Source organism: Thamnophis elegans, chromosome 9, assembly GCF_009769535.1.
Source record: "Thamnophis elegans isolate rThaEle1 chromosome 9, rThaEle1.pri, whole genome shotgun sequence".
NCBI lineage: Eukaryota > Metazoa > Chordata > Lepidosauria > Squamata > Colubridae > Thamnophis > Thamnophis elegans.
The window spans coordinates 61953569-62014516 of NC_045549.1; the positions used below are offsets into that span (position 1 = coordinate 61953569).

At 38.8% G+C, this 60948-nt stretch overlaps 1 protein-coding gene across 1 annotated transcript; it reads left to right on the forward strand.

Annotated features, from left to right (window-relative positions):
- Positions 1-45810: 45810 nt before the first annotated feature.
- LOC116512953 (apelin receptor early endogenous ligand-like) lies at positions 45811-59437 on the forward strand. The gene is made up of 3 exons (XM_032223655.1): positions 45811-45886; positions 50293-50382; positions 58229-59437. The coding sequence occupies exons 1-2, from the start codon at positions 45811-45813 to the stop codon at positions 50379-50381; spliced, it is 165 nt and encodes a 54-aa protein (XP_032079546.1). The 3' UTR covers position 50382; positions 58229-59437.
- The last annotated feature ends 1511 nt before the right edge of the window (positions 59438-60948 follow it).

Consider the following 60948-nt stretch of genomic DNA (forward strand, 5'->3'; position numbering starts at 1 on the left):
CAGATCAGAGAGTACATGGGGCACAGTGGTGGGTTTCAAAAAAAATTGGAATCTCTTCTGTAGGTGTGGTTTGCTTTCCGGGTCCACTGGTGGAACTTCTTCTAACCGGTTCAGTAGATTTGATGAACCGGTTCTACTGAACCGGTGCGAACTGGTAGGAACCCACCTCTGATGGGGCAACATGAAAAAACATCTTCAGTAAAAGACTAAGTGCTTTGCTTTCCTAAATCTATCTTTCCTGTCTGTTTACTAGCACTCCAAGTGACCTAGTTTTATGCAGGTGTTTAATATTTATGCATTTACCTCAGGAGGGCTAATTTCAAAATATACATGAGTGACACAAATGCTAGAGGAACCTAATAAACTGCCACCACAAGATAGTATATCGTGCTGTTGTGCATCTAATTTTATTAAGGCCGTAAATTCATTTTTATCTTCCCACGCAATATGGCTTTGAACAATTCAGTGTTATTGATAATAAAGCCTGATTTCAAACATGAATCATAGCTGGTAAGAGGGACGTACTTATGTCATCCTAGGTCAACTAGTGAACTTAGGACCAAATTCAAACTGCATGTGGTAGGACTTATTTGGGGAGAGGATTTCAGGAATTTGAAGATGTGCTTAAAATGAATCTTTTGGATCCATAACTTTAAGCCTCCCTTCCTGAATTGAAAAACTCTAAACTTTTGTCTCAAGAAACATGGAAGATCACAATTAATTAATTAATTAATTAATGTATTTATTTATTGTTTATTTGTTTATTGATTTATTTATCACATTTAGACACTGCACATCTCCCTCATAGAGCTATAAATCTGGCCAGGGTACAGATAGACATAAAAACATTAAAGCTATACTATCTATAAATATAATAAACACAAACCAGAATCAAATAATGAAAATTTATAATGAAAAGAGCAAGGGTGGGAAATTCAGAGTAGGCGGATTAAACTCAATGGCTGCGTTCTCTCTAGGGCCCCAAGTGAGTTGGTAGAGCCAAGTCTTCAAGCATTTCTGTAAGGCCAAGAGAATGATGGGTCCGGTTCACTTCTGGGAGGAAAATGTTGCAAATGGTGGGGCCAACAGCAGAGAAATCACCAGTCAAAATTCTTTAACTGACACGGTCTGCAGCATACCTCCTCTGCCTGGCTGCATGGGACAGGTCAATGAAATGGGGTGAAGAAGATAATATTGGCATTACCTCCACATATGACTCCTGGGCCAACTTCTTGTTACACTTTAGTTAAGAATATTATTTAAACAACAATATGTAAACAACTTGCTCTATCCCCAGTGCAAGAAAGTGATGAGAACTGTTTTCTAAAAGCTCCATTTTAATACATAGTCTGTGAAAGAAAGTTACATTGGTTTCCAGACACAAAGAGATACATTTAAGTATAACACATTCATTTATATGTGTTATCTGATAATCTTTGAAAACTTTTCCGCAGTGCCACAAGTGTGCCTTGCATGTTTTGGACTCCATGGCTGACATGAGAGAAGAGACCGATAGACTCACTTGCTTCACTAGATAAGGTTGGCATCATCCATTGTTTTGATCCTTCCACTTCTCGTCAACTGTTCAAGGTAGAACAGATTAGGAAATCAAAATCTTGTATGACAATACTACTTTTATTGTGAAGCTAAAGTGAAAGAATCTTGCAAGTCTGAAAGTGCATCTTCCCTCCCTCTGTCTTTGTCAGAATTAGAGAACGTTTGTCTGACAAATTTTCTCAGGTTATATTCCTGCCTTGGATTTAATCCTCTTTTATCTGTCCACTGTCTTGGTAGTGGCTCTTCCTCCTGTCCCTCGAGGCCATTTCCTCTTCCCATTGTAATTCCAAGACATTTTACTATTTTTACTGTGTTGTTATAATGATTTTTCTAAGATAGTATCATATATATAAGGAGTATATCTCAAAATAGATTACTTGGGTTGAAATAGCATGGGTTTGTGGATTTCATTTTACTTTTGCATTACAGAAAAAATGTGGCAGACCCTTACTATAGCATAAGTCAAGCTGCTGTCAAAATATTTTCCAAATTGTCATCACATATGCCAGCCTAAAACCTTCTCCAGTAATTAAGGAAAGGGAATACTGACATGGTTTTTTCCCATTTCCTCCTTACCCCTGTTGATAGTGAGACCGAGGGAGACTCTAGCAACTAGAAAGCTCTGTCCTTGGGGTGTCAAACTTGCGTCTTCATGTCATCACCTACATACCGTGACTTTTCCCCCTTCACTAACTGGGGGGTGGGGTGGCCAGCAAATGACAAATCTGTCCTGTGGGCCACGAGTTTGACATCCCTGCTCTATGCAGTTAAGATATCATATTATACAGAGGGTTCCAACTTCATTGGTGTGAATTTGGTTGCTGCATTAAGATCTTCATGTTCAACATGAGGAAGCCATACATGACTAAAATACATATATAGAAGTCATAACTGTCTCCTTCCCATTCATTTTTGAACACTTAACAAGTAGTATGAATATTATCTACTTATCCTCATTCAATGCATGTCAGGATTCAATCATGAAGTCAGAAAATAAATAGTTCCTAGGTATGCTGATCTGATCTCATTGTAGAATCTTTGTTGTTTCTTCTATGTGGATCTTTGTTGATTGCTTGGAATAGCAAATATCCACATTAAAAAAATTTCATTTTGCTTGCTTCGTGTGCCACACATTCTCAAGAAAGAAAATAGGAGAATTATATTTTAGATACAATTACAGCATGCAGCCATAACTTAAATGCATCTTAAATTCAATTGCCTACCAATAAGTTTTACCAACATTGATCATCCTTGCACTTCATTCATGTCCTGGCGTTCGAAAGGTCCCACTAGACTTCCGACACTGAATACTTACCGTAGAAGGAAACATTCTGTTAAATATTACTATAGCTGTAGCCAATATAACTTCTAGATAGAAGCTGCAGAGCAGATAGTAATATTGAAAACCTTGTAGGAATAGAAGATTACCAGAAGTTTCTCAGTGGGCCATACAAATTAAATGGATTGATTTCAGTTGGAAAAAGAATCTTGATGATACCTTGATGCCAAACTACCCAGGACTTAATAATTGATGATCTACTCATTGAATTGCACCTGGAAACAAATAGGAAACCAGCATAAGGCCCAGATCAGATATACTCCTAGCTAATCATCAAGCTATTGTATTGTGGACTAATTGAGGCTTCCAAGCAGTCTTCAGAGGCAGCCCCATGAATAGCAGTTTTCAATGATCCAAATGCATAGTAAAGGAATGGAAAAAATTGCTGTCAGGGTCCAATACGAATGACTGTGTCCTATCAGGTTCCCTAATACCCAGGGAGTCCTTCAAACACCAGAAGTATGACTATATACATTAACATCATCCTACAGAGTCCACCAAAATCTAATGGGCTATATTATTGGTATAAGAAGGTGCAAAGCTCAGTTATAATTGCAAAAGAATGGTAACAAACTGACCATCTTCTTCTTTAATCCATTGTGGGGGTGGAGTCTCGGCAACTGAATGGAGCTGAGTGTTTACTGGCCAGATGCCCTTCTTGTCACCATCCAGAGTTTTGTTCAGCATATATAGTATATTCTCATTGTGTCAGGAGATAGAAATATCTAGCTCTATCTAGAATCAAACTCACAGCCTCCAGATTGTGAGGTGAGAGTTCCACCTCTAGGCCACCGCACCATCATCACAAACTGACCATGTGCCTCAAAATTAAGGCATAGTGTGGAAATAAAGCTAACCAATTTCCACAATAGGATATTTACCGTCTGCCCACTGTTTTCCAGAATTGGAAGGAATTGCTGAGAAGTTCTGAATCCTCTAATAGAGAAATAGGAATGTGGGAATGAAATTAAAAAGTTTTAAGGGGGGCCTGAAGGACTGGGTTGGGAACTGATCATCAAAAAAATTATTCGTGATGCTAAGAGACCCTTTTGACTTCTTGGCACATAATCAATTAAAAACTGATCGCATTCTAATTAGCAATGCATTTGCATGTAAGATTGCAAATTCAAATGAGTTGCAAATTCCACTCATAGAGATCAGAATCCATAGTGATGATTGCTGCTAAACAATAGCAATAGCAATAGCAGTAGACTATATACCGCTTCATAGGGCTTTCAGCCCTCTCTAAGCGGTTTACAGAGAGTCAGCATATTGCCCCCAACAATCTGGGTCCTCATTTTACCCACCTCGGAAGGATGGAAGGCTGAGTCAACCCTGAGCCGGTGAGATTTGAACCGCTGAACTGCTGATCTAGCAGTAGCCTGCAGTGCTGCATTTAACCACTGCGCCACCTCAGCTCAATGAAAGCAAATGCAACATACCATACCAGTGCAACATAGTTCATTGTGGCAGATCTGATATTTGCCATGCGATGGGTTATTACGTTGGAATGGAACCATCACTATGTCAACGTTCCAAGTATCATGCAGAATTAAATCAGAGCCAAGACAAAATGATCCTTAAAGTTCCAATTTAATAAGTCAGACATCTTAGCACATCTGTGGAATCCCAATTCTGGAAGTTACCCAGGATTCCCACCCAGTTTAAAGTTCATGATCTTGTCCCCACACCCACAAATCCATCACATGGTCCAATCTTCTTCTTCCACACTGGCATCTCCACCCAGCTGGTTCCGGTCAGGTGCAGAGGTGCGGAGACAAAAGATGACCTTGGGCTTCTAGAAAAGAATGACAACAATACATTCCACATTCTACTCCTTTCTATTCCCACCTCCCAACTACTACACTAATGAAACAGCATAGTGAAATAAGAGAGAGAGTGGCAGGCCAAAGATCCTAAAAGGGATATAACTGCAGGGCTGACACACTGTTGAAAACAAGTTTGATTGGTAAATGGCAAACACTTTATTAAAACAATGTGAAATATTCTGAAATATTTTTCAATTCACTGAAAAATAATATTTGGGGTCCAGACCTGTTGAGTAATATATTTATATACATTTATTTATTTATTTTATCATTATTGTGGGATATGTTGACCATACCTATGGTATTTATGAAAAGAATTGTAAGTACTACTATATTAAATCCAGCAACGGCAACCATCTGGCAGATCAAGACTTGCCTTCAGTAACTCACATTATGTCATTAAACTTAGATTTCTCTTAGTTGTCCATAAATGTGTCCAGCTTTTTCTTGACATATGTTCCACATTTTTATTGCTGACTTCAGCACTTCATTCATTCATTCAACCACCCATTGTGTTAATAAGATTAATGTTTTAGCAACACAGCATTAAAAAAAACTTCTCTTTTTTTGTTTGAAGCCAGGGAGGAAGGTATGTTTATGGAAGTCAAAATGCAGCCTACCCTATGTTTAATATGAAAATGTGAAATCAATTAAATCTGTAGATTTTTTTTTGCAGCACAAGCAAAAGCTGTGAATTATGTTCACTGTCGCTTTTCTGTGCATATCTCCAGTGTATTATCTCCTACAGATGTTGGATTACAACCTCCCACAATTTTCAGGAAACATAGTTCATCTTTTCAATTGGAAAAAATTAGTCAGTTTAATATTATGTATTTCCTTTTAGAAGTAAGAATTATTGAATTCCACGGAATTAACTCCTAGTGAAATTGCACAGTATACAGCTGGGTAAAATTTCAATGACCAGAGAGCACCATTTTCTTAACTTCTTTTTATATGATAAGGACCACATAGGTTATTAATAAGATTACATCAAAATAAGGGAATCTAGAGCTTGCTTTTGCTCTGTGTTTGTGTGTCTGTTTGTGTGGGTGTGTGGGTGTGTGTGCTTTAATCTTTGAATCTCATCGAAAGATCAAGAAAATACATTAAGTTGTTCAGACCTATTCATCTATTTGTCCATCAACAGGTTATCTTTCTGAGAATTGAACAGAATGAGGTGTGGAGGGAGAAGCTGGCAAAAGGGAGATTGAAAACTGATCAGTTCAGGCAGGGACTGCAGAGAAAAAGATTGCACTACATTAAACAATCCCTATGGGGGAGACAGTTTAATAGCTGCTCAGAATACTGTCATTCTAAACTGCAATACTGCCACATAAGAAAAAAATGAAAAAACACACACACACACAAGAATACACTCATTACTGTGCAACAACAGGAAAAAATTATATAAGCATCTTGTATGATTTCTTTTGCAAAAGTATTTGAAAAGCCATGATCCGTATGCGTTTTTTTTTTGCTTGCTTTAACTTTTATAGATGAATTACCAAAGTGAAACTTACCATGACTATCATGAATAACATACTCTGAAGTAATTTTAAATACAAGAAATCAATATTGTTCAGGTACGTACAACTAAAATGCAAGATAAAAGGAGAATAACTTTTTCTCCCGAGCTATTCCTGTAGCAAGGATAGGAAGAATGGAAAGTCAAAATTTTCAATCTTCTTTATTAAACAAAAAGGTCGCCGAATAAGCTGAGTTTTGAAATTCTCAAATGGGCTATAAGAAGGACCATTTAGATATTCTATGATGCAGTTATTAATTATTGGACCGGACCAAATTCATTCCATTGTCAGTCATGAAACTCGATGAATTCAAAACAGTCGTTTTCTCAGTCCCACCTACCTCATAGAATGAATGAATGAATGAATGAATGAATGAATGAATGAATGAACGAACTATTATGCTCCAAAGATAGCAATTTTAAATTGTCTGCAAAAGTTAAAATGGCGTACAATAAATAATAAACAGTACATAATAATACAGATTTGTTTTTCTTCGTTCCATCGTGTCTGATTCTCAGAGACTGAACAAGTCCCTGCAGTTTTCTTGGCAAAGTTTTTTTTTTCCAGAAGTGGTTTGCCATTGCTTTCTAGGGATGAGAGAAAGCAACTGGCCAAGCTCACTCAGGTGGCTTTGTGTCCATAGCAGAACTCCCAGTTTCCCAGTTTCAAGCTCAATTCCTTAAACCAATACACCAAATTGATAATTAGCATAATGATACAATAAGTAGATGACTCTTTGCTGCACTGTTGAGGGAGCTGCGTCACCTGCTTCTCTGAAAACCCCTGATATCTATCTGTACCACTTCCTACAGGCCATTACATTAAATTTTGCTGTATATGTAGATGGTAATCTTGTAATTTGTAATTTTAATAGATTTGTATGCCGCCCAATCCCGGAGGACTCTGGGCGGCTTACATAAAAGCAATTTAAAAAATATTTAAAAAGATTAAAACACAGTACAGTACAACTTAAAAACAAAACAAAAAAAATATAACATGCACTCAGTTATAATGGGGCTGAAGTTCAGTCAAGATCAACAGCCCCAGGCCTGCCGGAACAGCCAGGTCTTAACGGACTTACAGAAGGCCAGGAGAGTGGGGAGGGTCCGGATCTCAGGGGGTAGATCGTTCCAAAGGGCCGGGGCAGCAACAGAGAAGGCTGTCTCCCAAGGAGCCGCCAGACGGCATTGTGTGGCCAACGGTACCCGGAGAAGGCCCACCCTGTGCGATCTTATTGGACACTGGGAGGTATGTTGCAGGAGGTGGTCATTGAGATATCCAGGTCCTAGGCCATGTAGGGCTTATAGGTAATAACCAGCACCTTGAAACGTGTCCGGAGACTGATGGGAAGCCAGTGCAGCTCACGGAGGATAGGTATAAACATGGGTGTACCTAGTACACCCATTATCGCTCGTGCAGCTGCATTCTGGACCAATTGTAGTCTCCGAACCACTCTCAGGGCAGCCCATGTAGAGCAAAGCCTGCCTGTGAAAAATGATTGGATTGTTGTGAAGAAAAATTGAAGGTAGGACTTTCATATTTTAAGCTTCTGGAGAAAGTTGAGATAAAAAGAAAATCAAATCCATGAATAACTAGAAAGAAAAACATTTTGATGTTAATTTGACACCTCACAGCATTTTGTTTGTACTTGTTACTGTAATTCTCATTCTTTTTTGTTGTTAATACATTAAGTGAATGGTGCAATAAATCAGGAAAACACGATAACTCAGGTGCAATAACTTAACTGTTTTTTTTAAAATGCATTTAGTGGGCAACTATTTGAATCATATGTTGAATCATGAATGCAGGTATGCATTCAATGGAAAATATTGATCCAGCTAATTGTTTCAAATTTTGAATCTTCTTCCTTAATGGGGAGCCGGTGGCATCTTCCTATTACTGTCACTCTTCTCAAAAGATCTGCCTGTAGGAACAGAATTTCATTATACAATGAAATTTTCAATTACTTTCTTACTGGAATCCATATCATGCTTGATTTCAGGATATCCCCAAATCATCTTTAAATATCACAATCTCTTAAGAAGATGTAACAACAATGTTTCTATAATCATTGGGGTTTTTTCTCTTTTTTTCCAGACAAGGACTACTATCCATACAAAGAAAGGAGAAATAAAAAAACAGTCCAGCAAGATAAAGAAAAGCCTTCTGCAGACTCCATTGGGTTAAAACGTTTAGTACAGAAAGAACTCCGCAGTTGGGTTGCTAAAATTCTCTCTAAAGAGATTTAAAAGAGCTGCTTCCTGGAGATGAATAAAGACAAAGGAAGTGAATGTGAATGGAAAAGGTTCTTCAGGCAGCAAAAGGAATCTAAACATTATAAGCCAGCTCAATGAACTATGCCATGGAAAGCAATTTTACTCTCTCTTCCACTTTTAATAAAAAATGCTCTTATATTGCTATGATTGGAAAAAAAGACACTGAGGCTTTTTACACATTTTATCACCTCCAATTGTTGGAATGATCAAAACTTTTTAAGTGAAGATCTTATTTTGTTCTCAGTTCCTCTACTCTTCCCAGGCGTTCTTTCCTCTATCAGCAACAATAAGCAACACAAGACTTGATGCGATTCTGCTCATACATTGCATGAGCAAGATTATGGAAAATTGCACTGAGATTTTCATATAAAAGGAGAGCATCAATACACTGCTTACTCTAAATCTTTTCTACCATTGCTTCGCAACTGCCCTTCTTGCTCAGAAGCTGCTGACAAAAAGCACTGCCAGAGAATTCACAATTACAGAGACAATAAATACCTCAGAATGTTTGTTGTAGAGTTACTCAATATTTCTGCTATGAACTTGTATGGCTGAGTGTCAGCAAGAGAGAATTATTACCAAAATTTTGGTCTTCAAATCATTAGGAAAATATGTAGACCAGCCAGCACTTGTCCTCATCACTATCAACTTCAAATGCAAAGAATATTGCAGGAGGTATAGGTTAGATTGTCTTCAGCTGAACCAATAAGAAACAGCATCTAACCAATTTCCCACAGTTGGCCCATAGTCTGTTATATCTGACATCTGAAGATATGAATGCTCATCACGCACTGTTCAATTGATTAAAACAGGAAAAATTATAGCCATGAAGTTATGGTGCCTTAACCTCTGCAGGGAGAGGGGAGAGGTCAGAAGCATGAAGGAAGATGAAGTTAAGGTTTCCCAGACTGCCTTTCTGTTCTGCAAAGTTCCAGCACGTACACTGGCTAACAGAATTCAGTGTATATTGTGTTAAACTGATGTGAATAGGAGTAAATCAGCCCAGCTGCCACTGAGACCAGATCTACCAGACATGAAGCATTTCAAGACACCAATATTGTGTGTACAGAGGTGTCAATGAAAATCTAAAAAATTAAAAAGGGATGCTTAGCAGTCTCTAGAAGCCATGCTACATTGAGTGTCACTTCAAAAGAAAATAGAAATGAAAACTGGGCAGTGGGAGAGATGGGAAAAATGAGCTATGATTGGCCCTATAAGTGCTTACAGCTTCATGTATTTGAAAGACAGCCTGCTAGCTAAGCAGTTGGCATTCTGAAAGTAAATAGCATTGTCTCGCTTAATATGTGCAGTGATTAAATCATTGGACTAAGACCAGGAAGACACAAAACCTCGGACCTGACTTTAGCCAGTAACTATCTTTCACATTCATCTAGTTCATAGCATCATCGCAAGAATAATTTGAACATGAGGTGGAAATCATATTCATTACACTGAACTAGCAGGGGAAGAGTAGAAAAGACAAGTAAGAAATACTCAGATGTTGTTTCCATATAATTTATCAATCAATACCTAGTGTGCAGATCTATGATATCAATTTACCAGAGACTTCTAAGGAAATTCTTACGAAAACAATTTTTATTTGACTATAACTGGGGTGTTTTATCCTATGTTGGTAAATTTGTTTAGATTCAAACTTTGGGGGGGAAATGGGCAAAAGCTGCATTGTTAATGGTCTGATGATATGATGCTATTCATATCATCATATCATTATTGTTAGGTTCCCTAATAATTAGGGAACTTAGGGAACCCAGAGTTAGGTTCTCCAACTCCAATTACAACATAGGTGAAAGGAGGGCACCACCCAGAGATGGTATTCAGCTCGTTCTAAACTGGTTCTGGTGAACCGGTAGCAGAAATTTTGAATAGTTCAGAGAACTGGCAAATACCACTTCTGACCGTCCCCATCCCTAATCTATTTGTTGCCTCCCAAGTCCCAGCTGATCGGTTGGTTCGTCTTTTGTTGCCATGCACAGGAGAACGATCTGGAAAGAAGGTTAGTGGGGGGGGGCACTCCACATTTGTACACACTCACATTTGCGAACTGATAGCAAAGGTAAGTTGATTTCACCCCTGGGAAGGAATGGAGATTTTGAAGTATCCTTCCTCTGAAGTGGGGTGAAAATAGAGATTTTACAATATCCTTCTGGCAGTTCTAGAGAACTACGGTTATTTAAATGGCATCCCTTGTATGTATTGTTAGATAATTATTCATCCCCTTCATTGTAATACATTGATGTGAAAAGAGATCATATTAAGAGATAAAAAATACTGACATAATAAGAAATCACCCACAGACTCCGCCAATCAAGTGCCTAGGTAATAACAAGATTATTCAAAGCCATATATATATTTACAAAAGCTTCAGAGCTTCATGGCCCCAAAAAAACCCTTGCAATTTTTTTTTTTGTTGGTACTTGATAAATGTCCAATTAAGTACTGCCAAGAGAGAGAAGCAGAATATGCTCATTAATTGCTCACTATCCAGCACTTTTCCATCACCTCCATTACATGAAGAAGGATGGAGACAAAAAAAGGCAATAATTGGGAATAATGCAACAGATTTCAGAAATAGGAGCTATCTTTGAATTTCAAAGGTTGAATGTGGGCTTTTTTGACCAATTAAGTATCAATCTGAATTTATATATGCTAACAGATATGTGTGTGCTTATTAAATTTCCACAAAAACACAATGAAATTAAGTTTCATGTACACATGTACACTACATGATACTTTAATATTTGATATAGCTATTTACCAATAATTCTTTTAACTTGGTACCATCCAGTTGTGTCATAATTCAGATCCATTTGATAGACCCAAAGTTATTTTGATCAGTATCAAAGTATAAGATCAGATTTATGTAATTTTTGAATCTAAATGTTGGAATGAGGATAAAGTTTTTTGGGATGTTAAGGTTATGATTACATAAAGTTTCAAATTAAATTTAACAAGTACAATTAGGATTACAAATAACATTATGTTTAACTTTCATGGTTTGTGGTAGGTTTATGCTGAAATCAAGTCTTTAGGTTAGGGTATAAGTTGCATTGATGTAATGATAAACATAGATGGTTTGAGCATTAAAATAAATTATGTTACCAGGATGGTTTGTATCCATCAAATGGAACTATAATAGTAAGAGGAATAAGGAAACACTATCCCGTATATATTCCCATCTTTCTGTCTCATTGGGAACTTTTGAAGATCCCCTTGGTTTTTAAAATTCATTTGCATCCCATAAAAAAACTTAGCTAATACAAAACAAATTAACAAAAAAATAGCAATGTTGCTATGCAATACAAGTGTCAAGCAATCATAATTATTCTCTTTTCAAGTCTGTCAAGCTTCTATACAATACTGGCTCCAAAAGTTTAAGTAAGTAAGTAAAGATTATGAGATCATTTAAATAGTATTTACAAATAAGTATAATGACCACATACTATTTTAGGCCACACAAAATCATGTTTTGTAAGGTAGATGGCTTTGTACATTTGATTAAGAATACACTAATTGAAAAATTCCAAATGTGATTTTTGGTTGATTCTAATTGGATTTTTAATGGACTTCTTTTCTAATGTAATTCCAGTTACTGTCCAGTTCTTTTTCAGTGTATATTAAAAGATATATACATATTCAATAAGCAATTGAGCATTTCCCCAAAAGCCATCTGAGCAGCAAGTGCTCTAAGAATTTTATTTGCTCCATAGCATGCAAAGACCCCAGCCTTCAGAATTCATTCTGGCAAAAGCTAAACAAAATGAAGAAAAATAGCAGTAGAAAAAAATATATATGTAAATATGTACTGATTATTGAAGTAAACTGGGTATATTGTTGCCCACTATTCATTTACAATAGATAAGCTTGGTTTTTTTTTCTAACAATGTTCATTTTCCCAAAACAATGACTTTGTGTAGGCTGTGTCATTCTATCTAGGAGTGTTAATCTGATATCCAAAACCAAAAATGGCATATTTATTTCTCACCACTACAAAATGATTTCAAGTATGCATATGTTTTGAAGCAGCATAAAGCACCTGTACACTAAATCTGATGCACAACCCTCAAAACAGCGTCTTCTGGGTGCAAAGTGGTGCGTGTGTTGATGTGGATATTTGTGTATATGTATCCACCCATGCACATCACAACAGCATGTTGATTGTTATGACTGTCCCAACTGCTTGTATTTGATCTATAAGAGATCCTTGTTTTATTTATTGCGCTTCTAAATTTGCATTGTGTAAATTATCACTTCTATGCTCTCTTATCCCTACATATTTCTCCTTCGTATGCTCAACTAGAAGATGTAATTAAGAATGGAAAGTATAGAAGGAGGCCAAAAACTCAAGAAACATCCCATTCAGCAGGCCACTTTAAAGAAAAGCAATTAATCACCCCAGCTACCACAAAGTCACCCAACTATGAGAAAACCCAACATGCACACATTTTTGCAGATAAGTCCACAGAGCTTTCCAAGCACATGATTATAAATTATTCATGCATTCCTGACCAACATCTATTAACCGTAAGCATCTCTTGATGTCATGGAAAGGTCATCCTACTGGTTCTTCCTGGTTCATTGAATATATCTATCTGAACAAAATACAGGGCTAATTCTGCTTGAGACAGAAGATGGTGCTCCCTTCTATTTCTATGTGCCAAAAAGCACCACTTAGCTGTTATATCTGCCTTCCACATTAATAACATCCATCAGACCTGAAGATAGTAAGCAGATCCAAGGGAGTCAAGATAGGCTGTCTGAGAGCATCAGTTCTGCCCTGCAGTACTTTAGTATCATTTCCAACTTGTTGCCTGCTCAAAAAGTGCTTCATGTAATAGCATCAATATGTAACAATGAGGCAAATAATACATGTGCACATGCACCAGCCAATTTTTGAGCCTTTTCCAAAAAAAATTTGCCTCCTCACAGGTCCACTATAAATGGTAATACGTTCCGTGTATTGATTCGCATTTCCAGCATTTTGGGGAGGTATTGTTAAAATTTTAGCTAACCTTGTGGTGCCAGGCAATAACAGGGGTTAAAATAGAATGGAAACCTGAAGTTCTTTTTATTAGGAATTATGTCTGTGAAATACACAAAAGAAATTCAGTATTTAATACTACATATAATTACGGCGGCAAGGATTGCCTTTGCCCAGAAATGGAAAAACAAATTAATCCCAAGCGAAGATGAAATAATAAGAAAGGTTATGGACTATGCTGAAATGGATAAACTAACTAAAGAAATCCAGGGAAAGCAAGAATCAGAATTCTACCAGATATGGATAAATGGTATAGGTGGATAGAGGAAAGAAACAAAAACCAATGAAAGAATATAACAAAACTCAAAAATAGTAGTTATGAGTAAAATAGAGGGTTAAGAACGGTGAAATCCAAATGAAATATAATAGAAGGGGAAAGAATATAAGGTGAGCGGTATCGATTGATGATTGCTATTATAAAAAACAGGAAGTTCTTGTTCGTACTGTATGTATAAATGTGGTGTACGTCTAACTTTTGTGTGTGTGTATTTACATGTTTGTTAATAAAAATCTTTATAAAAAAATAAAAATAATAAAAAATACATGTACACATGCAATTAACTAATGTTGGATTGTTACAGCCAAGTTTTTTTTTTTAAAGATGTGTGATAGAAAGAAAACTTCTTGAAAGTTTGAATGCTGAAAGAAAACTTCTGAAACAAAATAGTTTGGCTACAGCCACCACTGTCATTGAAACATCATATCAGAACATGAAAATCCCTAGAAAATAAATTGTTTGAGTATTTGAGTATTTGAGTATTTGAAAATTTATTTATAGGCCGCCCTTTTCCCTGGGGGGACTCAGGGCGGCTTACAACTCAAAGGGAGGGGGATACAAAACAATAACACATAAGGACAATACATAATTAAAAATAGAACACAACATTCACCATTCGGGTGGGGGTGAGTTACATTCTTTAACCCCAGGCCTGCCGGGATAGCCAGATTTTAAGGGCTGTGCGGAAGGTCCTGGAGGGTGGTGAGGGTGCGAATCTCCACGGGAAGATCGTTCCAAAGGGTCGGAGCTACTACCGAGAAGGCTCTCCTCCGCGTAGTTGCCAGTCGACACTGACTGCAGATGGAAACTCGGAGGAGGCCTAATCTATGTGATCTAATGGTCGCGAGGAGGTGATTGGCAGGAGGCGGTCTCTCAAATATCCAGATCCACTACCATGAAGGTCTTTATGGGTGGTAAGTTTGGGAATGGAGAAGCTTGTATAGTCTTTTATGCCATTGTGATGGCTTTGAAAATTGTATTATCCAAGGGTGGTTGGAGGGATGGATGGACAGATATAAAAAACGCACCAGCTCTATTGTTTCTTAATATTAACCTCTAGCTTTTGCAACTTCCAGCTTTCCCTTTCCTGCTGAAAGGTCATTTTAAGACTTACGGTAGGTTATGTGTTCCTTTTAAAAAAAATAATTATAAAAAGAATTAAATAAAAAGTGTGTTCTAGTTTCTTGATCTAGTTCAAGAATATAAAATAAAAAATTCTATGAGCATTCCATTCTACTTGTAATACAGTATGGTATTCAAAAAGTATGGATGGAATGAACGGATGGGGTAGCTATTAAGATAATAAGATTTTCATTACTATCACAAGATACTTCAGCACCCTATAGAATACTGGACCTTACTCAATTCATCAAAACCACATTAAGTGGAGATGTCCAATTTAATAATATTAACCTTCTCACAGGAAGGCTTGAGGGGAAAGGAAGTAGGAGGGGAGTGTTAGAGGGAGGAAAGGAAGTTGGAGGGGGTAGATGGGGTGTATGGAGGATGGAAGTGTCAGGTGGGGTTGTGAATGATGAGTTGTGTTTCTTTTTTATTTTGTTTTATTTTTTTTATCTTTTTTTTCTTATAGCAAATACCCTGTATATAAGTGATTGTAAAATGGAATGTGAAAATGAATAAAATATATATAAAAAAAAATATTAACCTTCTCACAAACTCTTAGTGAAGTCTTAGATGTTGTATCAGTCAGAAAGTTACAGAATAAATGTGCTATTGTTCTCCAAGAAGAACAGAGCAGCCCAGGGAACTCCTGATTCCAATCAATGCTAATTCAATATAACCAATATTGCTGAATATATGTTATCTATAAATAAATGCTGCCATGATTCTAGGGATTGAAAGAATAAAGAAGGTAAAGGTAAAGGTTCCCCTCTCACATATGTGCTAGTCGTTCCTGACTCTAGGGGGCAGTGCTCATTTCCATTTCCAAAGCTGAAGAGCCAGCGCTGTCCGAAAACGTCTCTATGGTCATGTGGCTGGCATGACTAAATGCCAAAGGCACATGAAATGGTGGTCCCTATTTTTCTACTTGCATTTTTTACATGTTTTCGAACTGCTAGGTTGGCAGCAGCTGGGGCAAGTAACAGGAGCTCACTCCGTTACACGGTACTAGGGATTCGAATCGCCAAACTGCTGACCTTTCTGGTCGACAAACTCAGCGTCTCAGCCCCTGAACCACCACGTCCCATAATAAAAAAAGGATAACCAGATATAGGATTCTATTGCTTCCGTAAAATACTATCCTTGGTTCTTTGGTTAACTTCAGTTTTACGAATCTGATTGGTCTACTGAAAATACATCCTATCTCTTGTAGATGGTAGTCGTTTTATGTTCCCATGTAAAAGTCAACGAAGGAAAACACAAAGTAACTTAAGAAAAAGAAATATATAAATTACTGAAAAAAAGTAATGAGATTATACACTCCAGCACAGTACGTTATTTTTAATTTTTTGTTATGTTTTTTCACTTCATTCTTTTTGCATTTCTCACCTTTTTATTTACTAGCCAGTATTATTCTCTCTGGTGACTTTCCTTAACTTGCTGCTCTTGCAATCTGCTTGACACAACCAAAGCACCAGTCTGGAAAAAAAAGTACTGTATGTTCTCTAATATCTGTCAGCTGAAGAGACAGCTCAGTAGTTTGTGAGCAGGAGTGGAAAATTTGCAGTATGGCATTATCATCTAATTCAGTTTACATCGTATCTATCATCTTTTCATTTTCCAAGGGTCAAAAATAATATCCTATCTGCATCTACCTTGGACTACCATGCTTCCTCAGTGTAAAAAATATTTCACTCATTGTTGTTTCCTCATTAGTATTGTTATAACCATGCCAATTATCCAAATGTTCATAGATACATCAGGGATATCAGCTATAATCCACTCTCAGGACTCCCAAATTGGCACATCAAGTTTCACTGCTCTTTGCAGCAATCCATTTTTCCATTTCGGGGAGCTGAAAAAAGCAAACTACTTTCTACAGTTTCAAGAAGTTCCTAACAAACAATAAGAGGATGGCAAAAGAGTTTCTCTAACCCGGTTACCACGTATGCAGTGGCAAAGTTCTGTGCTGCTGCAATGTCCATAAGAAAAAATTGGCTACAGAAGTATAGTTGTCATCTTGTACCAATTATCTGTACATATCTCTAACAATCTTTGGACTATTCTATTTACTCCTATACTTAACAGCGTTGCACCCAGGTAAACCAGGGAGTGGCCCGAACAATCTGAGAACATGTATGTTATTTTCCACTTTTAACGTCAATACTTTTTAATTATATCTTAATGTCAGTATTTTTTTAACATAGTATAAAAACTAATGTGTATTGCTGGTCTTTGACCGTAATAAAGATTTACTTACTTACTAATGATGTCCCCCAGCAAATGGCATACGGAATTATACTCTTTCAACCTAGGAATTCTATTCGACCACAATGTTTAAGAGCTGTTTATAAATGAATGCTTAACAAATCATTATTTAAAGTTAATACATCCACTTCAGTGGTGAGTTTCAAAAATTGTTCGAACCTACTCTGTGGATGTGGCCTCCTTTGTGGGAGTGGCTTGCCACCCATGTGACCAGATGGGAGTGGGTTGCCGCCCATGTGACCATATATGAAGGTGCCGATGACACTTGTCAGAACCACCTTAAATTACCTCACACACAGCACTGGCATTCATAAGAATATGATGTAAACTTGTTTTTTAAAAGGCATCTTGGTTTGCGTTAAAACAACTTCAACACACGCAATGTTCTGATTGCACCACAAATGTAGTAGTTATCCTTACCTTTCACAGAGGCACTGAGTTTTATAAATATGAGCATGATAATGTAGAATAATCATATCCAAGGGCCAGTAGTGGGTTTCAAAAAATTTTGGAACCTCTTCTGTAGGTGTGGCCTGTTTTCTGGGTCCACTGGTGGAACCTCTTCTAACTGGTTCGGTAGATTTGACAAACCGGTTCTACCGAATAGGTGCGAACTGGTAGGAACCCACCTCTAATCCACTTCCACCTATGTCGAGGAAGCATTCACCAAAGTAACACTTATAACCAGGAGAAATGGGAATAATATTAAAATCTAACTCTTTGACTGGAGTAGTTTTCCCTGTCCTGTTGTGGAATATCTGCATATCAAGGAAGATAGTTTGAAAATGTAGCTAAAGTAGCTCTTAACTGGTGTGTGGTGAGGGAAAACAAATTTCAAAGCCAACTTCCAAAGCCAAAAAAACACTTGAAGTTGTATCAATGTATTAACACAATTCTATATTCCAGATAATCTTTGGGTACACTAGAGCAGATGGGCCATTTAGCAGTCTTAAAATTGGATACTGCTCAGTTTCAATCCAATATATATTGGCAAACATAAACAATAAATGTCCTGCACCGCTGATCTCAAACCATGGTAAATGAATTGGCTTCCCAATTGCAAAACTCTTTGAATTTCATTTTATTTCATTATCAGATCCTGTTTCCATATTTTTCATTATTTGAATCTTATTTAAATATTCAATGCATTGCTTGGTTACTTTATTATGAATAGCCTTATTTTAATTACTTATTGCATTCTGATATATAGATTGGTTGGGAGAAGTTAGAAATTATGTTCTTACAAAGCAGGACTGCTTTTAATATAAACAGCACTAGTTCAAAAACCGAGCCTAAAAGTAGTAACATTAGCAATCCTTGAGATTTGGTTTACTAACGTTCAAACTAAGCTTGATAGTTACACATATTAAAAAGGATGCATTATTTTCATCTATTCTAGGGCAACATTTTTTTAGAAAGTCTTCTCGTGTTTTTCCCCTCCTCCCCTAGGTCCATCTTCAGTAGTGAAACCCTGCTGGGGACAAAAATATCTGGAGGTTGCAGGAAAGGAGAATATTCTTCAGATCCACATGTCTTCCTGAAACTTAAACTGGAAACCCATTTTCTCCATGACTGTGTTAGAGCCAATGAAATACATGAGCCTGCTTGGCCATTACAGCTAAGAAGACAGGAAGATTCTACAAAGTGGCAAACTCAAGATTAAATACTAATTTAGTGTATAAAGTACTGTTCTTTGTTGAACTTAATAGAGATTACTGTATTTTTCGGAATATAAGACGCACCTTTTTCCCTCAAAAAAAGAGAGTGAAATTCTGGGTGTATCTTATACACTGAATATAGCATTTTTGCCTCCTGAAACCCCACCCCCTTCACCAAAATGGCATTGCAGAACTTGTAGAAGGCTTTTGGAGAGCTCCTTGGGGCTGGGAAGGGCAGAAATGAGTGAAAAATGGCCTCTTTTTTGCTCAATTTTGGGCCCCCAGACCCCAGGAGCACTCTATAAGCTTCCTAATGCCCTTTTTTTTGAGAAAAAATGAGCTTATTTTGAGAAAAATGGGCTGTTTTTTGCTCCCCCCCCCCCCCCCCCGGAACACTCTACAAGCCTCCTAAGGGCTATTCATGTCCCATTTTTTTAAAAAAAAGAAAAATGGGCCGTTTTGGGGAGGTTTGCAGAGTGCAAAAATATTTTTTTTCATTTGCCTCTTCAAAACCTTGGTGCGTCTTATACTCCGGTGCGTCTTATATTCCCAAAAATACGGTACATTTCTAATGCCTGTTCAGTTCAAAGGATGGGAATTAGGAGCTCTTCTATTCACTTGTAGAGGTAACAAGAATGAATCTGCAAGACATACTGCATTGATAAGTCAGTTGCCTCTAGGACAGGGGTGCCAAACTCAATTTCATTGAGGGCCACATCAGGGTTGTGTTTGACCTCAGGAGAGCATGGCCAGGGGGCGTGGCCAGCTCAACGTCACCCCTGTTGGGGGCATCTATGGTGGCCTGAGCGTTCTGCCAGTAAAAACACACTCCTGAGCATGTGTGCGCAGGAGCGTGCCCAAACCGGTAGTAAAAAAATTGGCAACCCACCACTGATAGGGAATCACAGTTTTTGTGTGCTTCTGAACATAATGCATTTCAAATGTTGAGTATTATCCATTTTACTTGACAGACACCCTGCAAGGTATATGCCCATGACTAGGAAAAAATGAAATTCAGCTTTGAATTACAAAACTGGGGGGATGGAGAAAATGGCCTAACCAGTATTTCCCCAGAGGCTGATGAACAGAAAAGGGTTAGTTTCTTTTAAAGCATCATAACAATAATAATTTGCAAAATGCATGTGAACAAGAGCATATGAAAATTTACAGATTGAAACTAGACCAAACAATTCCATGTATACATTTGCAAAGAGATGGGAATCTACTTTTGGGTACTTCCCTCCGACTTGCAAATGTTAACAGGAGAAAGTTCAGTTTTCTACTTAACCTATCACACCCAAATGAACTGTTCCTACCCCTAAATAGCACCCCCCACTTTCTTTGCTGAAAAGAAAAAAAATTGCTCGCCATAAGATTGAAATTGACCAGAGATAGCCAAACTCCAGCCTAGAGAACTGACTAACTATTGTGGCCCAGCAGGAGCCGTTGGAGCTGCCACCAGACTCCGACAGCGAGGGGCCCTATGAGTCAGCTCTGGAGGATGTGGAGGACCCTGGATAGGGTTCCGACTCCAAGCAGGGCGCAGAGAGGCTGGTTGGCACTAGGAGGGGCCTGAGCCTTCGACCAATGGGGAGGAGACAAGGGAGTGTGATCCTGACATCAGCAGTGAGTTGTTCCTGGATGCCCGGCACCCAAGAGCTAATAGGTGTCAGGAACAGTTGCGCAAGTACAGGAGATAATTGCACTCAGCTGGTGGTCATTAGGCTCCTCTCCAGCCTATAAAAGGACTGCTTGTGTACACGCCCCTTTTGCAGAAGTCAACGCAGGAACTAATGTTGGAGAACATTATTGTGAGCTTGGCAGGCTGGATTGCTGCCCAAGCTTATCTGTGCTGGATTGCTGCCCAAGCTTGTCTGTGCCAATTTGCTGCCAAGGACCGGTCTGTCTATTAATTAAATGCCGTAACTTATCTTTGACTAGGAGTGTGTTGGTGTGGAACAAGGGGGGGTCAGAACACTAACCCTAATAGGAAACAGCATAGTTTTCCTAACAATACAACATGCCTCTTTATGCAATCATTATTAAGTTTTCTCTATAGGGCACTGATGGCCAACCTTTTTTTCCTCGGGTGTTGAAAGTGTGTGTGTGTGTGTGTGTGTGTGTGTGATAGCATGCACGCATGTGCCGACAACCATAATGTAATGCCCTCTGCAGGCCTGCCCCTGCACATGCGCACCCCCTATGCTCCCTTTGCCCCTACGCATGCAACCCCGTTTTGGTACTAGCAGCCCCCTGGAAACCTTCTGGGACCAAATATGAGGTGGGGGGGGCACACCATACTCCCACCCCCAGTTTGGTACTAGCAGGCCTCCCTGAAGCCTCCTGGGACCAAACATGGGGCGTGGGAGAGGGGCACCGCAGTAGCGCTGACCTGAGCGTGGCTCGCGTGCCTGCAGAATGGCTCTGTGGCACGCGTGCCATAGTTTGCCATCAGGGCTATAGGGAATGCAAGATCCTGGCAGTTAATCAGAGCCCTAAAATTTTCTGCCCCACAATTCAAATGCTTGCAATTCTTTCTTTCTACTGTTTGCTGTTCCTCTTCCTTTTTTGTAAGTTGGAATCTACCAAACATTTCAGTGAAGTGTGATCTTCCACCTAAGAGTTAAGTTCCATCTTTCATGCCCATGACACGTACATAATAGAAATGGCTGTGCTATTAGGCTGTCTAGAATAATAACCTCCTCAGTATTTGTTTCTTTAATGAATGTATAGGGCTTGCCATCTCCTATAGATTACTCTTAAATTTCCTGCTTTACAAAAAAGCTTCAAGGTGTGATTCGTGCTTTTGCTATAAACACAATGGATATTGCGCCATACAGTTGGCTAGTGAACTGCAACTACATTGTGGAAAAGTATTACCTGAACTGAAAGTTAAAGATAGCCTTCCTCGGGGGATCATTTTCTGCAGTCAGCTCTGATAAATCCCAGCCATATTCAGGTTAAAATCAGGAAATTTCAGTATAAAAGATTTTGAAAGCTGTCAAAAGCTGAATACATTTTCTGTTGGCCTGGGTTTGCTTAGCCTTAAAGAGCTCCTTCTGGATCTGGATCTTTGCTATTCAGCCCTCCTGAACTTTGGCTGAGAAGACTGAATACATTGCCTTTGCTTATTGACCAGAGCTTGACCAAACATCTGCCCACTGGCTTTCTTTGTGCTTCTGATGTTTCTTTTCTAACCCCAACAAAGCTATTTGAGAGTCCTTTCTCCCTTACTGTCTGAAAGTAAGAACAAGAGGAGGGGAGCAGAGGTGGTATTCAGCAAAATGGACAAAATAGGCAGACCTTTATATCAACTGTAAAGGTTCATCAATGTTTATATCTACAGTATATGTGTGCATGCATGAGTGCAAAATGCAGGACTCCTGTATCCTTTTTGCATATTTACAATGTAATATGCAAAATAGCAAATGGATTTCTATGCAAGGATAATGATTTGCACTCATAGTTGGTGTAAGTACATGTGTTATGCATAGTTCTGGTTTATATGCATAAAATAGAAGTACATAATACAATACAATAGCAGAGTTGGAAGGGTTGGAAGTTGGAATACATGTGTTATGCATAGTTCTGTTTTATATGCAAATAATAGAAGTATATAATGCAATATAATAGCAGAGTTGGAAGGGACGTCCTTGGAGGACTTCTAGTCCAACCCCTGCCTAGGCAGGAAACCCTATACCATTTCAGACAAATGTCTATCTAACATCTTCTTAAAGACTTCCAGTGTTGGGGCATTCACAACTTCTGGAGGCAAGCTATTCCACTGATTCATTGTTCTGTCAGGAAATTTCTCCTCAGTTCTAAGTTGTACAGCCATAACTCTAACTCTGTATAACAGTTCTAAGTTATAGAGCCATAGTTTGGCCAAATATGTAAACTAATAAATTCCAAACCCAGCAGTTCTCATCTAGCTAGGCATCTGCACCCACACACATATTTAATACATGGGTGATGGGATTCTGTTGGAATCCATCACCGGGTGTGCGTGCAGGATCGATTGATTTGATTGATTTGATTGATTTGATTGATTTGATTGATTTGATTGATTTGATTGATTTGATTGATTTGATTGATTTGATTGATTTGATTGATTTGATTGATTTGATTGATTTGATTTGATTTATTATATTTATATGCCGCCCTTTTCCCCCGAAGGGGACTCAGGGTGGCTCACAATTCAAATCGGGGATGGGGGTACAGACAGAAAATAAAAGACGAAACATAACAATACATAATTTAAAAACACACAACAGTCATACCATTCGAGACGGGGGCAACAGCTCTTTAGCCCCAGGCCTGTCAGAACAGCCAGGTTTTGAGGGCTTTGCGGAGGCCTGGAGGGTGGTAGAGGGTTCGAATCTCCATGGGGAGTTCGTTCCAGAGGGTCAGAGCAGCCACAGAGAAGGCCCTCCTCCGGTAGTCGCCAGTCGCACTGCCGTACGATGGAATTCGGAGGAGGCCTAATCTGTGTGATCTAATCGGATCTAGTGGAGGGTGATTGGCAGCAGGTGGTCTCTCAAGTATGGACAGTTGTCGGCTGCCTGGACACGTACACAGGGATGGAGAAACATCGCATCAGGAACTTTTCAGCCTAGCATCAGGCTCACTATGCAACGCATATAACATGAGCTATGTGAGCAGCTACGCCATGCCTGCCCTTTCTCCTCCTTTCCCCACCCTATGTCATGCTGTAACTTTCTATTCATTGTTTGTAAAATGCTGTAACTTTCTATTCGTTGGTTTGTAAAATGCTGTAACTTTCTATTCGTTGGTTTGTAAATGCTGTAACTTTCTATTCGGTGGTTTGTAAAATGCTGTAACTTTCTATTCGTTGGTTGTAAAATGCATGTAACTTTTTCTATCGTTGGTTGTTGTAAAATGCTGTAACTTCTATTCGTTGGTTTGTAAAATGCTGTAACTTTCTATTTGTTGGTTTGTAAAATGCTGTAACTTTCTATTCGCTGACTGTACCATGACCACATATGCCTTTGACACGCCCTTTTGATGATGTTATTTCAATAAAAGAGGCCTCCAAAGTACATTCGAGGCCCTCATCCTGAGGAACTCTGCCTGGTGTTTTTCCTTTAGATTAGGCAAAGAGACATGAGCGGCCCTCCAGTATGGCCACGCCGCAGGATTCAAATAATTTAACAACCGTGTCTCTGCCCTAATAACCAGCTGGGTAGGCTTGTCTCAGTGTCATGTGACCGGGTGGGCATGACAACTCAATGTCACTCAGTCGATGGGCGCTTTACCTGTTACAGTGTAAATAAGGTTAATCGAAGAGGCAGTTTCTGTAAGCAGGGCAATAAAGATCAGGCTAGAAACAACACCAGAATGTTTCCTTCCTGCCTTCCTTACAGGATTATCCCTGCAAAGTGGAAAAAACACAAAATGAGATTTCCAACAACCGGTTCTCCCAACTGCTTAGAAAGTTAACAACCGGTTCTCCCGAATCGGTGCGAACTGGCTGAATCTCACCACTGGTGGGTGGGTATTAAACATATACTCAGTAAATTAGAGATATTGGAAGTGGGAGTTTTAATTCAGACTAGGTAGGTTATTGGTTTGGGAATGAATCATCCCACCTCCAAATCTCCCCATACTTTGCTGTTGTCCACAATGATTTTCTTTTGTTTGCTTTTATGCTGACTATTCCCAAAGCCTGAGCAGCTAACAATATCAACTTCTAAAATAATGACCCACAAACCACAAATATGAAACAGTTACTACATGCAAAATGAACAAGATAAACAAGATTAAAAGCAACAAGGTAGAAGTGGCACTTGCTCAGGCATCCCACGTTCAAATACAATGTACCTTCCTTTTATGAAACACAGCAGTCTTCGCAATTTTCCCGAAGACCGTGAGGCATGAAATTGACTGGATTTCTTGGCAGTTCCAAAGAGTGGAGGTGGTTGCAAAAGACTGTGAACCATCTCTAAGCAGAAGGGTATTGGGTTACATAAACTGCTGAGTTTGAGGAAAAAATGATGAATGAAGGATGAAGAACATTGGGAAAATTCAGAGTTAGTTCCAGCCTTCTTATTTTCATTTGGGGCATTTTGCCAGACATCAGTCATAAGAAATATCTCATTCTTCAAGCCTTGGTATAATAGCTGAATTGACTCACAACAGAACCTCCTGTCAAGAACTAAATTCGGAAATTGAATATTTGAAAAGAATTAGCATGGATTGTCACAGTAACTTCTTCACATTTCTTTTTTTTTATTTCTCATATATACATTCACAATTATGATCATAACTGTTATAATAATATGTATTTGTAACAATTTTTCTCCCTACAGTTGACATATAATTAAAGTTGCTTTCTTACCATCCCATAAACCCATCTTATTTTATGACAATCCTACTTCTTCTTCCTTCCTTCCCTCCTTCCTTCCCTCCTCTTCTCTCTTTCCTTCCCTCCCTCCTTCCCCCTTCCCTCCCTCCTTTCTTCTCTCTTCTCTCCTTCCCTCCTTCCTTCCCTCCTTCCTTCCCTCTTTCTCTCTCTTCTCTCCTTCCCTCCTTCCTTCCCTCCTTCCTTCCCTCCTTTCTTCTCTCCTTCCTTTTCTCCTTCCTTCCCTCCTTCCTTCCCCCTTTTTCTCTCCTTCCTTCCTTCTCCTCCTCTCCTCCTCCCTCTCCCCCTTCTCCTCTCCCCCTCTTCCTTCCTTCCTTCCTTTCTTCTCTCCTTCTCTCCTTCCTTCCCTCCTTCCTTCCCCTTTCTCTCTTTCTTCTCTCATCTCCTTCCTCCTCTCCTTTCCCTTCCTCCTTCCCCTTCCTCTCCTCTACCCTTCCCCTCTTCTTCCCTTTCCTCCCCTCTCTCCTACTCTTGCATTCCCTCCAATTCTTCCTCTGCTTTTCCCTCACTCCTTTTCCTCTCCTTTCTCTTCTTCGCATTTCTTATGCCTACCTTAATTTGGCCAGTCAAGAAAAAAAAATATGTGGAATCTTTCTGAACAAATGTGTGTTCCACATTTATATATTGTTAGGTTTCCCCTAACAAAATGTACCACTTAGGTGCATCTTGCCAATGCTATCACTACATTTTTTGTAATACAAGAAAGTAGCTATTAGAAATAATTGACACTTTCTGACTATCAAGGAGATGCTTAAACTTATACAGACTAGCACATATGTGCGAAGGGAACCTTTGCCTTTATTGATTTAGCAATTGTGTTTAAAGGGGCCATAACAGAGTAGTGGAGCAGTGAGGGTACAGGTAGACCTTGACTTAATATCACTATAAAGGTAAAGGTTCCCCTCGCACATATGTGCTAGTCATTCCTGACCGTAAGGGGCAATGCTAATTTCTGTTTCAAAGCCGAAGAGCCAGCGCTGTGTCCGTGGTCATGAGGCCAGCATGACTAAACACAGAAGGCACACAGAATGCTGTTAATTTCCCACCAAAGGTGGTCCCTATTTTTCTACTTGCATTTTACATACTTTCGAACCGCTAGCTTGGCAGAAGCTGAGACCAGTAACAGGAGCTCACTCTGTTATGCAGTACTAGGAATTTGAACCGCTGAACTGCTGACCTTCTGATCAACAAGCTTAGCATCTTAGCCACTGAACCACCACGTCTCTTAATACCACTATTAAGCCAAACATTTCCATTGCTAAGCAAAACAGTTGTTAAATGAGTTTTGCCCCATTTTTACCCTTACTACCCTTCCGGCCTTCCGCAAAGCAACTAAGACCTGGCTGTTCCGGCAGGCCTGGGGCTGTTGAATTATCCAGCCCCATCCTATGTTACGACTGTTGTTGAATTTTAAATTGTTGTTTTCTTTTATTTTTGTACCGCCCCTTCCCTTTTTATTGTTAGCCGCCCTGAGTCTTCCGGGAATAGGGCGGCATACAAGCCAAATCAATCAAATCAATCAAATCAAATCAAATCATTTTACAAATTTTCTTGCTACAGTTTGTTAAGTGAATGACTGCAGTTAAGTTAGTAACAGGTTGTTAAGTGAATCTGACTTCCCCATTGACTTTGCTTGTCAGAAATTTGCAAAAGGTGATCGCATGATCCCAGGACATTGCAACTGTCATAAATATGAGCCAGTTGCCAACCATCTTTGGATCACATGGGGCTGCTGGAAAGGTTGTGTGAAAAATGGTCATAAGTTACTTTTTTCAGTGCCATTGTAACTGTGAATGGTCACTAAATGAATGTCAAGAAACGTTATATAAAGTTGTAAGTCAAGAAGTACTTGTAATTCTGTAAGCATTAGTAGAAAAATCCTGAATCCGAACATCCAAATACAACATATCTGAACATTATCAAATTGTGAAAGCGAACTGCAAAAAGTAAATATGGATTTCCCTAAGTATGAAGAAAAAAGGGGAGGGTAGTATTTGGAATTTCCGAATGCCTCTCTGAGTACAGAATAAATGCTACAAAGAGAAGTATTCTTCATTTCTACAGAGAATGCTTGCTTTTTCATCTGTCTGTAAAAACAACACGATTGATTTTCTTGGCATGATATAACAAAATGAACTAAGAGACCCTTTAAAAAAAAACCAGATAATCATACTTAATTCAGTTGAAAAGCAACACATAAGCTATAGAAAAAGAAATGAACAATATAAAGATAGTGCGAAGGACTAATCTGGACTACATTGAAAACATGTCCCCAGGTGGCAGAAGATACTGGAGATAAAATTTACCCTCTATTATTATTAACTCTGTAAATCATTTTGTAATGAAGTAGGGAGAGAGTGTGGGGACTGAGTGAAGAGAGAAGATCAAGGGAAGAAAGTTTATGCATATGCAGCAAATAAAATAAAGAACCAAAAGGCAGAGTGAAGCCAGTTCTATTTGATATTATATCTAAGGACAGTGTTGACAGCAATAAATACTGGTCAAATAATCTGAAGGGAAGCTAAAGTAAGACTGCAATAAAAAAAAATAAGTGAAAAAGACACACTGCACTGTCATGTGCTTATTATTTTTCTTACTCCAGAACCAATTTCATATCTGAGTTATAGAATAGTCACTGTGTCTTGCAAGAGAGCAGCATTTGCATGGAAAATGAAAATTCATCCTGGAAAATGTTGTCATGCTTCATGAAATAAGCATACATATTAAATTATATCCATTTAACAAAAAGGTACAATGCTTTCACTTTTGGCTATGGTCCCAAAAGGCACATTCGAAATTTTAAATGTAAATATCTTACACCATCTTATATATATTGTTTAAGGAACTTTCCTGGCTACTGCTCAGCAGAGTGATCGTGAGCTGGTATTACATGGTAGCAGAATCCAGTCATAACAGACTTAAGTGGGGAGTGCTAGTATTAATTAAAATGAACAAATACCAGAAAGCCAGTTTGGGGTACTGGCGAAGGTGCTGGCCTAGAAACCAGGACACTGTGAGTTCTTTCTTAGTCATTAAAGCTATCTGGGTGACTTTTAGCCAGTCACTATCTCATCCAGTGGTGGGATTCAAATAATTTAATAACCAGTTCTCTTCCTAATGACCAGCTGGGTAGGCGTGGCTTGGTGATCATGTGACTGTGTGGGTGTGGCCAACTCAATGTCACTAAGGTCTATGGGCGCTTCACCTTAGCTGTTGCAATGTCATAAGGGTTAACCAGAGAGGCAGTTTCTGTAAGGCAACAAAGGCCAACAAAGATTAGCTAGAAACACCACCAGAATGTTTCCTTCCTGCCTTCCTTACACGATTAGCCCTGTAAAGTGGAAAGAAACAAAAGGAGATTTCTTCCAACAACCGGTTCTCCGAACTGCTTAGAAAGTTAACAACCGGTTCTCCCGAATAGGTGCGGACTGGCTGAATCCCACCACTGTTCTCATCCCAATTCACCTCACGGGGTTCTTGTTGTGGGCAAAATATGAGAGGAAGGAGTATTAAGTATCTTCACCACCATGAGTTATTTATAAAAAATTATAACAACAGGATTAAAAAAAACATACAGGGAGAGTTGTATAAGGTCTGGATGTAAAAATAGCTGGTGTATCCTCCTACTACACATACATAGAGATTCTTCTCTTTTAAAAAAATGACACCAGGATTTTTTGTAAAGAATGTAAAATAACATCATTAGAAATCCCATTGATTCTCCTTCAGTACCATCTAATCCAGGAGTGTCAAACTCGCATCGTCATGGCAACATCACATGACGTATCATTTCCCCCCCTTCGCTAAACTGGGTGTGGGCGTGACCAACTCATGACGCATCCGGCCTGTGGACTGAAAGTTTGACAGCCCTGATCTAACTATGGTTTCCTGTTTAGCCAGTTGTTCCAATATATAGTTCTGAATTCCCAGGAAAACTGACTTACAAATGAAGTGTTACCTGCTGTTCAGTTTAATTCCAATTCTCACAGAAAGGTTGGATGACAGTCTTGACATATCAATAGGACCCGACTATTACTTAGCATTAAAGTTGATGTTTCAGCATGAACTCAAAAGGAAAGTTACTTATCATTTACTGCTCCCCATAAACAAAAATAATTCAACAGTTGGTCAGAAAACAAACACAAGTGGGAAAAAAAGTTCTGGTTCATTGTAAGTAGGGTGATAATCAAATCTACCTGTTGAGGCTACGGCCAAAGATGAAAGATATCTGTTGTGTTTGGGGATAAAATCTCATTGTGGAGGCAGACAACCTGATGGCTTTCCAGCTACCATCTATATAGTTCCTCAATGTGTACTGAGTTCAGTCACACATATATTAAATTGGGCAATGGAGGAAAAAAATCAGGGCGAACCCTAGCATGGATAACAACACACACATTTAAAGCATTATATTTTTGTGTTTCTTCATAATTATATAAGATGTCAATGTTTTTGTTATTACATTATGTACTTTCATTCTGCTACTCTCTGGATGGATGGATGACTGGATGGATGGATGGATACTTTAGATTCAGTCAAAATATTATTTTATATTTTTATATTCAGTCAGAAATTTAATTTGGATTTTTCAAAAAATAGATAAACATGTGAAACTCATGTAAGTGCTTTTTTTTAGTTTAGTTTATTTCTAAGGCTTTTCCCATCAGTTTCAGTTTCTTAAATAACTAATGTAGAATTCACAACATTCCTATCTAACCCTGAAGTCATTTCCCCATCTTTAAGATGCACATCTATTTTACCAGCACCAGTTTTTGGTCTCCACTGTCATCAACAAAAGTTGTCAAAGGTTGCAATTGTAGTTCTTTGTGCCTGGCGATAAACTCAGTTATAATTATTCTGCAAAGGCAGCTTTATTATAAGCATGAAAATATAATTTATAAAATCTTTTAACTAGATTATAGCATAGGTAGTCCTCAACATATGAACAAAATTTGGCCCAAGATTTGTTGTTAAGTAAGACATGTGTTAAGTGAGTTTTGCCCTGTTTTATGACCTTTCTGGACTCAGTTGTGAAGTGAATCACTGCAGTTAGCAATAGCAGTTAGACTTATACCACTTCATAGGGCTTTCAGCCCTCTCTAGCGGTTTACAGAGTCAGCATATCGCCCCACAGTCTGGGTCCTCATTCACCCACCTCGGAAGGATGGAAGGCTGAGTCAACCTTGAGCCGGTGAGATTAGAACCACTGAACTGCAGATAACAGTCAGCTGAAGTGGCCTGCAGTACTGCACCCTAACCACTGCGCCACCTCGGCTCTTCATAAGAGTTGATAAGTTAGTAACCGGTTGTGAAGTGAATCTGGCTTCCTCATTGACTTTGCTTGTCAGAAGGGTGCAAAAAGTGATCACATGACCTTGGGACATAGCAACCATTATAAATACGAACCAATTGCCAAGCATCTGAATTTTAATCACATGATCATGGGGATGCTTCAAAAGTTGTAACTGTGAAAAACGATTATGTCCCTTTTTCAGCGCCGTAGTAACTTCAAACAGTCACTAAATGAACTGCTTTAAGTCAGGGACTATCTGTATTCCATAATTTGATGCAAAAATTGCCTCGTTGGATACAAATAACATGCGCATATACTGTGCACCATAACTCAATTTATTTAATTAATTGGCACTCACTGTAAAAAAGCATACTTCAAAATTCAGATAAAGATGAACTAGTCATTCTCTTTCAGCTAAGAAATCTGAAGAATGAGATAAAAATTAAACATTTGGGAGGTCTTTTTAAGCTGATGCAAATGATTAGCTACCATTTATTATTGATTTGGAAAAGGAAGATCTATGTTAATATCTCAGTCATTAGCAACATAAGAGGCTCTTTCTTTTTAGCCTGTCCTTTTTATTCATCCCCCCCAGAATTGTTGACATTGGCTTGAAGCAGCTCTGAGGAGTTTTCTTTCTTTTAGCCTATCTAAAGACTATGGCGCTTCTTCAATTGGGGATCTTCCTTAAGCAAAGCAGAAGTTATGACACTGAGGCAGGCATCTCCAATATTTTTAAAGCCAACAATCAACAATGTGGTCTTGATCACCCAGTCGTTCTTTATTTTATATGTATACAAACTTGTTTAGTACTTGGGTGGCCAGATTCCGAGAACAACTGACTGTCAAGTTTTAACACCCCCCACTTTGAACAAACCCCGGACCATTCAAAGCATTCCTGTGGAGCAGACTGAAGACTGTATTCCTATTTCCCAGACCACAAAATTAGACACTCCAAAAAGGCCAGGTTGGCAATACGTTCTAATACCACATTCTTATTCCTTATTACACAGGGGACAATTCGACAGACAGATTTATTAGCTACTGAAGTGCAGCCTCATAGGTCACTTAAATTTGTGTGATGCAGTCCTAAAAAGTTATGAATACTGTGTAACAAACTGTGCATTTATAATGCCAGGATGGAAAATGAACCAAGCAGTGACATATTAAAAGACCTTTTTATGTATGATAACTCAAGTTTCATTAGTCTCTTATATCAATCCAAGTAGGCAGTGGTGGGCAACAGTTACAGATTGGTAGTGTTATGCTATCATCATCATCATCATCATCATCATCATCATCATCTGGCAGTTTCAGAAGGTATATAAAGCACTGTGGTATCATAGAGTTTTGTTTTTAAATTTTATTTTAAAGGAAAAGGTCTTAGGGGAATTTCTGTTTCCAACAGTTTGGCGTTCCAAAATGTCAACATTTGTACTACTAAAGTTTCATGTTTTGCTACTGAACTCTTGCAGCATGATCCAAAAGGGTTCAGAAAACCACAAAGTGGTGTTGATGGCCATTCATTGCCCAAGGCCTGTGGCTCATTCACTACTAATAAGCATCACGCAGGTGTTGGTATCTTTTATTTGAGCCCCACTTAATCACGGTTAATTTATTACTGAGCAAACAAGGTCTTCTTGCTTCAAAATTGTATTCACCTTAGATTAGCCAATCATTTTACCAATGGAAAGTGAGCACAAACTTGCTTATAGTTTAAGTAAACTGTACGTCTGAGTCAATATAGCAGAAGTTGTGAAATTTTGCATTAATATTATAAGGTCTCTGCAGTTCAGGTCAGGGAGTTGAGTGCCTTCATTGTGGTTATCATTCTTGTTAGTTAATATGTAACTAGAATTTTTCATCAGGTTATCAACAGCTCATAACTGCAGCCAAATGCTTTTGGTCCACAAAACCAGCAAAAAAAATAAATAAAGTTCAATGCTGCAATCATGATCTATAGATATAGGTATAGATACTATTTCTTTTTTCATTAAATATAAGCTTTTGTGATTTTAACATCAAAAAGGACTTTCATAAAGAAAAAAAATTATTACCGTTATTTATTGCTTCACAGTGAAAGCACTAATTCCATACAGACCTTTACATTTTGAAAAATTCAGAAGAATTACACATATTTGCACGGGTTAACTTATGCTGCCACATAGAAAAAAGTGTGATTTGTTGACAGTTACAAAACCAATGGCAGTTTTTTTAATTTTAATAAGCTGTTCCCACTTTCACTGGCTGACTTTTTACTGTATTCAATATGTTTTAAAGGGCACTGTGTCTCGGTGATAATCTATCTCATAGTTTTGCCCTCTCTGGGGGCCCAAGTCTCACTCCAAACAAGTTATACATAACAATCTATTTAGCAAACATAATAGATACCATCTGGAAAATGTGAGTGTTGGGAAGGGGTAATGAGAAAGGAGGAGATTCAAATGTCTAGGCCCCTTCCTCCAAATTCTAGCCAGTAGTACCCTCCTGTTTTATAAAAAGAGTAGCTAAAAAGCAAGATCTGTAGAAGCAAGCCCTCCCCCCCTCCATCTCTGTAATTTGAGCAGTGTAATAGGGCCTCAAACTGAAAAAAATGGATTCTAGACCTACACTGGGTGTGAGGTTTCAGATGGCTGTCTTCCCGCAGCTTCTGTTTTTCTGTTTTTCTTCTGTTGGAATTTAAAAATTTCTTACCTTAAATCAGAGCCCTTTGGGATTCTACCATTGCCTGCACATGATAAGTTTTGAAATATTTAGGAATCTCCACTTAGCTGACTCTTAGCTATCCTGGGAGCACATACGGGTGGGTATGTGAGAATTCTAGTTTATTTATTAGAATAAGAGGATGTCAAGATGAAATGAAAGCATGTACAGAATACCATTTGCCAAGTCGTAATTCAATTCATTCTACTAGGGTGATGATGAATCATAATGAGGTATCTAATAGATTGGATATTCAGATGTAACACCATCTATACATTGATGGGTATTACAACCATTTTAGTATTACCATTTGTAATATTCCAAATATGATTATTTACAATTTTATAATTTCCTTTCTAACTGATCTTATTGTAATATATATTTAAAAGTGTATTATTCAAAAATCTACTCCTATTACAATGGCAGATAAATATGCTGAAATAGTTTCTTGAATAAGGATGCACTTCCCAGAAATAAATAAATTATTTTTATTTATATACATACACACACACACACACATAAACATGCATACTTCAGTTTAGGCAACCTAAGAAAAACTCTAAGCTTTCACAAATGTGCATAGAATATTAAATTGAAAGGAATCAGTTAGGCCATCAACTCCCCCTTATCCATACAACAGTGCAAATGAAATAATTCCTCATAGCTTGTTGCCTAATCTCTACTTGAACATATCCAGCCAAGTGGAGTTTACTGCCTACCCACCACTGAAATGTTATATGTTGTCTTCCAAAACCCAATGCTACAGTTTCGTGTTTTGTATTTTGAAACAACATAGAGTAAATAATGTCCTTCTTCAGGGAGTTAGCAATAGCAATAGCAATAGCAGTTAGACTTATATACCGCTTCATAGGGCTTTCAGCCCTCTCTAAGCGGTTTACAGAGTCAGCATATTGCCCCCACAGTCTGGGTCCTCATTTCACCCACCTCAGAAGGATGGAAGGCTGAGTCAACCTTGAGCCGGTGAGATTAGAACCGCTGAACTGCAGATAACAGTCAGCTGAAGTGGCCTGCAGTACTGCACCCTAACCACTGCGCCACCTCGGCTCTCTATTTTTCCAACAGCTAAAATATGATTATATCCCCCACCGCTCAGCCTTCTGAAGTTAAAATCAATTCCTAGGTCCTAAATTCTCTGCGCCAACTCAAAAAGCTCAAACTGCCCAAAGAGCTGCTGATTCTGTTCTACAGAGGAATTATTGAGTCTGTCATCTGCGCCTCCATAACTGTCGGGTTTGGCTCTGCACCCAAACAAGAGAAACGTAGACTTCAATGGATAATTTCAACTGCAGAAAAAACAATTTCTACCAACCTGCCTTCCGTTGAGGATCTGTATACTGCACGATTCAAAAAGAGGGCTGTGAAATATATACAGACCCCTCACATCCTGGACATAAACTGTTTCACCTTCTGCCATCAAAACAAGCTATAGGACACTGCAAACCAGAACAACTAGATACAAAGAATGAATGCCATCACTCTGCTTAACAACTAACTCTCACAACACTGTCAAGTAATTTACTAAGACTGTATTACTATTATTCTTCTCTTCCTTGCTAGTATTGCTAGTATGCTCTTCCCACTTATGACTATAATCATGTGCTTGTATTTTTCAATTTATATTGTTTTATTGATTCCTAGTACGATTTAATAGCTTTTTAGTAACCTTGACTATCACTAAGTGTTGTATCTTTTTATTCTAGATGAATGTATTTATTCTCCTTATGTACACTGAGAGCATATGCACCAAAGACAAATTCCCTTGTGTGTCTAATCACATTTGGCTAATAAGAATTATATACTCTTCTAATCATGTTTATTGCCTTCACAGAACCCTTTTCATTTTGCCCAAATTCTTCTTAACCTTGCAAAGTTTTGTAGAACTGTACTTTGGCCATATTCATGAGCCTAGAAGAGAGCCGTATGTAGTCAAAGCCGCACAACCTAGAGACATTATCAGAAACTCAGAACCCAAAAGTTCAAAAAGCCAAAAATAATGCTTATAGAGAAAGAAACTGTGCTGTGGGAGGGAAGGCAGACAGGATTAAGAACGCTCATTGATCATGGAAAAGGAAATCAAGCAAGAAAACAAAAGGGAATGGAATTGGTTGTTGTTTTATTAAAAGAAAAGGTCATAGTTATCCACCTGGCTAGAACACAGGATATCTCTTACCACCTTGTTAAAGTTCCATTGGACGTACAGGAATGCTGAGTTTCTTGATTCATTAAAACAAGAATACATGAGTTCTGTAGCATGAATAGCTTCTAACAGCTTCATTAAGACATCCCAAGGAAAACAGCTCTTAAGAGGTGTCTGCCTTGTTATGTTTCCAGACATCTAATGAAGTACCTGTTTTTTCTTTTAAATGTTGCTTGTATTTGACAAGAAAAATATATTTCTTTTGGAAAATGCATTAAAAAATGTACTCAGGCAAGGGACTTATCATGGTAAACAGACACCAACTAATTGGCTTCCAAGTGGTTATAAACCAGGAAACGAAAGCACAATGCCAAAGTTTTCTACATTTTTACATGCTTTCGAGAGGCCAAAGCCTCTCTAAGTAATTCCCATCCTCCCTCCCACTCAGAATCCACAATTTCTGCTTTGGTTACATTGTGGTACAAATAAATATAAATAGAAAAGACAAAACTGGCAAAATTTTAAGGGGAACATAAGCATTTCTTCAGTTTATATTGCATTACAGTAATTGCTTTAGATTGTCATCTGGAAAGATTCAAAGGCATAAGAGTGATTTTACAGAGTCTATAATGCTTATTTGCAAATATGTTTTAAATCCCAAAATCCCAGATTCTTTCCACTTCTGCCGTGTCCGAAGTCTAGACCAGCACAATTTTCAAATATGAATTGTTTTGACCTTGTCCAATAGGGCTATTTTACATAAGTCTTGAATGAATTGTAAATACATACTGTTTAATATAAATATCCTTCTCTGTTCTTTTTAAAACATGTTTATAACTTCTTTTAAGATAATTTATTCTAAGATTTCTGCAATATATTTATTATAAACCATGGCACTAATCTCGGAAAATGAAGTAACTGAGAATGAAAGCAATCTGAGAAATTTCCAAACAAACAATTCCTGTGTTAGTAGCATTTTGGGAAGACATTTTGTTTGACCCATATATATCCAGTACCAAGCTTGGCTATGTGGCTGAGCCTATTTGATGTTGGCTGATCTTGAAAAGATAAGCTGCATCAGGGAGCACTTTTGCTGTAGGCTATACTGCAAGAGTGTATACTGAAAGGGATGCAGTGGCTCAGTGGCTAAGACGCTGAGCTTGTTGATCAGAAAGATTGGCAGTTCAGCGGTTCAAATCCCTAGCACCACGTAACAAGGTGAGCTCCCATTGCTTGTCCCAGCTTCTGTCAGCCTAGCAGTTCGAAAGCATGTAAAAATGTAGAAAAATAGGAACCACCTTTAGTGAGAAGGTAACAGCATTCCATGCACCTTCGGTGTTTAGTCATGCCGGCCACATGACCATGAGGACGTCTTCAGACAATGCTGATTCTTCAGCTTTGAAACGGAGATGAGCATCGCCCCCTAGAGTCGGGAATGTCTAGCACATATGTGTGAGGGGAACCTTTACCTTTATACTGAAAGAGTATCTTTGTCAAGAAAATTGCATGACATGAAATGCCCATGAAATCACTAAACATTGAGCCTGACTTGTGAGAAACCTTACCTTTATCCAATAACATATGGCAGACTGTTCTGACCCCCTCCTCCGTCCAGTAACGAATGCCGAGACAAGCTTAACTGGAATGTACTTTAATTAGCAAGACCAAAATCTCGGTGGCTGAAAGCCAAGCAAACAAACAGATTAGGACCTTGGCAGCAACTCAGACAAACCTTGGCAGCAACTCAGACAAACCTTGGCAGCAACTCAGACAAACCTTGGCAGCAATCCAGCCTGCCAAGTTAGTTACATTCTCTTTAGTTAATGTGTTGACTTCTGCAAGAGGGGTGTGTGCACAAGTAGTCTTTTTATAGTCTGGAAAGGAGCCTAATGACCACCAGCTGAGTGCAATTACCTCCTGTAATTGCGTAATTGTTTCTGACGCCAAGTAGCTCTTTGATGGCATGCATCCAGGAACAACTCACTGCTGGCTTCTGGATCACTCTCCCTTGTCTCCTCCCCACTGGTCCAAGGCTCAGGCGCCACCTGGTGGCCAACCAGTCTCTTTGCGTCCTGTTCAGATTCAGAACCCTGTCCAGGGTCCTCCACATTCTCCAGAGCCGACTCATAGGGCCCCTCACTGTCGGAGTCTGGTGGCAGCTCCAATGGCTCCTGCTGGGCCACAACAGCAGACTAAAGACTACTACCACAATCTGATACCATTTCACTCTTGAACGGTAAAACATCAGAATATTCTGCTACATACATTCAGGACAAATACTTGCTTTAAGAATGCCTATAAAGGAGAGAGGAAAACATGGAGGGAGTGGAGGGGAGAAGCAGAACTGCATTTTTCTTTGAGACTAAGAAAGTAAAATGAAAAGGCCTGATTTTATTTGCAGAATTCTATAGAGCCAAGTTCAATGACTTCCAGGTCCATTCAAAGAAGGGAAGAATATCTAATGCAAAACAAAATTGCTGATACCTTGTCTTTCATTAATATCACTTTGTTAAGTACGGTGCATATACTTCTCCATAACTATTATTAGGTAAAATGCAGTACCAACAACTAATACCACAGAGAACATAACTTGGCTCCTTCATGAAACATAGAATAATGGAATAACAGAGTTGGAAGGAACCTTGGAGGACTTCTAGCCCAGCCCCCTGCTCAAGCAGAAAGCTCTATACCATTCCAGACAAATGGCTATCCAACATCTTCTTAAAGACTTCCAGTATTGGGGCATTCACAACTTCAGGAGACAAATTGTTCCACTGATTAATTGTTCTAACTGTCAGGAAATTTCTCCTCAGTTCTAAGTTGCTTCTCTCCTTCATTAATTTGCATCCATAGCTTCTTGTTCTACCCTCGGGTGCTTTGGAGAATAGACTCCCTCTTCTTTGTGGCAATTCCTGAGATATTGGAACACTGCTAACATGTCTCCCTTAGTCCTTCTTCTCATTAAACTAGACATACCCAGTTCCTGCAACCGTCCTTCATATGTTTTAGCCTCCAATCCCCTAATCTTTGTTTCTCTTCTTTGCACTCTTTCTAGAGTCTCAACATCTTTTTTTTTATATCATGGTAACCAAAACTGGATGCAATATTCCATGTGTATCTTACCAAGGCAGTATAAAGTGGTATTAGCACTTCATACCTGATGGAATATGTTTTTATTTTAGTCTGCTGCAGAAATGCTTGCCAATAATGTGATGGTTTTTAAAAGGAATTGCTACTTGTGATATAAATTTTCTCAGAGTAGAGCCAGTTCAGCAGACTTAGGATATCTCTATACCCAATGCCATCTGAATGCATGGCATGTGCTTTATCACTGATTTTCATTCCTCGGTTCCTTTTAAGTAGAGCAGCTGCCCCAAATGGGACACTAATTCTAAGAGTTCCAGCCAGCACTTCAGTGGTTGGAAAAGACCACAATAGAGTAGTTTGTTCCAACTTGGCATCTTCTAGATATGTTAGGATTAGGAGGATTCAAAGCCAAGAGCTAGAAAGATAATGAAGAGAGGGGTTGGGATGAGCTGGTGGGTGAAAGTTTGTATTAAAGTTGTGAAATAACTGAGCTATAAATATGTGACCTTCAATCGCTTCTTAAATTTCTGATAAAATTAGTCAATCTTGTCCTAGGCACACCTATTCCTTTTTGATTTCCTGTTAATATAAAAAGGGAGAGCTTTTTGCATTGTAAATTTGTCTGTTGTAAAGGATTGTAAGACTTACTGCATGGCACTGCATGAGAAATACAATGAAATATTTTGAAGCACTTTTGCTGAAGTTTAGGAAATGAGTGATGTGTGACCCACATGGCTAGATCGAGTGAATTATTCTTCCTCAGATTTTTGAAACATGGAGATTTAATAAAGGATCAAAGTTTTATAATTCTCTGGTGCCTTTACTTTGTTTCTCCTCTAACAATGGTATCATTCAGGGTGGACCAAAAATTCAAACTGAGTGGAGAAACACTCAGCAGTAGGTCTAAAAAGACAGGAGCCAGAGGTACCTTGAAATGGCTCCTTTCCTCTCTGCCCAGACAACTTTTTATAGAAAGCTCAGCTCAACAGAGAAAGCCATCAGGGCACTTCCAGTCAACCTAAAAGAATGATTCTTATGTAAAATGTATTTGATGAGGGTGGATGGTAATTGTTGAGGTTGTTGCTAGTTTTTGGTTTAGAATCAATACAAGTGATTCTAAACCAAGACATACAGTCCTACAACCATAGATATTATTTCCTGGTCCTTAGCAAGCAACAATTATACTTGAATTAAGAGAACAAGTTTTAACCTCAAAAGAAAATTCCAAGAGACGTACAAATATTCCAATTATCCCAGCAGACTCCATTAATGTTCCTTTTTAGACAAAATATAAATCATTATCTGCTTTCATGCATACCTCACAGTGTCAAAATGTTATTTTGTATTTCAGTCAGGAGCAGGAAAAGATGAAGGCTTCCTATTCCCCTCTAAACCTTATCTCTGCTTGAAGCTTTCTGGTCCGGAGTCTGCTAAAATTAATGACCCGATTTTTATAAGTCTGCAAGAGTTTTAACCTTCTGGTTAGTTGAGAGGAATTATGGAAGCTATAAAGCTGGGGGAAGGAAATGCAATGTGTCTCCCCATGTGCTTATTGCACGTTTCCTAAAGAACTAATTGGAAGAGAAGGGAATAAAACTGTTTTTACTATCATCTAAAACTGTCACCTAATAGTTTAGGATTAGGTGATAAACTAAGTTACAAACATTTTATAGAATCACGACACTTTATCCATCATGGCTGCTTTTCAGCTGGATTAGGACACTGATTGCAGAGTTTCCAAGAAAAAGATTTTCTAGAGGTTGTATGTATATCATGTCATTCCTAAGGTGTTTTAAAGGTAAAGATAAAGGTTTCCCCGCACCTGCGTGCCAAACGTTCCTGATTCTAGGGGGCAGTGCTCATCTCCGTTTCAAAGCCGAAGAGCCAGTGCTGTCCGAAAACGTTTCCGTGGTCATGTGGCCGGCATGACTAAACACCGAAGGTGCATGGAATGCTGTTATCTTCCCACCAAAGGGTGGTTCCTATTTTTCTACATTTTTATGTGCTTTCGAACTGCTAGGTTGGCAGAAGCTGGGACAAATAACGGGAGCTCACTCTATTACACTGCGCTAGGGATTTGAACCGCTGAACTGCTGAGTTCTGATTGACAAACTCAGCATCTTAGCCCCTGAGCCACCACTTCCCCACAATGTTTTAATCTAATAGAAAAAAAGCTATGTGATCACTTGAAGGAGAGAAATCAGGTAGCCAAGAATGCCTGTCGTTACATAGAACACTACCCCATGATTTACTTAGCTAAGTCAATCTCAGCTAAATCAGTTGGTTTAGTTCAACTGTACTGAAATATAAATTAATCACCCTGGTTGTGTTCATATTGTACATTTTGTGCAAACTCGGCTTTGCCTGATATAGTATAGCTAAGGCTCCCATATCTGGGCTGCAAAAATCTTGATGCAGAAAAGTTTAGTTAGTGCCATTTAGTTGTTTTCACAGAGTTTTACAGCCTATAACTTGCTGACCTGGTAATTACATTATGGATACCACCAGGCAGTAACATTAAAGTGCTATCCTCTGTTTATGAGTGGGCCTAAAAGGATGCTGGCATCAATTGTGCAGCTCTTCTTACTGATTCCTGGTAGGCCTGCCATGTTTTATTTATGTATGCATGCAAGCATGCATACACGCAAGCTTCACTCCGTGTAGCCAATTATTCTGTATTTTAAACAAGGTTAAAACAATACATAATAATATTAATAATTAATATTAACCAGCATCTTAATACAGCACAAAAACAACTTTATTATTAGATATCATGGGGACCTGCATTTATGATTCACAAAACAACATGTTTCATGGCTTATTGCTACTCTATCTGGAAAGCCAGTCACTGTGTGTATGCTTATTTAGGTAAGAGCTTGTCCCTGAACTTTTGTAGCATTATTTTTGCTGTTAGTGTGAATGAAATATTTCTCACTCCAAACATAACAACCACCTTCTCTTGCTGCATGGTGGCTGAAATTCAGCAAGCTGTCCCTGGTTGCCTGTTAATTATGAAAAGGATTGTTTGAATTTTTGGGTAGAAAACTGATAAAAGCATGTTTCAGAAAGCCAGTATTAGCAAGTCACGTTATATTTTCTTTAAAGACAGTTACTGCAGCAAAATAAGCTCAGATAGTCCGTAAAACGTGGGGGGGGGAGGGATTTCGCCATTTGGCTTTCCTTGTACTTTTTAACTTGCAGTTTTCTAGCAGCAGTCCAGTGGTGGGTTTCAAAAATTGTTGGAACCTACTCTGTGGGTGTGGCCTCCTTTGTGGGAGTGGCTTGACACCCGTGTGACTGGATGGGAGTGGCTTGCTGCCCATGTGACCGGATGGGAGTGGCTTGCCACCCATGTGACCGGATATGAAATTATGAATTAGTACTTAGGTTGGTCCAAGTAGCTATTCAGAAGTTAGTGGTTAGAAGCAATCGTAAAGCAAGATATGGAATTAAAACCAGAAATATTTTGTTGGCTATTTGAAAGGGAGTATAATAATATTTAATTTTACACGTGTTAGCAGCTGCTGGAATTGTGTTTGCACAACAGTGGAAAAACAGATATGTAAATGAATAAATATTACAATGTGCAGGAATAAATAAATTGACAATTAAAATCAAGAAGGCTTTGAATACTTTTTCACGTGGGATTGGTTTTGGCAATTGCCAACTAACGGAAACAGAAATTAGAAATCCAAAAGTATGAAAGAAAACACCAATTATGTAAGGAAAGGTCCCTAAAATGTATAAGTAAATATGACTAGATCATTATTAACACGTAGATAACTGCGGGACATTACACACCCCAGTGGTGGGTTTCAAAAAATTGGAACCTCTTCTGTAGGTGTGGCCTGCTTTCCGGGTCCACTGGTGGAACCTCTTCTAACCGGTTCAGTAGATTTGATGAACCGGTTCTACCGAATAGGTGCGAATTGATAGGAACCCACCTCTGCAGCAGTCACCTATGTTTAATTCAAGTGGTTATGCATAGATTATGATTATGTAAGTAGAGAAAACATGCAGTTTCTCATCTACTAAATGAATCTTATTTCTGTCTAAAACTACTTGGTTTTATTTCGAAAAGAAGACTTGCATCTTATAGTATTACAATGCTTTGTGGCACTTTGTTAAAACAACCCTTATCCTGGCCTTCTAGACAGTGGGCACTTGAATTGCTGTCAAGATCATATAACAGATGTTACATTTCAGTAGTACAAAAATGCCTAGGGAGTAGAAGTAAAGTAACTAGCTGCACTTTGATTTATGGTCTGTGAACCCATGTAAACAAAGGTTTGGGGTTTAAAGTGATATGTGAATCTAGCCAATTATAGATAATTCAGCAGCTTAATAAACTTTGCAATATTTATGTTTTTATGTTTAAACTTGGAGGGGGAAGGAATTATAGGTGGATTTAATGGTTTGATATGTGTGTCTGTGTTTCTCTATTAGCTTGTGCATTATCATGGATGGTCTGAATGTGATTTCCCCTCCCTCACCCCCCATGCCCAGTCTTATGCAACCTTCAGTTAAAACAAAAGCTAAAATAAATGAGTCAGGTACTATGCTGCTCCAAATGCCAAACAAATATCTCTGCTTCATTAATTCACTGGGTGCTGAACACTAAATTATGTTCAGAAGCTTAACTGGCCTTTCCCCCACCTTTTTCTATTCCATGTTGCCTTAGTTTAGGAGTTGCCTTAGTTTAGGCTATTAAAAGTACCTGTAAATACTTTTAATAGCCAAATTAATACGCACGTGTGATTTAAAACAGATGGGGAAGCCTGGTGGTCTTTGGATGTTACTGGCTTTACTGTCCTATGTATATGTTCCATTGTAGGATCAAGATGAGCAAAAAATGTTTTCCCCCATGTTTTGAATGCCATTGTCCCATATAGAGAGCCACATTGTGCTTTGATCAATGAATAAGGGTAGAAATGGCAGACAGCTCTCTGAAACACAGATTGCAAACAAGAATAGCAATAGCAATAACAGTAGACTTATATACCGCTTCATAGCCTTTCAGGCCTCTCTAAGCGGTTTACAGAGTCAGCATATTGCCCCCAACAATCCGGGTCCTCATTTTACCCACCTCGGAAGGATGGAAGGCTGAGTCAACCCTGAGCCGGTGAGATTTGAACCGCTGAACTGCTGATCTAGCAGTCAGCCTGCAGTGCTGCATTTAACCACTGCGCCACCTTGGCTCATAAGAAGACAACACAACAGCCAAAAGATCCAAATCTAGATCCAGATTCCAAAAGATCTTGACAGACTTGAAAAATGTGCCCTCTCTAACAAAATGAAAGTCAATGTAGAGGAAAGTAAGGTTTTACACTTGTAAGAAAAACCAAAAGTACAGGTACAAACTAGGTAAACTTGACTCAGACAGCAGTAACTGTGAAAGGGATCTTGGAGTCAGAGTGGACGATCCCTTAAAATATGACCCAGGAGTGTACAGTAGCAGCCAAGAAAGCCAATATAATCCTAGGCTGCATTAATAGACCACATGAAGTTTCTAGTACCATTACAAAGCCTTAGTAAGACCATGCTTGGAAGACTGCATCAAGTCTAGGTCATCACAATATAAAAAAAAAAAGATGTGTTGAACTCTGGAAGAGTGCAGAGAAGATCAGTTAAGATGAGTTGATAACCATTTGTCTGAAAATGGTATATGGTTTGCTGCTCGAGCAAGCAGTTGGACTAGAAGGTCCCTTCTAACTTCTATGTTCTAGAACTATATTGAATGTTCAGAGTACCCTCTCTTGACTGCAGCCACCAAGGAAACTCTGGTCTCGCTCATTCCAAGAAAAATAAAAAACCTTACTTGATTTTTCCTATTTCTACTTTTAAAAAAAACCTTTGATTTTTGAGCAGAAGCATTTGACGCACCACATTCCATGTCCACGGTGACATTGGCTTGTCTTCTTCCAATTCAACATCTGTCCTGATTTGCTTTTTCTTGTCTTACAGCCAACTCTGTTTCTCACCATTTATCTCTCTTGACCTCCAATCACTCACAACACACTAATGGCTCTCCGTTACTTCCTCATCAAATGGAATGCCACACCCAAACAACATACAACAAGTTGCTTCTGAGATGCAGCTTCGTATCTTGAAGGATAAATATGACTGGAAAACCCCCGACTCTCAGTTTTCTTCCCAGGTAAACATCTTTAACCTACAAAACAATCTGTAGGAATTCCAGTTAAAAGACCTTGCTTGCTTGCTTGTCTGTCTGTCAAATTTATTGCTGTCCATCCGGGGTTCAAGGTGGACTCTGAGCAAGCTTACTTATCAAACCACCGTATTCACTACAATCATGAAAACACACAATTCAGGCAGGTCACTCCTGATGTTTGACTGTGTTATACAGTTCCAGATGGGATACTTTCAAGGCAGATACATCTCATGAGTAATCTCCTGAATTTTTAAGAACTTTAGACTGGTTGACTCATTAATATAAAAGCCCTACTAAATGCAATTTTATGTTTAAGCTGAATTAAAGTGCATTCTTTGTTCTTTCCATCGCTCAAGGCAATACTCATTTTTAAATCTTGGTCAGTCCCAGAAATAATACCTTTAATAAAACTCAAGGGCTTTCAGCTCCTTAAAAAAAAAAACCACAACCACCTTGCTATCACAAAAGGCACAGCTTTAGCACTTTGCAGCTAGTTGATCAGGATTGGGGGGTTGGGGGTAGCAGAGGGGCCCACCATTCTTTTTGGGGGGATCTATAAGCCTTGCCTTTCAGAGCCAAACAAAAGACAGGACTTTCCATCACTTCCCTGCCTTGTTTGCATATGGGACAGAGATGGGCAAAATAGCAAAAGCGCAAACAGCTGCAAATGGGAGGAGGAAACCAGTAGCTGGAGAGTGAGGGTGGGGGGTGGCATATATTTATTCTTCCTGGACTGACTCGGGAAGGAAGTTTGGATTGGTTGCTTGGTGGGGGGGGGGGGATCTCTCCATTCCACCCAGGGTTTCCTTCCTGTTGTTTGCTTAGGGAATCGAAGGGGGAGTGATAAAAGGAAGAGGCAGGGCAGGGGGGGACCTGGGGAGGAAGGCACTGACCACAACGTGCCCAACCAGTAGCCTTGCCTCCCGCGGTCATTAACCTTGCTGGGAAAGGCAGGGAAAGCTCCACGGCAAGGCTTGCCATTCAGAGAATGTGAGCCACGCCAGAAGACCCACTGCCGACCGTTTCCGGCAAGCGGCTCCTTCGCGGCGAAGTGGGATTAAAAAGAACGCGGGTCCCCCCCTTGCGTTGCGCCCATCCGCCGAGATGAGATTTCCCGCAGCTCCTTTTGAGCTGGGTTTGCTTCTGACGGGGTTGCTTCTGGTCCATGGACAGAGGCCAGGTAAGTCTTGCGCGGGGTGTTGTGGTGTGTGTTTCTTGCCTGGCTCTCCCCGGTCAACGGGAGAATGAAGCTGATACTGTAGTCTCAGTTGCTCCTTCTGCGCTCCGGCACAGCGCCTACTGTCCGCTTCTGCTCGTTGGACGGTGGTCAATTTAGAACCCGTCCCGAGCACATCGGTCACCACCTCTGCTACCTTACCTCGCGCGTACCTGCCTGGCGGGGTTTAAGTACCAGAGGTTAGATTTCCTTAGCCTGGTTAATTTGTGTGTCTCTATCGAAATAAAGTCACACCAGAACTGAAACGGTAGGGTTTACATCCTCTGCTCATCTTTAAGCTCGGTTGCTATCTTATTAAAATAGAGCTTTTAAGAAATAAGTTACGTTAATGCAATCTACATAAGTGATTTTCTGCCCAGAACCCTTAAGGGGGAACCTATAATAAATTTTCATGTTTTTTTTAAAAGTGCATGCAAATCTATATCCGAAGTCCCTGATGTTTTGCGAGCTTTCTAACATTGATTAGAAATTCCTAGATAATATCTTCAGATAATGCTCTCCCCAGGACTGCTTAACCCTATTAGGCTGGCCAATATCACAGTGAGACCTGTCTTGATTTGAGCCTTTTATTTTATATTTGATTTTGCTTTTTTTCAAATTCACAGGACACTGTCTTGATTTTCTATTGCTCTCATCTCATCCAAGCAATAAAAAAAACAAAACAGAAAAGGTAACATGGTTCAGATATATGATTGTCTGACAGAATAACAGCTCTCTAGCCCTGGCTGACTTTCCAGCTTAAAAAAAAAAAAATCAACAGTCAATTGACTTTTTCAGAAGGGAGTGTAACAATCCTACAGCACTGAGTCTAGGCAGGGTCTCATAAACTCTAAATAAAACAGTTTGAAGTTGCACCCTTGAGGGCTGCAGGGAGACACGACTCCTTTAATGCCAGCTGGTGATAACTTACATTTCCAGTTCTCTTTGGTTGAAAGAGAAACAGCAACAAGGCTGGAACTGGGAGTCGGGAAGGATATTTAGCTATTATTCCCCCCCCCCCAATTTCATGCACACATTATAAAAGCATTGCAAGTGAACCAAGTTCGTTTTATTTTTCTACAGAAAAAAAGCAGAGCCAGGTAATGCTAATCTTCTTTTAAATAGTTCTCCATAGATCTGATGGAAGGGGTCTGTGCTCCACAAAATTATTAGGTAGCAGTAGGTGTAAATGATAGGGGATTTCACAAACTTTTCCGTGTTTTTCAAAGGAGCATATGATCTATAAATCATTGGGTAGTCTGATTCAGCAAAGCGTTCCCTTAATGGGTAAGAGGGAGAGAAAAGAGCCCATTAGTCAGTCAGTAGTTGTCAGTCAGGTCTGTCCTGTCTGTCTCTCTGTATGTAAGAGAGAGAAAATGTAGATACAATTACAGATAATAGACAAACATTCATCTGGCACCTATATCACTGCATCTGTAACTGTCCAGGGGGTTGAAGAATTATAACAGTGGCTCTATTGCTGTCCTCAGAATATGATTAAAAAACAGTAAGATCGCAATAGAAGTAGCACTTAGACTTATAAACTGCTTCACAGTGCTTTAGAGCCCTCTCTAAGCGTTTACAGAATCAGCATATTGCCTCTAAAAATCTGGGTCCTCATTTTATCCACCTCGGAGGGCTGAGTCAACCTTGACTTGGTGAGATTTGAACTGCCAAATTGCAGGCAGCCAGCAGTCAGCAGAAATAGCCTGCAGTACTGCACTCTAACCACCGTGCCACCGTTGCTCAGGATGGCAGCCACAACAGTGCAATAGAAGCTGTGCCTATTTTTTTAAGGGCATCATGGACCCTGCAGACACTCTGGATACAGGGAAAACCTACGAAGACCAGAACAGCAAATGTGGCGTGGATTCATATTCTACAGCAGGACTGTCAAACTCCCGACCCACAGGCTGAATGTGTCACATGCTGGATACACCCATGCCCAGTTTAGCAAAGAGGGAAAAAGTCCCAATACATCACGTGACGATCCTGGACACCCCTGTCTACAGGATGTTGGATCAAATTGCCACACTATTTGTATAGCCTAGCTAGCATTTGAAGAATGATTGATTATGTTGTGATGGAATTATTCTTGATTTAGTTTCAAGCCTAGAAAAAATATTTAAAAGTTGAAGCAATTGTTCACACATCTTTACATCATTGAAAGTATGGTATATCAATAGCAATAGCAGTTAGACTTATATACCGCTTCATGGGGCTTTCAACCCTTTCTAAGCGGGTTTACAGAGTCAGCATATTGCCCCCAACAATCCGGGTCCTCATTTTACCCACCTCGGAAGGATGGAAGGCTGAGTCAACCTTGAGCCGGTGAGATTTGAACAGCCGAACTGCAGAACTGCAGTCAGCTGAAGTAGCCTGCAGTGCTGCACTCTAACCACTGTGCCACCTCAGCTCATATGTCCAATGGCTTTAGGAAAACAATTGCATTTGGATTTAAGCTTTTCTTTGAATAACATGGCACAGCAGGCAACAGCATCTAATTTGATGTTGGCCATCTAAAAATTGCTAACAAGTCAGATGTGGCTAATCTGTTGGAAGGAAGACCACTAAGAGATCCCAGGAATAATTTATCAAAAGAAATGGCAAAATGTTTCCATATTAGTGCCAAAAAAACCTCATAATGGTGTAGTCAAAAAGAATAAAGTTTTCCTAAGAGAAACTTACTTTGCTTAATTATTTATATAAAGATAAAGAAACATTTTAATTACACAATTCTCTTGAGACAGGAGAAATTAGCCGTTTATGATCATCCAGGCAAAACTGGGCATATTTCTGCCTTCATACAAGATTTTTAGCACTTTGCAATGAATTTTGCTTTCCACTTTCAATGGTACACCAGCATTTCTTAATTATTCTTCGTAAATGTTCAGATATGCTTTGCAAAAAAAACTCTCTGAGGCAGAGAGGGCATTATTATGAGGGGGCTGAAGCAGAAAGAATGAACAACTGTCTGCTCATTGCTTTTCCAACTGTGAACAACTGTCTGCTCAATACTTTTCCAACTGCATTGAGATGAGAAGCTGTTCGTGCCTTAGGATATAATCCAACATTTCCCATTCTGGATCTTTCCAACATACATTAGATTTCATCCCCTGTCATCCACAAACAGAATACTGGCTGAGATTAATAGAGTTGCAGTCTAACACTCTGGGAAGGGATCAAACTGGAAAAGCTTGTAATTTAGAAACTAAGCCAAAACGATTAGCAGGCTTAAGCCATTTATATTTTCAAAAAAATATTTGAATACACAGTGTTGTTTTTTTCATTCATGCAATAAAACCAAAGAACACAATCCAGCCACACATGACATCCTCTAAAGCTAATCCCATTGCATTATGCTGGCTGTTTACTCTTTAAAGTTTTTGTTACACATCATGTACAAATTATGTGGGAGTTGAAAACCATGGGACATACTTTGGTGTTTCCAGGCATTAATTATATAATAAGCTGCTTTCTGGCTCATGTTTTTAAACAGCTGATGGATTTATATATTATACCAGTCTTAACCAATGGTTTATTATATGTAAGTATTTATAAAACACACGCAACCCCATACTTTTGAAAGGGGAGTTTTGCTACAGATAGCCTATTATCTTTACAGGAAACTTGTCTTTGGACTTGGAACAAGCAGGCAGGCATATTTGTTTGTTTGTTTGCTTGTCAAACATGTACAAGATAATAAGTATAGATATGAACATAAATATGAACAAAGGAAGTAAATACAGATAAATGGGGACTATAAAACGGTTCACCCACAAATGCGCAAACGACAAAAGCGCGCCTGACTAAACCGCGGTGACAAAACCGCGAGTTCTAAAGCGTGCTGACGAATGAGCGCTGAAGCGTGCCGACAACAGCGCGCCGACAGAAGCGCGTTGTAACCCTAACCCTAACCCTAAACCTAAACCTAACCCTTACCTTAACTTAAATCGCGCTTCTGTCGGCGGCTGTTGTTGGCGCGCTGTTGGCGCGTTGATGACATCGCGGTTTTAGCGCCACGGTTTTGTCGGCGCGCTTTTGTCGTTCGCGCATTTGTCGGGTCATGCTGTAAAACAGGGACAGTAGACATGCTGATGCGCTTATGCACGCCGCCTTTATGGACCTCTTAAGAATGGGGTGAGGTCCACAGTAGACAGTTTAAGGTTGAAGCTGTGAGGGTTTGAGGCTGTAACAATGGAGTTGGGTAGAGCATTCCAGACATTGACCACTCTGTTGCTGAAGTAGTATTTTCTATGTTCCTTCTAAAACACTTCTGATAGCAAGCTGAAAGTCACACTTGCATCTATATTGTACTAATCCTAATGTCATAATACTGACATCTCCATATTTTCTTTCCTGTCTTCCAGCAAACTTGGCCAACAGACGAAAACTACACAGACATCACTGTTCCCACAGGAGATGCATGCCCCTTCATTCCAGAGTGCCCTTCCCTTGAGGTATTTCCCAGGGATGGGGTTAAATTTAGACAAGGAACAATCAACACTGATTTGGTAATGAAACCAGGTGCCATAAGGGTGCAGCCATCAAAGGCTGCTCCTCTCATGTTGCAACTCGGAAGGGCTGGGTGGCCGGCTGGGTCCCCAGAATATTCTTCTTTGCAAGTTACATTTCTGTTTTCCAAACTTTGTGTGTACGGAGTTGGGGGGGGGGAGGAGAGATTTGATTGACCCCCAAACCACAAACAATTTCCTTTGGGCTGCTCCCATTGTGTTTTTATTTGCTCTGAAAATAGAGTAAGGAAGAGGGGGAATACTGGGGGTAGGGTGGGGATGGGAATAAACTAAAGGGAGGAACAGAACAATAAAAGTGCTTGTTTTATGTGAAGCCCTGGGCATGGTTCCAAATGATTGAGTAGCACTGGGCTCTCTGTCAATTATTTCACTCTCTGAAGCTGTACAGAGAAAGAGACTCATTCGAAACCCTGCTGTCTTGTTGAAGCTTTCTGCTCACCAAAGGCCAATATTTCCTCTTCCAATGAAATTGCAACTATCTCATCCCCCTGTTAATGCAGAAATACACATTTCTCACATATCGGTTATTTAAAGATTTTTTAATAATAGCATTGGTTTACATGGATATTGGAAAAATGTCCAAATGTTTGATTCCTGTCTGCTTAGAGCAGGCTGCATATGTAAACCCATACAGATGAAATGCTAGCTTGAGAGGAATATCATTGGAAAGGACAGAATCGTTTCGTGCTTTAACTTCAGGCCATACAAATATAGCAGCCAATATTTCCAGCTTCGTAGTACATACAATCTCTGCAGTTTTAAAGGTCAACCTTATTGAATAATGTTTCTAAACAGATACTAAATGAAAAATCGCAAGCAGAAGATTTCTTTTCCTAGTTGGTCAGAGAATTTCATTTGGAGTCCCGCAGTTTGGGAAACAAATTTTGGGATGAAAAGCTTTATTTAAAATCTTAAATCACTAATGGAGGAACCTGGAATGCACCGGTGCTAACAAGCCAAGTAGTAAACCAATATTGTACTAGTTATTGAATGGCAATTTAACACATTTAGGTGTTATTTAGCAAATCATGCAAAACAATATTGATGGAGCTTCTTTTCATCCACTTCCTAGAGTTGTTTTTCCTAATTGTGTCTAAGTGCCTCAAACACATGGACTATGTCAATGGAAATACTGTTACAGCAAATCCTTCATCTAATTAATTCCCTTATGCTAGATTGTCAAAATCAAAGTGACATTCATTTTTTATTTAAAGACTGGGAATCTTTGCTCGGTAGGTATTGCTAAACTACAACTCCCGCTCACTATGCTGATTGTGAGGGATGCTGAAATTTGAAGTTCAGGAACATCTGGATCATTACAGATTTTAGTTCCAGAAAAGCTGAAATTTGCTGATGTTCAAAATTTCAATTTTATGACAATGTCTGTAAGACTGAAACTATAGATCTGGATAGCGCTATGAATTTAACTAAGTGGTAGTTAAATTTAATATCTAATCTAAGTCCCCAGAACTTAGACACAGATTTAATTTAGGTGTCAACTCTTTGTGGCCCGTGACAGCTGTGCTCACGGGGCATTTTGTTCAGAGAGGTCACTGGCAAGCTGTTGCCATGAGGACCTGGGAGCACTTTAAATTTTAGATTGCATTCCAGCAATGTCTAAGGGCTAAACTCACGAACCCAGTTGGGGTCCTGCAGCTTAAATAATGGAAAGCACAGAGGAGCAGGACTGCATTCTGTGACAGCATATAAATGCAAACAGTCCAGAAGGATAGAATTAGGACATACTAGAGCAAGGATCAAAAGAATGCTAAGTTCTTTTTCTCAAGGAAGCATCCCATTTACAGATGAATAAAACATGTGGTCAAACACTTTGCATCTGGAAACTTCTTTTGTTATATGTAGGCAACTACACAGCCTTTGATACTCTAGCTGTAATAAATAATTAAAAAAAAAATTACAGGGGTTGTAATCCCTGTCACTTCTCCTAAAGGCTCTTTAGAACCAGTAAGACCCACCTCCGAGTAGTTTTAAGTGGTTTTAAGTTATCTTTAAAGGAATGTTTGCTTTCTCTAGGCAAATAAAAAACAAGCACTGAATTTAGCCAATGCTAAATTCACAGGGCTGGGAGAAAATGGCATGGCAGAAACCTCTGCTATGGTACCTCCTGAGTGCATATGTGATTTTACATGGTTTGTTTGTTCGTTTTTTCTTATCTATTTGCATGGCAGAATTAGTGAATCACTGTTCTGCCTTAGAGGGAAATGAGATTCTAGATCTTGGAGGTAAGAGTCCATAAATGGCAGCAAAACGATTCAGGGAACGTTAGCTCCTGGGTGTCATCTAGCAGTTGTATAGCTTATTGAAACCCAGATCTGGTAATGCAAGCTGCTTCTTGCATCATATGGGTTCAGTAGCAAGTAATCTGGGGTATTGCAGAAGTTGCTGAACTACAGTTTCCAGCAGCTCCAGCCAGTGTTGTCCATGATGAAGAAAGCTGAGAACTGCTCATATGTGCCTAAAATCACTGTGAGATCACAAAACATGATATGCCATCAATGTTTCAGTAGCCCTACCCAAGCAAATCAGATAATTGATTTACCTTTTGTATACCCTATTAACTGATACAATATAAATGTTTGGATTAAGGCAGGAAATGGATATTTCTTCTGTTCCAAAGCAAACCCCAGTGGGAGCTCTTTCCCCAAGAAAGTAAAACATGAATACCTTATTAAAAAAATAATTTATCATATGTAAAGGTTTGTTCATCATGTCCTAGAGTGGGAATAAGAAATATATTTCAAAGCTGCCTCTGCACTGTCCATTACTTTTTCCACGATCCAGTTTAGTTAGACCATTAGAGTTTAAATGGTAGGAGATCAAACAAAGCAATTAGGGTTTAGGCTTATCTTGGGGTTAAATTCAACTCGTGGCAGATTAGGAGACTGGTGGTGTCAGCAGAAGAATATCCAGCCAAAGAAATTACATCTGTTCACTCACCACATAAAATGTAGTCACGTTGTGGAATTTAGATGGAAGGAGAAGCCTTCGGCCATTCCTGCAAAAGTGATTCAGTCATCTCTTTCCTGCACATCCAGCACTTCCTGAAGTCTTTAATGTGCATTGAAATATAATGCATGTGAGTTACTGTTGAAGACCTGGGTGATAAAAATGCACTTAGGTGGATCCCCCCCCCCCTTCCCTACATACCCATTTATAGAATAGCTATTTGTAAAACTGAAAACTTGTACCTGGTTCCATTTATGGGGCTGCTTGCTTGTAACAAGAGGCAAGGAGCAGAAGTACATGCTCTTAACTATCACTTTGTATGTGGTATATCAATTGAAGGAAGGATTTAATAGAGTCAATGTTTCTAGTGTATTTCTAAATTCTCTCTGTTGTAAACTAGTGAAAAGCAGCCCTAGACACTACAGCTAGTTATGGTTTGATCCCCATTTTGGTGGGTCTAGGACAACTTGTCAACTCGCCACAGCCAACTTGCCGTGGCCAACTTGCTGCAGCCAACCTCTCCCACGGCCAACTCACTGTGGCCAATGTACCATGGGACAAGAGTAACACTAATATCAAATAAATGGTGGAATAGAATCATTAAAGAAAGAAGGCAAAGGAGGGACAAAATGAAATACGAATGACAAAAATTAAAGTCATTTCTTAATTATTTTAAACAATTGAATTGTTAAGCTGTCCCACGGCAATTTGGCTATGATGAGTTGGCTGTGTCCAGTTGTCCCATTCCATGTTTTGGTAGCCCTTGAAATTTGAAGACCATATATAGCAGTGATGGCTAACCTTTTTTTTGGATCGAGTGCCAAAAGCGGGAGGAGCGCAGGGGGGGTCGTGTGCTGGCATGCCACATCCATAATGCCACATCCATAATGCTATGCGTGCAACCCCAGAATGCGTGCATGCCCACCCACCCCTGCACGCATGCCTGCACAATCAGAGAGCTTCCCTGAACCCTCCAGAGTGCGAAAAATGGACCTACGGGGAACCCAAAAATTTAGAAACAGTGACTTCCGATTTCTCCGTAGGGCCCTTTTTCGCCTTCTGGAGCCTTCAGGGAAGCATCCTGAATACTCCATAGAGTGAAAAACAGCCCTATGTGCAAACCGGAAGTCCGTTCCCAAACTTCCAGTTTGCCCATAGGGCTGTTTTTTCACACTCCGGAAGGTGAAAAATGGCCTTAAAAGAAGGCCAAAGTCAGCTGGCCAGCGTGCTGGAGCTGACAGGGCAATGCCTCGCGTGCCCTAACAAATGGCTCCATGTGCCACAGGTTCACCATCAATAATATATAGCAAGGAGATGAGCTGTATTTGGAATCATTTGTAGAACCTAGAACAGAGAATAAGGTTGGAAGGAGCTCTAGAAGTCTTCTAGTCCAACCCTGTGCCCATGGCAGAAGATAGTATACTATTCCTGAAAAATAGCTCTCAAGTCTCGTCTTGAAACCAACACCCACACAAGTTCTAGAAGAAAGCTATTCTACTGATTAATTGTTCTCACTATCAGGAAATTTCTTAGTTCTAGGTGAGATATCTTTTTAATTAAATTGTTTAAATTAGCAATAGCAACAGCACTTAGACGTATATACCGCTTCACAGTGCTTTACAGCCCTCTCTAAGCGGTTTACAGTCAGCATATTGCCCCCAACAATATGGGTCACCATTTTACTGACCTCGGAAAGATGGAAGGCTGAGTCAACCTTGAACCTGGTGAGATTCAAACTGCCAAACCGATCAGCAGAAGTAGCCTGCAGTACTGCACTCTAACCACTGCACCATCGCAGATCTTCTAAATTATTTTTTTAATCTGTATTGTAGACCAGTGGTGGGTTTCAAAAATTGTTCGAACCTACTCTGTGGGTGTGTCGTCCTTTGTGGGAGTGGCTTGCCACCCATGTGACCGGATGGGAGTGGCTTGCCGCCCATGTGACCGGATATGAAGATGCTGACGACACTTGTCAGAACCACTTTAAATTACCTCACACACAGCCCTGGCATGCATAAGAATAGGATGTAAACTTGTTTTTTAAAAGGCATCTTTGGTTTGCGTTAAAACAACTTCAACACATGCAATGTTCTGATTGCACCACAAATGCAGTAGTCATCCTTACCTTTCACAGAGGCACTGAGTTTTATAAATATCAGCATGATAGTGTAGAATAATCTTATCCAAGGACCAGTGGTGGGTTTCAAAAAATTTTGGAACCTCTTCTGTAGGTGTGGCTTGCTTTCCGGGTCCATTGGTGGAACCTCTTCTAACCGGTTCGGTAGATTTGACAAACTGGTTCTACCGAATAGGTGCGAACTGGTAGGAACCCACCTCTGTTGTAGACATACAGTACAACATTCACAAAATCTGTTTATATGGTTTAAAACTGACCATTAGGGTATTACTGTTGTTTCCTAAGGCTATTACAGTAAACTTTCCCAGTTCCCAGACTACAGCAATCCTGATGTGTTAAGACAGCAACGCTCACACTGGTTGGGCTGTAGCTGAGTATAACTGGAAGGAAGGGCAAGACTATACACAAAAGTAACATACATTTAAAGTTGGTTGTTAAGAGAATTAATATACATTTATTGTATCCCATTTCCAATGACAGTTCATGTAGTTCTGGGCTATATTTCTTATTAAGTACTTAGAAATAAAAGCGATGCAATGGGAGTTTGGGGGAAGAAAGATGTTACATGTCTACATAAAAGTTATTGAGACTGAATCTAATTTAGACTAGTTTAATAACAAGGAACATCTTTTAGTGTACTTTGATCATTCTCTGTCTAAGGAAAATATTTAAAATTTAATGAGAAAAGAAATCCAGTTGAGCTGTAATGTATTCATTTATTGCACTGGCCTCATTTTAAGAATTTAGATGTTTCCCTGGTAGACATTTTTACTACAGCAGATTTATCATGTCTTAAAAATCCTGATTGGCAGTCTAATACAAATAGATTCCCCTCTGCTCCTTAACAAGGAACTGAAATCCAATAAATTATATTTTTACCAAACCACTGTATACCTGCCATCCTATATTTTCTCTATATGCTTATACATATAAAGTAAAATGCTTATTGGGCAGGAAGATCAACACAGTTCCACTGATTCCACCAGACCATCCCTTTACAATGTTTTTTTTAAAAAATGAAGTTCATAATATTAGCATTATATAATACCAGATTTTTATATTTTGCATAGGATCAAGAATCTCCTAGGATGGAAGTTGTCAATAAATTTGTTTTAAAATGCATAAAGCAAACAGTGGTATAATTCAGAAAGGTTATGCTACAATGCATATGAAACAAGATTCAGCAGACAAAGAAAAAGACATCCACCATTTATGTTTTCCATCGTCTGACTGCAATGGCAGAAACAAGGATAGGGAGAGCATATATGCATGTAAAAATGCTGTTTTTGTTTCATGTTTGGGTTTTAAAGTGGGTTCTGAATTTCAGGTGGCTAAAATTTATTCTAAGCGCCATACACCAGAGCATCAAAATGTGCTCCAATCATCTTCTCCGTTTTGCCCAGTTCTTTTGTTAAATGATGGAATTCCCGCTGGAGAATAAAGTTGTATGTAATTGGGTAAAGAACAATTTAGCTGACCATGTATAAAGAATATATTTCTTGTAAGGATAAATCTGTGGTATGAGTTTTTACAGGCAGGAAATTAAGTCAGAGCAGAAGTGACAAGATGTTAGAATCACACAGGGCTCCAAATGCATCTTTTCTTCCCAACAAACAAGCAAAGTCTTCTGGACATACTGCAGTTTACATATTTATTTAGTATTGCCCTTCCAAGGCTCTCACTTCAGCACAGCTAGACTTGTAGGCTCCTCTTGAGCATCCACAAAAAGAAAATTCTGTTTGACTAAAGTACCAATTTAACTACTGGCTAAACACACTGAGGCAAATGTATCCTGTTTGCTCAGTTTTAATCACTTGGTCCAAGGAAACAGGTGGATCACAGCTCCACCCATAGGAATCAGCTTTCCAGATGACAGTACAATTGAGTGACCATTTTTATCTCTTAGCTATTTTTTTACACAGCAATAAGATACAAAATGCAAGATTGTGCAAAACACATCTTAAAACAATGAAAACACCTGGAGTAGCATCTAATCTTCCATCTATATATTTTCCCTAACATTTCCAAATAAGCAAATTTGGTAGAATATCCCAAAAGCTACTTTTTCAAAAGTCAACTTGGCTTTCTTTTATTTCTCATTCAAGAAGTTTCTTCAGCTCTTGGATGAGCTTCTTGGATGAGAAAAAGAAAATGAAAAAAAAGTTCTGTTGTCTTTTGAAAAAGCACCTAACCACGACCTGGCTGGCTGTGATTCTCCATAGATGATTTAGTAGGGTATTTAGTGATGAATCTGATCTACAATCAAACTTTTTTCCCATTACCAGAGTTAAATCAATCTATTAAGATTTTGCAATAAATCCCAAATTCTTCCCTGAATTTCATGCAACTTGTCAGCTGATGTGTAAAATTTGCTCATGGTGTTTTCTTATTCTGCTATGGTCTAAGTAACTCTGTTCTATGATCCCATATTTTATATTGATTCATCTTTACTATATTACTAGGTTTCTTTTTTCAAAGGCGGGGAAGAATTACCCGCTACAAATCTATAAACAAATGTTGTGTTCCTGAAGTATGCCTTTCTCGATGATTTATTATCATGACCTGACTACATTGGCAGTTGCATAAATTTAATGTTAATAATATTTTTATGGACCATCAGTGTGACAATTTTAACTCCAGTCTGGTTCTCTTTTCTCTATAAAATAGTTTCTTCAAAATGCCGAGAAAAAGAAATAGGCACGGAAGTCCAGATGACATTTTGATAACGGCACAGTTATAATCTACAGAGATCTCCCATAAGCCATCATCAAGAAACAGAGAAATCATAAGAGAAAACTGTTGGAGCAGGTTTTCCTGGAACTTGGGGATTCTTTAAGAAGGAAGAAACAATTATCAACCAAAAGATCTTATCTAGAAGCACTGGAGAATCATTGTTGCAGTATACTCACAACTTTTCTTGGCATGTCAACATAGCAATCTAGTAGCCAGAAAGCAAACACTGCAATGTTAAGACAAATTATGTCCTTGAAAAAGCTTTTGCTGTAGTAAGTGTCTCTTACTCATGTATCTTTTAACACTCTTATTAAAAAATATGCAAGAATGAAATTAGTATTTGATAAAACAGTAGGCCTGCTTAAAGTCACATTTAGTTTCACTGTTGCTTGAAGACCATGTTACTTTCTTTTACTCCTGTTGCATCCAAAATTTTCTCAGAACATCACTCCTTAGTGTCTTGGCCTACTATTCCAGAATTTTCAACCGCAGCATGTCAACAAAGGCCAGGTTAGATAATCTGGCTATTTTTGAAAGAGGAAATTCTCAAATATTAACTAAAATTAACAGAAAAGGCTTACAAGCATGTTTGAACCTTAAAAAAAATCACTTATATCAGTGGAAATGCACTGTGTGATAAGGCTTTGTATGATCAAGTACTTATCAATATTGTAATGTATATCTTGCCATAAAGTAGTCCTTGATACATTTGTAGCAATTTAACACTACAATCAATTTAGATTATATATTGTGATTCAATAATTTCTTAAAGCATGTTTGTAACTGTATATGTTGTACAAAATGTATTTCAAATAGTACTGTCACATTAAATATTCATGTATCTTTTCACATTTTTGTATGCTGTATATCGAAACCATCCACTTTCACAGAGATGTGAAATCTTTGCTTCATTTCTTTTTAATTTGCATAAGGTATCAATATAAACAGTAATGATAAATGTACCTAAGTAAAATATACATTAAACCATTCTTTCTTTAAAAATGTTAAGCCAAAACTATTATCAGAATTTAATCAGATAATGGCACATTAAAGAAATTGTAGATTTCCAGTTCTAGCAGAATAAGAATTATACATCTTTCTTTGGAGAGAAATACTGAAATTAAAGATCAATATTTTTAAATATCAGTGTTTTATGTTGTGTTCCTATTACAACAATTTAATAATTATTAAAGCTTCAAATAAGTCAAAGGGATACATTTTCAAGTGTGCAAATAATTAAACATCAATCAAAGACATTCAAAATATATAGGTTCCTTCCAAAGTAAATAGGAATGGGAGTGAGGAAACATAAAATAGTTTGAAGTCCTTTGGGGAAAAATAGGTATCAAATACTTAAAGTGATATGTGAAATGTCTTAGCCTTCATGTTGCTTCCAAACCTTTATTGCAACTAAGATAGTTGCCACTAATGATTTGCTTCTTCCTACTAAACCATTGTTCCAGGTAATAAATATTTATATGTAGTTTTTATTATCTTGTATTACTTTGTCTGATATTTGGCATTGGGTTCTTAGATTCTCCTTTGCCCAGATAGATTCTGCTGAGAAATTGAGAAACTAAGGAGAGTTGCTGACAGTCCCTCTATTTTGTGATGCCATGGGAATGGGCTTAAGAGTGAGTGATCTCTATAGAGGCTCCCCTCTTTTGGAATAGCCCCCCTCCCCAATTGAGGATGCTTCCCATTCTTCTCATGGACTTTTCGGAAGTCTTGTAAAAATCTGGCTTTTCCAATTGATTCTGTGTTAAAGCATGAGTAATTTTTGGACCCTTTCTATTAAATACAATTAATCATTATGAATGGCATAGAATCACTGCATTCTACATTTGAACTGTGTACATGGCTTAATGTCTGCTCCCAGACTGAGGCAGTAAATATATTGCAGGGAAGGAGGAGGGGGCTTGGGGGATACAGAGAAAGGAAAACCTGAATTCCCCTGAGCAAAAGATGGAGTGGACTCATTGAAAAAACATCTTCAGGTTCAGCAAAGACTTTAAACATATTTAATGTTCAAGACACCCCCACTTTTTTTTAAAGTATAGCTTATACAGCCTGATTCCAATCTAGTTCAGTGACCTCTGTAAATCAACTAATGTACAAGTGCTTGGGGAAAAAAAAACTAGGGTCAAAGGGACTGTGTACATTGTAGTTTAGTGCCAACCGCAGTCCAAACAGCCAGATGTGGGAAGGAAAACTTTACCTATTGGAAAAAGCAATTGATATTTGCTCCCATTTGCATACCGATTAAGGATTTCCCATTGTATAATATTTACACACTGGGACAGCAGAACAATTTGTAGCCCAGTTCTGTCTCCAAACACATTGTTATGCATCAGAGACACTTTAACCAGTCAACATAAAAGGACAGTCACTGTGGGAAACAGTTATCTCAGGATTAGGTTGTTGATAGTATTATCCAGCCAGACTGCTTTTGCCTTTAATTACCCAACACGGTGAAAAGAAGGGTTGACTCTGATGTTTCTTTTCATGTACATTTCATTCATATTATTACCAGCATTAAATGTTTATGGGAAGTTGATTCAGTTAACATAAATTAGAAAATTCATAAGGGGGAAAAGGGGGAATTAAAAGCAGTCCAGAAACACTATGGAAAATGTATGTATGTATGTATGTAT

Coding starts and splice junctions, on each gene's coding strand:
- LOC116512953 (XM_032223655.1), top strand. CDS start 45,811: ATGAGATTTCCCGCAGCTCCTTTTGAGCTGGGTTTGCTTCTGACGGGG. Junction 45,887..50,292: donor GGTCCATGGACAGAGGCCAG/GTAAGTCTTGCG, acceptor CCTGTCTTCCAG/CAAACTTGGCCAACAGACGA.